The 69,500-nt window shown below is 49.0% G+C and overlaps 5 protein-coding genes across 5 annotated transcripts in view; 2 read left to right on the top strand and 3 right to left on the bottom strand.

The window, feature by feature from the left end:
- The window catches only part of LOC135818199 (uncharacterized), a 15,561-nt gene extending 7,986 nt beyond the window's left edge, over positions 1-7,575 (top strand). The window contains exons 3-8 of the mRNA XM_065331548.1: positions 951-1,007; positions 1,798-1,810; positions 2,961-3,054; positions 3,546-3,575; positions 5,687-5,812; positions 6,397-7,575. Of these exons, the coding sequence (XP_065187620.1) occupies positions 951-1,007; positions 1,798-1,810; positions 2,961-3,054; positions 3,546-3,575; positions 5,687-5,812; positions 6,397-6,614 (538 nt within the window). The 3' untranslated portion in view covers positions 6,615-7,575. The remainder of the gene's footprint in view (positions 1-950; positions 1,008-1,797; positions 1,811-2,960; positions 3,055-3,545; positions 3,576-5,686; positions 5,813-6,396) is intronic.
- A 1,314-nt stretch (positions 7,576-8,889) lies between these two features.
- Positions 8,890-16,825, bottom strand: LOC135818198 (protein adenylyltransferase Fic-like). Its single transcript, XM_065331546.1, has 7 exons — positions 16,315-16,825; positions 15,364-15,414; positions 13,881-14,086; positions 12,779-13,089; positions 12,054-12,174; positions 10,049-10,258; positions 8,890-9,498 (listed from the first exon to the last, which is right to left on the bottom strand). Exons 1-7 carry the CDS (start codon positions 16,538-16,540, stop codon positions 9,211-9,213), a joined length of 1,413 nt encoding a protein of 470 aa, XP_065187618.1. The 5' UTR covers positions 16,541-16,825; the 3' UTR covers positions 8,890-9,210.
- Positions 16,826-17,009: 184 nt separating this feature from the next.
- On the top strand, positions 17,010-18,887 carry LOC135818197 (transmembrane protein 258-like). The gene is made up of 3 exons (XM_065331545.1): positions 17,010-17,137; positions 17,213-17,322; positions 18,359-18,887. Exons 1-3 carry the CDS (start codon positions 17,135-17,137, stop codon positions 18,483-18,485), a joined length of 240 nt encoding a protein of 79 aa, XP_065187617.1. The 5' UTR covers positions 17,010-17,134; the 3' UTR covers positions 18,486-18,887.
- A 1,555-nt stretch (positions 18,888-20,442) lies between these two features.
- LOC135818196 (U1 small nuclear ribonucleoprotein A-like) lies at positions 20,443-41,961 on the bottom strand. The gene is made up of 12 exons (XM_065331544.1): positions 41,042-41,961; positions 40,544-40,621; positions 28,922-28,960; positions 28,092-28,106; positions 27,476-27,650; positions 26,661-26,712; positions 25,811-25,858; positions 24,420-24,725; positions 23,669-23,738; positions 22,714-22,754; positions 22,445-22,520; positions 20,443-22,202 (listed from the first exon to the last, which is right to left on the bottom strand). Exons 1-12 carry the CDS (start codon positions 41,141-41,143, stop codon positions 22,032-22,034), a joined length of 1,173 nt encoding a protein of 390 aa, XP_065187616.1. The 5' UTR covers positions 41,144-41,961; the 3' UTR covers positions 20,443-22,031.
- A 16,679-nt stretch (positions 41,962-58,640) lies between these two features.
- Positions 58,641-69,500, bottom strand: part of LOC135818194 (vigilin-like) — a 15,336-nt gene continuing 4,476 nt past the window's right edge. Inside the window, exons 7-22 of the mRNA XM_065331543.1 lie at positions 68,688-69,004; positions 67,758-67,836; positions 66,666-66,805; positions 66,206-66,316; positions 65,684-65,878; positions 65,349-65,480; positions 64,587-64,733; positions 64,263-64,421; positions 63,865-63,999; positions 63,405-63,476; positions 62,934-63,188; positions 62,619-62,732; positions 61,339-61,578; positions 60,941-61,162; positions 60,373-60,585; positions 58,641-59,520 (exon numbers count right to left, since the gene is read on the bottom strand). Coding sequence (XP_065187615.1) covers positions 59,296-59,520; positions 60,373-60,585; positions 60,941-61,162; positions 61,339-61,578; positions 62,619-62,732; positions 62,934-63,188; positions 63,405-63,476; positions 63,865-63,999; positions 64,263-64,421; positions 64,587-64,733; positions 65,349-65,480; positions 65,684-65,878; positions 66,206-66,316; positions 66,666-66,805; positions 67,758-67,836; positions 68,688-69,004 — 2,756 coding nt within the window. The 3' untranslated portion in view covers positions 58,641-59,295. The remainder of the gene's footprint in view (positions 59,521-60,372; positions 60,586-60,940; positions 61,163-61,338; positions 61,579-62,618; positions 62,733-62,933; positions 63,189-63,404; positions 63,477-63,864; positions 64,000-64,262; positions 64,422-64,586; positions 64,734-65,348; positions 65,481-65,683; positions 65,879-66,205; positions 66,317-66,665; positions 66,806-67,757; positions 67,837-68,687; positions 69,005-69,500) is intronic.

The following is a 69,500-nucleotide window of genomic DNA, read 5'->3' as shown; positions in this document are numbered from 1 at the left end:
GTGTATGTGTGTGTGTGTGTGTGTGTGTGTGTGTGTGTGTGTGTGTGTGTGTGTGTGTGTGTGTGTGTGTGTGTGTGTGTGTGTGTGGTGCGTGTGGTGCGTGTGGTGTGTATTGCGAGGCACAAGTGTAACGCTGTTTGCGCAGCCCGCGTGCATGCTGAGTCTCACATTCCCCACCCGGTGCACAGCACACCTTCTGGTCTGCCCCTTACGGGGCCACATAGCCAGTCATGGGCGTAGAAGAAGGAAGGAAGGAAGGTGTGTGCGTATGTGTGTATGTGTGTGTGTGTGTGGGGGGGGGGGGGGTATACAGAACTGGCCATGAGAAACTAGTACATGTAATGGCGACCAGTAAGTAGTCTATTCGTAGCTGTAGTCTGCCGGTCTAGACATAGGACAGCTGCACAAGCCCTCAGCACACAGCAGTAAAGCAGGGCACTGTTACCTTTCAAGGGGCGTATGCCAGTGTCGACCTTGTACACTTTCTGTGTGGCCATTATACGATCGTCGCCAAAAAATCCGGCCAGTGCCCATACAGTGGTATGGTACGCGGGCACGGCGGTGCCACATGGTAGCATGCATGGGTTTACCAGTGTTTCCTGTAGATCTACCAACACTGCACTGACTACTGTGAGACTACAAATTTTCGTGTCATTCAAATTTCGGCCGCATCAAATTTTCGGCCTGTACTGCTGCCGCCTGTATACACTGTCACGCTGAACCTTGCAAAACTAAATTTCGGCCGCATCACATTTTCAGCCAAACAAGACCAGGCCGAAAATAGCCGAATATTTGTTGACTTTAAATACAGTATGCAGCTATGTACGTAGTGCAGTGGCAGTGCATGTGTTACACCATCACCATGGCAACATTGGCCGGATTGTTTTTGGTGACGACTGTGTGTTTACGGTGCGTATGTGCATGCATTTGTGTGACCCTTGGATGCTCAGGACTGTGGATGTTGATCGAGTCAAGCTTCAGCTTTGGGACACTGCGGGGCAGGAGAGGTGAGCACGATAAAATATCCTCTACACCCTCCCTGCATGTCCTCTTACCTACAATCATATTATCTGTAGTGCTACAGTCAAGTTCTGTAACAAAATCGGAGTCAAGTTTTGAAAATCGTGGCGAGCTCTATGTACATGATTCATTGTACATGTAGCTCTTCCCAGCAGTTATTCCTGTTTTACGGATGTTTCATGTTATGTTGGCGTGTGCCAGCAAGAGTGCATAAACAAGAGTATGCAACTGTGGTTATGGGCCAGTGCGCGGCACGCTGCCTTCATTACGTAACTTGCCTTCATCACGCTCTGGAAGCATGCACTTAAACTCACAATTTCTCCCATCCGTTTTTGCTCGATTCTTTCCAGTACCTACGCGATCTCTAAATTTTGGAGCGTTAACTCCAGTTCCGTACGAAAGTTCATTTTAAACCAGAGGGAAAGTGCGGTGTTTGATTTTCCGCAGTGCGCAGACTGCAGCTGAATGATGTAATGAAGGCAGCGCGCCGCACATCTGGCCCATAGAAAAGAGATCACAGTTGCATACTCTTGTTTATGGTCCTGGTATGGACTCTTGGTGCCAGTCATAGCTTCGCATTGAACCTGGACCTGTTCATCCCCTCTAAGTGTTTGTGTAGCTACTGGCTCATCTGTGTACTTTGTGTGTGTGTGTGTGTGTGTGTGCGTGTGCGCGGGCATGTCTATTTCTGTGTGCGTGCGCGCATGCATGTGTGTTGTAATTATCGTCTGTTTCCAAACATTGCCCTGGCCGACTCTGGTGGACCTGAAAACCCAGATTTCGTTCTATGGTGAGTCTGGCTGAGCTGAGTGTTCTTCAAAGTGCTCATGGTTTAGTGCAAGGTTTCTGTATTCAGACCCATGTTGAGAAATCGAGATTGAGTGAACTGTTGGTCTTTTTTTTGGTGGCTGGACGCGTTCATTTTGGGGTTTGTGTGCCGTTTATAAACTTTATGTTTGCGACAAGTAGAAGAGGATAAAAAATTCGTTGGCAACAGATTTCCGTCCTCTTCTACTTGTTTTAAGTAGCTCTCCCCCCGGGCATTGAGCACTCTTTCGGTTAACCTTTATGGTTGTATTCGGCCGCAGTGGGTTTAAAAAAATGTTAATGGTGCTGGATTGTACCACACTTGCACCTGTTGAGTGGTGTATTCCCGGCATATTGGGTTGAGAGGAAGGATGAGAGCCAACCATGGAACAACAGAAAGAAGTATAGAACGTATGACTTCTTGGTGTCGCCTTTGGTAGTGGTTGTTTAACCCTTTAACCGTCAGACCATACATTTGTGGGTCGAATTCGACCCATCATTTGAAATACTCGCACTGGAATGATTTTTTACCCACGATAGAAAATTTACTATCGATTCGGTAGCGAATTTTCCAGGCTTTCTGTTGCAGAAATCCGCGTTGAGCTACGATGTAGTGGAGCAGAGTTATCAAGCGCTGAGTACTGCACGCGCTTGTCACTTCCGCTGCGCTGGGCGCGCGGCTGACGTCGTCACGGGATTTCCCCGTTTCTTCACGCGCTCTGTGACTGCTGCTCGCGACCAACGTATTCCTCACGAAATGCTCGATCTCTCAAAAAAAATTTGAACACTCTACGATGAAGGAGACGGCCATGGCGGAGTTTTGAACTTGTCATTTGCATGCCTGGCGTTGAGACGACGTCGCTGCGTTCCAGCGCTGGTTGTGTGACTGCTGAGGCGAAGAATGTGTTATCATCGTGCTGGTCTCGTCCAGAGCTTTCCAACGACCCCAAGATTATAAAAATCGAGTGAGTACAACTAAAGTTATGACCTGGCAAAGTTGAAATTTCGTTCGGCGTTTCAATGGGTGAAATTTATATGACGGTTAAAGGGTTAAGACATACGGTATGTGCATGTGTGTTTGTGTGTGTGTGTGTGTGTGTGTGTGTGTGTGTGTTGTTGTGCTGCCCGACCAGGCACCCATGTACTATCGGAACGCCAACGCCGCCCTAATCGTCTATGACATCACCGCTGCGGACACGTTCGAGGCGGTCGCCAGCTGGGTTGCGGGTGAGTCTGAGTAGGAGTCTTGAGTAGGCAGGTACTTGGAGATTGTGTTCACGGCACAGTGAGCTGTAGTGGTTCTGGGAATGAGGTTATCGTGTATGCATTGTATGGATTGGAAGATCGGTGTGGTTTGTATGTATTGGCGAATCAGTGAAGTTTGTGTGGACTGGCGAATCAGTGAAGTTTGTGTGGACTGGCAAATCAGTGAAGTTTGTGTGGACTGGCAAATCAGTGTAGTTTGTGTGGACTGGCAAATCAGTGAAGTTTGTGTGGACTGGCAAATCAGTGAAGTTTGTGTGGACTGGCAAATCAGTGTAGTTTGTGTGGACTGGCAAATCAGTGAAGTTTGTGTGACCTGGCAACTCAGTGCTAGCTTTTGTATGGAGTAGCAAGACAGTCCTGTGCTTGCGTTCATGAGACGTAACTCTGCGCTGCTTGCCTGCTCAACTTACCAGTGTGTCTACTTGTGCAATCCCTGTGTTGTCTTTGTGCAGAACTGCGACAGAATGTTGACTACAAAATGGGTAAGTCGAATGATATGTGGCATCTCTTTTGTCACTCTTCTATTTGCTTGCAGCTGGGAAGGGATTGTGAAACGGTCTACTAGTACTTGGTACAATGTAGTTGCATTCAGTACTGTCGGTTGCCGAAGAACTGGGGGTCAGCCTCCTAGCCTAGACCGTTCTTATTTTCATGTACTACAGTCTATGCGCAGTTGAGTCACCCTGTTTACATTGGTATGCTGTGCTTGATGAAATTCTAGCCTGGTCGTTCTTCGGCGCTCCGTTCTTCGGCGTCCGACAGTATTCTAGTTCAGAATCATGTAGATGTGTAGTGTGGCTGCCGGAGCTGCTGATTGTGATCACAGACGCTACGCATCGTGATGTTTTTTTTGGGAGAGGGGGGGGGGGGGAGGGCTTTGTGTGTGTGTGTGTGTGTGTGCGACGAGGGTGACTGAGTCCCAGTTCGCCGATGATGCAGCGTTGTATGCAACCACCAGAGAGAGATTTGAGTGCATGACGTCCGAGTTCATCTTGTGTGCACAGCGATGGGGACTGACCGTCAGCATTAGAAAGACAAAGGGCATGGCGGTGGGTCAACCAACATCAGTTGATCCCGTTCAACTCGATGGTGACAGCAGGATTGACATGGTGGACGGGTTCCGGTGCCTTGGCAGCGTGCTCTCTGCTGACGGAACGGTGGATGCAGACCTCGCTGCTCGTTTGGCGCAGGCGTCCCGGCTGTACGGTGTGATCAGGTCTCCGATATTTCAGTGCGTGCATCTCTCGGTCCACACCAAGCGGCTGGTGTATCGTGCTATTGTCCTTCCTGCTCTTCTCGACGGTGCGGAGACATGGCCCATCAAAGCGGGTCATATTCGCCGACTCAACACCTTTCCCCATCAGTGTATTCGCACAATTCTCGGTATCTCTCGTCGTGAGCAATGGGAGGAGAGATTGTCGTCGGAATCGCTGAGTGAGCTGGCAGGGGTGGACGTCGACATGGCCGATGTGATCAGGAAACACCGCTTGCGGTGGCTTGGTCATGTTGCACGGATGAAGGAGACCCGGCTGCCCAAGCAGATGCTGTTCGGCGAACTGCCCTGTAAACGCCCGCAACATGGTCCCAAGAAGCGCTGGTGGGATGTTGTGTCCTCGGACTTTACTGTCATCGGTTTGTCTGAAGCAGACTGGTATGACACAGCGCAGGAGAGATCTGCCTGGTCTCAGTGTTGTCGACAGAGGGTCGAGAAGGAAGCCCCAGACATCCCGTGCCCCAACTACCACTGTGACAGAGTGTTTCGTCGTCCTGGTGACCTCAAGTGGCATGCGCCATACTGCAGATTCCGGGTTTAGAGCCTCAGCGTGAGGAAGCCATCGCTATCATTGCTACGGCAATGGGCGTTCAAGGTGTGTGTGTGTGTGTATGTGCCGCCCCGAGTGGTACGGACGGGATTTTCACGGAAAGGAGACATGGCTCGGCATAAGTGTCTGGAGGAGCGTGCGCGGCCTGTGTCTGAGCAGCGGGGCGCCAGTCAGTGCGAGCGGTGTGGGCGGTGGCTGAGAAGCCGCGGTGGCTTGGTCCGGCATGTGTGTGCCTCAATGGTGGATGCCGCAGTGCCACCTGGAACTACCGGAACGTCGGCCGCGCATTGTGACAGGTGTGGTCGCTGCTTTCGCCGTGTCCGGGGACGGGGAAGGCATCGCTGTTCAAGGGTGGCGCATGACCAACAGCAGAGGAGCGCTCAGCCTTCCAGCACGTGTGCATATGCGGCAAGCTGATGCGACTACCCGTGCACCTGGAGCGTCATCGAGCGTCGTGTCCTCTCTCTCTCTCTTCTCAAGTTTCCCAGTGATGGGATCACGTGACCCTTTTGCGGCAGTGACTCTACAGGACAGGTGTGTGTGTGTGTGTGTGTGTGTGTGTGTGTGTGTGTGTGTGTGTGTGTGCTCCTCTCCCTCCTCCCGCAATGGGACCACGTAACCTGTACGGCAGTGGGTCAACAGGACAACAGGACAGGAGAGGTGTGTGTGTGTGTGTGCGTGTGTGTGTGCGTGTATTGGCTCTACGTATCTACTTATCTGCTTCCCGTCTAACACTGCTGTTCGACCTGTGTACTATTTGTTCCCTGCAGTTCTCTGTCTGATTGGCAATAAAGTGGACCTGGAAGACCGACGTGTAGTCACCAAGCGTGCCGGACAAGAGTACGCCAACTCTATCGATGCATCATTCTTTGAAACGTCAGCTCTGGGCAATATCTGTGAGTTGGACTTCAACAAAATAGGGTCATCAAAATCTTCTGGAGCTGATCTGACCTCAGTTTTACTAACGCTGGAAATTCTAGCAATTGTTACTATTCTCCTAGTACAGAACAAAGGACATGGGACCTGGAACAGTAGCTAGCAACCTACTACAGTCCATTTCAAAACTATAGACGCGTACCTAGGCAAAAACCGTTATGCCAGCATCTATACCACATAAAATCTGTGATCACTTTGTGCATAAATTTTTCCAAATTGGGCGTCTGTTATCCAATCGTTTAGAAACTATTATGAGAGTAATTGTGGAGCGGACCTGAGCAATATTCCGAAAACTATTCTCAAAAAGTTCCAGCCAAATTTGAAATATTTCAAAAACACTACGCGTCTATAGTTTTGAAATGGACTGTAGTAATAGATCCCGGTCAAAAGGCAATTCAATGGCCATCCATTAAATGGCTGTCGGACTGCATGGTGTGTGTCCGAACAAATGCAGACCCATTTCTGGGACCGTTCTCCTTTTGTCGGCAAGAAGCTTTTTGATAAACCGTGTGCGTTGTGCATGCATCGCTTTGCATTGCTGTAGGTGTCCATGAGGCTTTCCTTCAAGTGGCGCTGGACCTGATCGAGTGCGAGCGGCGAGCCCACCCAGAGCGCTTTGTGCCCGGAGCGGCCGGCGCTGGCGACGAATCGGAAACGGACAGCCGGAGAGGCAGCAACGCTGACGGTGGTGCGCTGGCGTTAGCCGGAGGTGCCGGCAGGGACGAAACCGACGGCGAATCCGGAGAGAGCAAATGCTGCTAGAGGTGCTGTTCGCCCCCCGTGGCTCTCTGCGTCGCACAAGAGCACCCAGTGTGTACGCAAGCCAATAGGCCATGTTATTACTCGGGTGCAGGTCACTGTTTTAGCCTATCCCTGGTTGATGTCCACCAGTACTACATCAACAGTGATTGGCGAGTCCAAACGCCAAATGTTCAAATTACCTTAGTCGAATCAGAAAATGCTATCACCGTCGGGTTTATAAACTTCCGGTGGCTTGTTGCTATTTTGTCTACTCATCCACAAAGAATGTGGGCGTTGTGTGGATGCCTCAGAGCCCAACACCACCTGCCCTCGCCCTCGCCAACCCCTACACCTAGTTACTCCCTTGAGAATCATCTTATTTCTGGCACGCCGTCGTGCGTCCGGTCTCCCAGCCAGTTACCCGTTTTGAGATTTTTTACGAGTCCTGTCTTCTCTACGCGTCACCACTCGCACATCTCTCTTGCATTCATTTCTCTCACAATGTACCTAGCAGACGACCGACGTCGTGCTGCTACCGACAGTCCAGATGTTTTACCATCACGCAGCCAAGTGTATGCTCAGGCAGCCGACTGAGCCCGTTTGTACGCTTGGTGCAATGGCCTAGGATGCGCACTCTAGACATACTCGCATAGCCTTCTTCTGCGGCATGCGGGCGCGTCCTGCTTCTTCCATGCCTTTCCACCCCTGTTGCCTTCCTGCTTGGCACTGGAATCTGGCCACTGGCAAACTTCGCCTGTAGGTACCAAAGCCACTGTGCATCATTATATTTTATCATTTTTATATTTAACCCTGCACATCACTCAAGCTGGTCTTGGAAGCAGGAGGTCGAGACATCTCTATGGATTTTAGTTGTGCGAGGCTCATTGCTTACGTACCGTTTAGAGCCTTTTCATGACGCATCTAGCTTGGCTATGCTCGCTTTGCGGAGCAGAATTTCAAGACAAATTGTTGGTTCACTGGCTTTGTCAAGTTGGCAATGTTGCACCTGTGTGCGTGTGTGTGTCACCGTGTGTGTGTGGGGGGGGGGGGGCAAACTGGTGATTGCTGCTTCCGGAGAAAATGGTCATGCGGAATAGCTGCGACCATGAAATATTCAGCTCTACACCCATTGTCACACGACTCCTTTTCCCGAAGCCATGAAGATGCAGGAAGTGGCATGACCTTGCCTCTTGGATGCACTGCGCGTCTGCGTCACCGGTCTCGAGCACCGGATCCGTCACCGGCATCCCTGGGGCTCTTTGTCCTTCGATGTGTGTGTGTGTGCAGGGAGTAGTAAAATACTGGTATTTTACTACTCCTTGGTGCATGTACCGTATATTCTCTATTATAAGCGCCGTGCTTATATATTTTTTTAACACCCCTCTACCCCGTGCTTATATTGGAGACCGCGCTTATATTGGAGACTGCGCTTATATTTTTTCAACCAATACATCCATACAGAGCAAGAAGAAATACATGCTAGATATCATGCATGCAGCATTGATTTCCACCAAGACCGTGCTTATAATAGAGACTGTGCTTATAATGTTTCGAAAGGTGCTCACAGTGTGCTAGTATTAGAGACTGTGCTAGTAATGGAGACATGTGCTTATAATAGAGAATATACGGTATGTGTGTTCTTGGCAATGAATGCTTTGGATATGCGCTGTCTGCCCGCCAGTGTCTTATTCCACGTGACGGGTATATCAATCACGGTGGTCGCAGGCACAGCACATACAGGTGGGCTGCATGTCCCTGCTGCTCAAAGGCTGAATACAACTACTGTACATGTACCGTGTGGCCAATACACTGAGCTTGATCGCAGTCCTTGCAGCTGAGTGGAACTACATGTACAGTCGGAAAGCGTGCGTTCAATTTCATGCACCATTCACCATGCATTTCCGTAGAGACAAATTGGGGCTCGGAATATTAAATTAAAATATGATCTACCGGCCACACAGGAGGAAGCAAGTGCCTATCTGATGATGACCTATGTCATAGCACAACCATCAGCAGCAGCACCTCTTCCATCAGTGCCACCACAATATAAAGAACAGCTTTCTCCCTGTGCTTAGAATTCATGCCTGCATATCCACCTTCAAGCAACACAGAGTAACATTGGAGGGCCAACACACACACCACACACACACACCTTTGACGCCCATCGCCGGAGGCGATGATAGCAATGCTACGGCAGAAGTCATAGCAACTTGTGCTGGGATTGCACCTTTCAACAGCTTGCAAGGCTGAAGCATACACACACACACACACACACACCGTACCGGTATTTCTCGTGTAAGTTTTATCACTCACTCGGTACTTCATTGTCATGTCGAGAGATTAGATAGATAAAAAAATACTTCAGACACACAAAAAATATATAACTCACACCTGACCAGCAGGGGTACCTAATTCGGTCTAGAAAAGTCAGAATAATTTAAGATGATGCACACCCACATACCCACACAAACACCTCTCTCTCAAAAAGTATACAGGATAGATAACACAAAACACGACCACAAGCAGAGCATGACTGCGAATAAACAGATATATTGCTGAATAATTATCAACGCTCCCTCAAGGCCACAGAAAGTAGAATTCAACGCGCAGCACTCACTCAAGGATGAAATTTATGATGGATCTGATCATGCACATCGGCATCGGGCTCTTCCGCCGATTGAGCCGTCGCAGTGGGGTCGGCTGCAACCGGCTCAGCATCCACCACGGGAACAGCGGTCTCCACGATCTGTTTCTGCGTGAATAGCAGGTACTCTTCGAGAGTGCGGTCCGTCAGGTTCGCCACGTAGCGGATGAACGGCCGCGGGTCTCCACCGTCCGCGAGTGAGAGCATCTCGTAGTAGGTGTAGCGCTCCTGAACGGGTACAATAATAGGTGGGTAGCCGCCCTAGACGGAAACAACACAAAGGGAAACAATACAACAAGATAGTCATGGGTTTGAGGGGAAAGATGCAAACGGGGAAAGACTGAAGAAAAAATTGACTGTCACTCGAACCAGGGATCTTCGCTTGCGGACAATAAGAGCGATGAAAGGCACGAGTGCTGCAGCCATCATCACGCAACACGACGACTTGATAGAGAGTTTAGTGGACGCCACTTTACGGTACAGACAATATTGTACTTAGTGGTGTGCACGGGTAGTCGGGTGCCCGTGCTACCCGTGAGGACCTCGGGTAGCACGGGTACAGAATAGAACCCGAACACCCGAAGTCGCAGATGACATCATGTACAGTGCACGTGTACAAATTCATGTAATACTCTGCATGTCCACCCAGTGTGTAAGGGAAGGGGTGCATTGTGGTGTTATCATGGAAACATTACCCGATCGGGTACCCGTGCTACCCGTGGAAAACAACCCGAACCCGGTACCCGAAAAAATGCTACCCGACTCAGCCCTAATTGTAGTGTGTTGATTTGGCCAACACCCCAGCGCTTACCTGCATGAGTCGAATGTTCATGAGCAGACGAGATAGGCGACCGTTGCCGTCCACAAACGGGTGAATGTGCACCAGCTTGAAGTGATCCATGGCAGCGCGGGCTATAGGGTGCATTGCTGCAGCCTCCGCTGAGACCAGCCACTGACCAAACTTGTCCATCAGGTCAGGAAGATGTCTCGGAGATGGCGGTACATGCTTGGAGACGAACACCTGCGAGCGAGAGAAAGAGAGAGAGAGAGAGAGAGAGAGAGAGAGAGAGAGGGGGGGGGGCGAGAGAGAGAGAGAGAGAGAGAGAGAGAGAGAGAGAGAGAGGGGGGGGGGGGGCGAGAGAGAGAGAGAGAGAGAGAGAGAGAGAGAGAGAGAGAGAGAGAGAGAGAGAGAGAGAGAGAGAGAGAGAGAGAGAGAGAGAGAGAGAGGGGCGAAACGATTGACTTGGAATAAGGAAGCATACAACTAGATCCTACAAAAGCAGGATGGTCTGGGAGCCAGCACCTGCAAGGAGTCAGCACCATACAATATCCATCAGAAGTCATATGAAGTACCGAGACCAAAGTGCAAGTGGTGCATTGCTGCACAACACTTAACACTGGACGCGAGGAGCATCACAGCAGGTTACAGATGATTACGAAAGTTATGCATGGAGACAGGATGGTGTCACAGACAGCCGTAATGTTACACACCGGAGCATAACAAGCCAGCGGAGCAGCTGCATGATACAGCACCAGCCATGGAGCTACTTCTTGGGCTACACATAACAAGCCAGCGGAGCAGCTGCATGATACAGCAGCAGGCATGGAGCTACTTCTTGGGTTACACTCATACGCCAGGTAGCCGGATACCAAAGTTATGGGTGAGATGGGTGAGTTTTAGTGGAAATAATCCGAAATATTACTACTTTTTTTGTTTAAGGCTAGCGGAAATAGTGACATCACATGCCATATCTGTGGCCTTTCCCCATCAAAATAAATGTATTTCGGAGTCACGGACATTTCAAAGTTACAGGCAGTGCCCGGTCCGGGACCGCCCAGATAAACTAGGTATCACACATCCTTGCCACATGACTGGGCTTATGAAGAGTGTGTGTATAATGGCATGGGGAGTGTGGAGAGGGGAACCAAGATGAGAAAAAAAGATGAGTACACTCAACCGTCTCTTATCCGGATGCCTCAGATACGGGCACGTCTCTCTACCGGGCACCTTCAGCTTGAGTTCCTATGGCAAAAATGCTTTGAATTTGGGGGTTTGAACTTTTTTTTTCGTATGCACGGGTACAATTTAAGTGCTTATTTGTCACTGCCAACCTGTATAAGGCCGAGTAAAAAAAATTACTAGATGATCGTCCTTTTTTTTGGAAAAATCGGGGAGGGCGGGAGGATTTTATTTTTATTTTTTTACTTTTTACCCTCTCATGCACACAGTGTACACAACAACATCAAGGTTTTTTTTCTCTTTTTTTCTTTTTTTTCTTTTTTTCTTTTTCTTTCTTCAGCAGATCGATACTGACGTTGTGATATACTAGTAGTATGTGGTCCATATAGTAAAGAAAGTATTAAACAAAGCGTGCACATGTTTCCTGCATCCGCGATCGGTAAAAAACCAACGATTTCGGCAAAAACTCACGATTTAAAAAATAAAATATTTCTTGGGGCGCTGACAAAAACTGGGGCGGACGGGGACGATCATCTAGCTTTTTTTTTACTTGGCCTAATCCACACATTTTTTATCAGTGGATTCCTTCTGTAACCTGAACATGTGCAATACGTGCCAAAAAAACTTCTTCAAAAATGAGATGATACATGGTAGATGAGTTATCCTGAGATGCGGGCAGTGCCCGGTCCCAAGGTGCCCGGATAAGAGATGTCCGAGTGTACTTTGAGTACTTCAAAGTACAAGTATTCTTGTGGAGAGCGTGTGCATGGAATGTTAAGTGTGTGGAGAGTGGAACCAATATGAAAAAAAGAAGGCAACCACAGCACAAAACAGCATGCGCAGCGAGTCCACTGACCTGGGTGTCTCTGAACTTGCCGGCATCCAGCGGTTGAGAGTGGCCCATGATACGCTGGTGGAGCTCAATGACATCCTCCACGGTGAGCTCAAGCCGCTTCAGCGTGGACTGGTGGACAAAACTGCACAGGAGACAAGAGCAAGACAAGACGATAAACACGACGCCTGCAGGTCGCAAGAAAAAAGCTTCCAAAACATAACAACGAGCACACGTTGTCACAGCGTATCTGCTCTCAGACCAAAAGTGGACATGAGAGCAAACGGAAAGCAGCAGACACTGGCAAATCAACACTACATACATGCACTATCCACACAGTATCCAGCATCCCAGAAGGGTGTTCGGTACACATACATGTACGCGTAACTCTACTGCAGTCACTTCGAGCAAATTCACCCGTGACGCAAGACCCACGGGGTTTTGAGACGGATTTTATTCAGTTCTCGATAGGACATTACTTGTCGCCTGCGATCAATCACAATACTAATACCAGCTGTTTGCATACCCCGAAACAGCTCGGTCGCCGAAGCAAAGAACCCTTCGAATTTGCACTTAATGGAAGGGATTTCGTAATCATTCATGTCTCCCAACGCAACACCCAACACTCAACATGACTGATAACACAGCATGGGGCTGTGTTCCCTAAAACAAGCACAACAACAGACCAAACCGAAAACAACTACCGTACACGCTACACACCCTGTGTTGCAAGTGACATGTTGTCTTACGTTAGTGCCAAGTCCAGGCCGAGCACGTCGTTGTGCTCGCGTATACTCTTGCCGGCCACCGCCAGCCCCGTCTCCAGTATGGAGCGCACCATGCTCAGCGTCAGCGTGTTGCCCTCGATGGCGTTGCTATGGTAAACATGGCGCACGTAGTTCTCGCGGACGGCGCGGATGAAGGCCGGGTCGTCGTGCGGCACCTTCAGCAGCGAGTTGCGCTTAGCGTCGACGGCGACGAACAGCGCGCGGTCGATGTCCTCCACGACGGCCGAGTTCATGTTCAGGATACGCCGTGCGTCCGGATGGTCAGGACGTACCTGCACAACAACCAGAACACGCACCCATGTGTGATCAGTGACCAGTACGTGTGCAGCATGAGGTACTGTAGAGGCAGAAAATTTCGTCGGTCAATAATTTCGTCCAACTCCTAAGAAAGGGAGTTCGTCTGGTTGTAAATTTCGTCCATGGATCATAAGAGTGTTTAATTTAGTCCAAAACCTCCTTGGACGAAAAAGACGAAATTAAAAATCCAGACGAATATTTCTGCTTGTACAGTAATGCAGTACTAGCAAGCTACCGTCAGTACAGTGAAAAACCTGTCGAAGGCGACTGCTCAAGGGATCTTCAAAATGTGGTCTCTGTTACCAGGTGGTCTCCTTATCCAGAGTCAATTGACTGGAAATAGCATCCCTTGGTCATGGTTCCAGTGGTCTTCTTTAACAGGTGGTCGCCTTTCCGAGTGGTCGCCTTGACAGGTTTTACTGTATGATAAAATGATCACTATGATCCTGAGTTGTATGCACACGTGAACTGTCCAGTTTATATTTTGACTTTTTTTTCGCAAACCATACAGTCCTGCTGCACTGGACAGTCTATCATACAGCCCAGGAAAAGAAAAGAAATGCTGCAATTTCACAACATTTCGCTACTTTCGGTGCATCTCTTTCGTACCCATAATTTCAATAGCCACACAAACACTGATACCCTACACATAATCCAATAGGGGAGTGCTTCCCTGCACCTAAATGTTCTGTTCACCTAGTAACCTGGCCCCTTGCCAGCATGCGGAACATTTTGAGCACCTAAATTTTCGGACATTTACACGTACCTGCAACGCCTTGGCCAACAGCTTCTCTGCCTCCAGCGGTTCCTTCTCGCGGTGCAGAAACTCGCCGTACGCACTGAGGGCATCGGCCGAGCGAGGCGAGAACTGCAGCGCGCGCTGGAAGAGACGCTGGGCTTTCTCGGTGCGTCCACTCTCGTACATGCTCTTGGCCTGGCGCAGGGCAACCTGCGCTTCGGTCTCCATGGCAACTACAGGCAAGGAGGGGGAGAGACAACGGAGATTTCTTAAGAAGGCCAACAGGTACTGAAGCTGCGCAGCGGCTGCCATGGGATCGAAATGAAAATTAATTCATGGGACATGAATAGAGACAAGTGAGATGGACAAAGGTACGTGACAAAACAAATATCAAAAGTACAGTGAAACCTGTCAAGGCAACCACTCGGATAAGGTGGCCACCTGTCCCAGAAGACCACTGCAACCAGGACCAAGGGATACTATTTCCAGTCAATTGACCCTGGATAAGGCGACCACCTGGTAACAGAGACCACATTTTGAAAGTCCCTTGAGCAGTCGTCTGAGACAGCTTTCACTGTACTGTAACAGAAACTCTGATTCAGATTTTCAGAGTGTGAAATATAGTACACGTGCACACAGCTACTACTGTGCAGTTCGGCATTGCAGTATTATACCGTGATGCAAAAATAGTCCTTTCCCGGGCGAGAAACAAAGATGGGTCGCTATGCTTCTACGAATGTAGATGTCAAACGTCCACACCCTGCCTGGGAGGCTGCGTCTCGCCGTCAACTGACGAGAAATCTTGCCAGGTGTTAAGTGTGTGAGCCTCGCCAGTGATGAGATTGTGCAGACGCACTGCCAGCAAACCCACGGCAGTAAACATGACCGTACAGTACAGGACAACAAGGGCAATCAAGGCTTGTTTGCTGCAACTTAAACGTGTCATGCTCTCGCCTCGATTGCCCTTGCTGTTCTGTATTACGCTCTGCCTCCGGGTATTGAGCACTGCCAGCCCACTGCGTGCATCCCCCCCCCCCCCCCCCCGGCCCCGGTGGTGACTGTGCAGTACATGTATATTCGCCGAGTTGGACCGCTTGTGATCCAGTGGCTTGGACAGTCACACCCACCCAGATCCAGGCCCAGTGGCTTGGACAGTCACACCCACCCAGATCCAGGCCCAGTGGCTTGGACAGTCACACCCACCCAGATCCAGGCCCAGTGGCTTGGACAGTCACACCCACCCAGATCCAGGCCCAGTGGCTTGGACAGTCACACCCACCCAGATCCAGGCCGCTCGTCTCAACAAGTCACATGCCTCAGCAAGAAGCCAATTTCATTCGACATACTGCGTGTATTCGAAAAGGAACGCCTAGTTTTCACGCCAGTACTTTCAAGCCGGTTTTCTACCGATTCCGGCAAACTGGCAACCTATACTTTTATTCGCCTGCTGCTGGTAATACAAATAAATAAATGACGGCCTTGCTGCTATTTTAGAAACGGACCTACTTACCTGGGAATGGGTCGGGAGGAGCTTCTTTCCGCCGTGAATGAAACTTCCAGTCTGAACGGCAGATCATCAATGCACAGAAAGGAATCACAATATTCGGAAACACATGCCAATGCAGCAGCAAGGCAGTACACGTACTGTGATATCCCATTAGGGTGGCCAAGCTAGGGTCACACAAACACCCGGCTTACTTCTGTATCTATTGATGATGACCTGCTCTCTCAGAGAGGCAGGGAGAGAGAGAGAGAGAGAGAGAGAGAGAGAGAGAGAGAGAGAGAGAGAGAGAGAGTAACATGGCATAGAGATAATTTCTTCTATGCGCGTAGCAGGTGGTCACCACAGCTGGGGATACAACATAGGAACGTGGAAGCGGACATGTGGGTTTCTCTCCCGCGGTATTCGTTCCACAAGGGCAGGACCAACTCAATATGTCTTTAGTCTGGGCCTTTGGCTCAATCACAATCACAATAGCATGTTGCGTAGATCCTGGACCACAAAATTTCTAAATCCGGGGTAAAGACACATACCATTTGAGTGCTATGCCCTCATGTCGTTTCCATACATGCTACAACTACCTCACATGCAGTAGCTTCATGCGTGCGTGTGTGCGCACACGCTTGCACGCGCGTGTGTGTGTGTGTAGGGGGGGGGGGGGGTGCACATCCAGTGCATTTGCAGATTTGCGTGCTTCTCTTGCGACGGGCGTACACATGGTACATGGTGCGTGTGTGTGTGTGTGTGTGTGTGTGTGAGAGAGAGAGAGAGAGAGAGAGAGAGAGAGAGAGAGAGAGAGAGAGAGAGAGAGAGAGAGAGAGAGAGAGAGAGAGAGAGAGAGAGAGAGAGAGAGAGAGACCTTCTACACACACACCATGTACCCACACACACATACACACACACAAACACAATACAACTTCTTGTCCTGTGTAAGTACTCGTGAATTCAACAAGAATTTACCTCCGACTGCTTCAGGCATCATAAGAAATGGGCTCATTCTATCACTGACGGAAGCCAAATCACTTGACTTAGGCTCGGACCTTTTTTCTGCGACAGAATTGAGGTATCGCGTCGTAATTTGTCGCACGCCATCAAACTGCTTGGGAGCGTGTAGGAAAACAGCTATAAGATAGCCTACGAACGGCAGCAGAGCCGTGATAAACCAGACACAAGGGGATGCTGCCATGGCCTCTTTGCCTCTCTGGCAACACTGATTTATCTGTCTAATATCTGCAGAATACTGCCAATGAAGACAATGGAAGCTCTCGTTTCATCGTACAGTGTCCTACTGTCCACACCGGTCTAATCGATGGGGAAAGGAGACCAACGAATTATCTAACTCTGCGCGTGAAGACGTAATAAAGCGTTAGTATTATCTGAAGGGGTTCTGGCAGCCATACTCCTTTCAGTCCTTTCGTTTACGAACACTCCCAAGAATGTCCTGAATGACACAGTGAACAATCATGATGAACAGACAGTACAAGTGGTGCACCGGTGATGCCTGATGGGATCGGGACAAGGAAAAGCAAAACTTCAAAAAAAGCCCACGCTCGCCACGTCGCCTTCCGCACTGCCCACGACTTGGGAAAACCCCTGTTTACATCGTAACTTTATGACTCTACTCAGCACGTGACCATGATCTTTGATCTCTGCGCATGCCCTCTGCAAAGCTTGCGCTACGGCGGCGCAGGGATGAGGGATCTCCATCGGATTTGTGCTTGTGACGACGTGGCCAAGCAACAAATCTGAGTGTACGTGTGAGAAAGAAAGTTTGTTGAAAATGGTGAGTATTTCAGGTGATGGCGAGAAGTGCTCCAAGCGGGAGGTTCATTGACTGTAAATGGATGTGTTGATGCAGGAGGCCATTCCGTATGTCGATCACGTCAGTCCCATCAACCCGACGCTGTTTCCGCAGCTGACGGTGTTGCTCCTAGGAATTGGACTGTTTTTCATGGCCTGGTTCTTTGTGTATCCTCCACGTACGCGTAGGATGAGTACTTGATCGGGCTGGCATTTCGGTGTATAGGAAGGATACTGCAGATAAAATTGTTAGGCTGGGCGTTATACACTTATCGTCAATGCAGAGTTTGTGGATGGCTTGAGAACAATTTCTATCATTTTTTTTGCACTGAGATTGAAATTGGACAGCAATTATGTGCAAAATAATTATTGTATCTTAGAAAAATGATGTGTCAGTGTACGATTTCTTGGAATAGGTTCATGAAAGAGTATGTATGCCAGAGTATGCAAGTCCAGGAGAAGGAGCCCACCCACAGCGAAGTTTTTGTGTAGGTCATAGTGACTGACTGACTCACCTTTGCTCCATCCCACACCGCTTTACATTTGGCCATGTGACATTTGGCCATGTGACCGACCGTTGCACCAGGGTATTTTCTGTTGTGCATTGTTGCTCGTCGTTCCACTATCGGAAATACATGCAAATTCCCGGTCATCACCTTAGTGATGTGGTGATTTGACCCTCAACCTAAAACATGTACTGGCTATGGTATGACATAAATCCTACGATTCATGATGACCTGAACGAAAACTTCCACGTGGTGATGGTGTTATGCGACACAGACGGGGAGTTGCGCATTCTGGTTTTGTACTCTTGGTTTAGGTTTTGTAAGTTTGCAATTGTCAATGGCTAGAGGCTGGCTGCAACCCTTGAATAAGTCCTGAGTTTCCTATTCTGCATTTCAAGGGTTTGATTGTCCAAGTATTTAGAATATAAATATACTCAGTCACCGGGCATCTAGCTATTTCGATCATACAGTACAGTATGTTTGCTGCTCAATATCCAGCTTGTTTCCACATCCGTTGGGGTATAGAATGGATCTGCGTTTAGGCTTTGCAAGCTTGTTTCATCAACACTTCAACTAATTACTTGCCTAAGTGGCGACGAAGAATGTCTTCCGCCCCGGTAATTGTCCTTGAAGTATTAGATATGTTCAGTGTTTGTATTGCAGTTTGTAAGTTTTTCCTTGACCATTGCCGTCTATAGCTATGAAGTAACATCAACGTCAAAGACCCGCGACCTGTCCAAGGAGCTGCTGGTATCGTTCGTCGCCTCCATCTTCCTCGGTTTCGGCTCACTCTTCCTGCTGTTATGGGTAGGCATATACGTATAGAATTCAATACGTAAGACACTTCTAAAATGCCTACTCACACCGCTGAGCGCTTCACTGCCCCGTCGTCTCATCAGTATAAAATTTCGTTTTGCCGTTTTCGTTTATCATTTCATTTCTTATCCTGCGCTGATGTTTGACGGTAGTAGTGATGCGCCAAACGCCCTAACTGCGACAAAGACCACACTATTCTTTCGTCATCGCTCTCTCTCTGTATGAACTCTGGTTTAGCTAGCGCGTGCGCTGTGTTCTACGAGCCATGCTCTGTTGCTGTGCTGCTGACTTGGCCATCATTATAGCAATGGTTCTGCTCACTCACTCACACAAAGTCATATGACTGCAATGATCCTACAAGTAGGTTATTGCAAGAACAGAAAATAGACCAAAAACACTGAAAAACTGAAATGCTACCGGTATGTTGCTTTGGTGCGAATAGTGATCGGAGTGATGAATGGGTGATTCAGCCGCGGTTCTCCAGGTCTTCTCTCTCTCTCTCTCTCTCTCTCTCTCTCTCTCTCTCTCTCTCTCTCTCTCTCTCTCTCTCTCTCTCTCTCTCTCTCTTTCTCTTTCTCTCTCCCCCCCCCCCCCCTCTATCTCTCTCTTTCTCTCTCCCTGCCCCCCTCTCTCTATCTATTATCTCTGTCTCTCGCAACACGCACGCACATTCTTCGACTACGTAAGCCATGTGCTTAGCGATGTTGTGAGGTTGCAGCATGTGCGTTACACTGCTGTGTCCAGGAGGTGCACTTAGTGCTATGAAGGTGTAGTACTACAGCCTACTGTGTTTCACCCTGGCCTGGGTGTCTAGACTACATAACTATGTACTGTGCAGCAATGTGCAGTGCTCCTGTTTACTGGTTTGGGGTGTGTGAATTTCTCGAGCACCATGTCCTGGAATGGCGTTCCCCACATTGTGGCTTGAAACAAGTTTCACCTGACCTTGCATGCGAAAAGGAACTGATCATCAGCATGGCGATTTCCTTCTACTTGTGCAGACCAGATTTGGATAAACGCCTGTACTATTCTCTACCGACGCTGGTGGATTCACAGCAGCTGAAGTACAACACTACAGCAAAACCTGTCAAGGGGACCACTCTGATAAGAGTTTTAGATGGCCACCTGTTCTATATCCAGGACCAAAGGGTCTGGGGACTTCATGTTCAGGGTCAGTACAGGAGTGGTCGACTTCCACTGGTTTTACTGTGTTGTGAACACAGGGTCAGCATTGAATGCGAGTTTTGATTGAAAGAGGTAGTGTCGTGTTCTTTATGCTGGTTTTCCCTTTCCACTTGCCAGCACCCAACAAGCCACTCAATACTAGTATCAAGTGGACTGTACTCTAAGTCTCTTGTTAGTAGCGACGATCATCCTAAAGCTAAGCAATGGACTTGTTCACCCTACAATAGTACATGTAATGGCCATGGTGACTTGTGTCTCAACATCCACTGTAGCAGCATGCTTACCATAACTATAACACAAGGACGGAAGGCTGTATACAAGTACCGGGTAGTCGCTGCGCGAGTACAGAACTCCCCCGAGTGTGCAGCACCAGATAATTTATGTACTGTCGTCACGACTTGTTCTCGTTCTCAGAATCTTATCATTTTTTCATTTTTCATGATGCAGTCCAGTCCGCATGACTGTACAGGAAACCGCATTGCACACACGGGGGACCACCACACATTTCGAATACATTATACCATGAAAGTGCGTAGTTCTCCTACCAGCTTGTACCAAGAGTACATAACCCCGGCCGGGTCTTGCTTATACCTATCAATAGTGCATGGCCAGCTGTACAATGCAGTCTTCTAAGTTCTAGTCTTGGCACCTGTCATACAGTAGTATGCCAGACTCGAACTCTTGCCAACTCAACCAGTCCTGCACGCCCAGCCTTCTGGTCTTGGCACCTGCTATAGTATTGTCCAGACTCAAACTCAGTCACTCTCACCAACTCAACCAGTTCTGTACGCCCAGTCTCGTTTACGCCTGAAGAAATTAGCAAATAAAATTTAGATTAGGAAATGGCAAAAAAATAAAACACAAACATAGAATAGCGAAAGGAAACAGACAAACCGGGAGGGGAGGGGGAGATCAGCGCACAGTTGCGGCTAACACATCGCACACATTGCACACACACACACATGATCAGAGATGTCGCCTGGAGGATTACGGAACTAGCCGCAGCTGACTCGCCGGATGGTTTGTAACTACGGCTGACCCTCTGTGTGGTGGTGCGGGGGGGGGGGGGACACACACATGCACTTGCCCGGATGACTCGCTCCGGCAAAAAAAGCTGGAGGGGGAATGGGGGGGGGGGCAGAAATAGATATAATAGCTCTGTATTTTTCATTTCTGGGCGGACTGTCGGACACGGGCACACGCGGGGGAAAAGAGAAAATAGCACATAAATAGAAGCTGCGGTTGCTTTGCTGGTGGTATGTTGGCTTCTTGATCCAGCGCAGAGCAAACACTAGGTTTCCCTTGAACTGGAATGGCTGTCGGAGGGAGCAAGACGGAGAGAGGGAGAGGAGCAGGATGGAGGATGTGGTATCGTCATATGTCGTCTTGTTGGGAACGCTGATAAATCCAATATCGCTGGCCTATGACACACACTAATGTTGCTGCTGCTGCTGTGGCTTCTGCTGCTTCAGTTACTGATCCCGCTGGCGACGTCAGATCGCAGCACTCCCAGAGAGATAAGCCTATGCTAGGAGGAATTGTGAGCGCGTGGGGGTGTATGTGGGCGCGAAAAACAGCAGCGGGCACTGGAATACGGGTGGGAAACGCGGCAATGCGGAAACTACACATGCATGACGCAGAGCGTGAACGTGATAATGAAAACCGGGAAAAAAAGGGGAAAGAATTACGAATGGTAATACACGATGCAATTATAACATGGCTACAGTTATGCTGAGTGCACGGCACGGAAAATGGTATGGGCATTGCGGCTGATATGATGGCATGATGGCACGGGCGGATACATGAAACGCTTGGTACGTACTGACTGCATGGATAGGTATTACACGGGGCGTGTGTGTGTGTGTGTGTGTGTGTGTATGGCGAGTGTTAGGTGGATACGAGTGTTAGGTGGATACAAGTGTGCACATGCATGGCTGTGGGCGGTGGTGGTGGATGCACACGTGCAGTAGGTGAGTATGCGCGTTGCAAAAATAGAATATGACAGGAGACGTTTGCAATTCATTTTTCCCAGACACCAATGCCTAGCCTAGAAGTCTAGCTTCATCCGACTCGCGCACCCGCACGCACACACACCCGTCTGAGCACGTGAGAGCGCACAGAACAGAGAGCGGTGGCGGCGGTTGCGGCAAGCCGGAGCGGTGGACCCTAAACAGTACACTAGACGAGGAGGTGGTCAGTTGACAGGTTGCCCGGGGCGACCGGATCGGGAATAGGTCCGGCGTCCGGTGAACCAAGACACAGTGTTGCGGCCGATCATCTCGGTACGACGACGAGGGAAGGTCGGGGGCTGATCGCCTCTGCCGCTGCTACCGTTGCACACCAGCAGCGGCACCGGCGTCGTTGGCATGGTTACGAGTGTGGGTGCAGCGGCGGTGGGTGATGGCCCTCCGCCGTGCGCATGGCCGGCATGGTTGCCATGGTGACGGGCACGTCGTGGTACGGCTGCGAGTAGGCGGGCATGACGCGCTGCGGCGACATGACACCCATGCCCGAAACGTCGGGTGCGTGCGGAGACGGCAGCTGTAGACCAACACACCACACGGGATGGGAACTAACACAAAGTACAAAGAGTTGTGCGTGTGTGTGGGGGGGGGGGGCAAGGAGCAGAGAAAGTGCATTGATTCTGTCACATGGCTTCAGCACACAGTCACTGTAACTGGCACTAAGCCCCATGATTTGTACAAGGCACGCCTGGAGCAATTCAACACACGCTCACACTCTGCTCAATTCACACAATAAAACGAGGTAATAACTGCCCTCACCTCTACATTCCTGTTGCCCATCCGGTTCCGTGCAAACTCAATCCGTATACCGGTGTGCTCTGGCGAGAACTTGTATCTGTTGATGGGATAGTGATGAACATGGCACACACACGTACAGGAGAAGTCTTTACACAGACGAGACGTGAAGGCACATGGCTACAATTGCTTGTAAACAGTGTAAAGCTTATGTAAAAGAAACATGCGTGCACAAACCAAACATGTGTACACACACGCATACACACACACACACACGCGCGCAAATCACTTACCCGCGCATGACGCTCATGGCAAGAGTTGCGTGCGGAGGATCCTACAAGGCAAACCAAGTGAAGCACAGGATGAGATGCACAGCACACATCACATACCCAACTCAACAACACAGGTTCAGGAACAACAACAAACCCTACATCTACAGGCAGTAACGGCTGCCCACACACACACACACACTCTCTCTCTCTCTCTCTCTCTCTCTCTCTCTCTCTCTCTCTCTCTCTCCTCTCTCTCTCTCTCTCTCTCTCTCTCTCTCTCTCTCTCTCTCTCTCTCTCTCTCTCTCTCTCTCTCTCTCTCTCTCTCTCTCTCTCTCTCTCTCTCTCTCTCTCTCTCTCTCTCTCTCACACTCACTCCTTTCTTCCCGGTTGCCGTGCTTGTGACATTTTGTTCCCCTGCTGCAGTGCTCATATTAGTTATCTAACTTATCTTCTTCTCTGTTCTGTTTGTCCGCTTATTTTTATATATTTTTCTTTTCTCTTATTATCAGTGGGACCATTGTCATTAGGTTTAGGCCTGTTTTGGAACTCCACTCTAAATAAAGCCAAACAACAACAACACACTCTGAAGAAGCAGAACTGGTGAAAGGCCATATGGTGCTGGTGTACAGTAAGCAGCAGTAGCAGCAACAACAGGGTGTACAAAGGCTACAACACATTTTTTCGGGTACTGTACAGGCAGAACATTCCGTCGGTCACCGAATAATTTCGTCCGACTCCAAAGAAAGGGAGTTCGTCCGGTTGTAAATTTCGTCCATGGATCATAAGAGTGTATTGAAAAGCTGGACAAATCAACATTAGTCCGGCATTTAATTTAGTCCAAATGGTCCTTGGACAAAAAAGACGAAATTAAATTCCAGACGAATATGTTCTGCTTATACAGCACGACATTAGCCAGTGCCTGCGCCTAACCGTTGCAGAATGCTAACGTTATGCTGCCTATGCCGCCATACTTACAACAAACTCAACAAAGCTGACGGTGGTCCCCTTGCCGGTGTGCAGACGAACGCGCCGCAGCCCAGGACACCTAGCGTCGACACAGCGGATGGAAGCACACCAACAAAAGCACACAAAGGAATGAATACTCGTACAAGCCACAGAGAACAGAACATACACAGTAACTGCCCTAGGGGATAAGGCAACCCCACATGCACACAGGAGAAACGCTATAAACAAGAGACTCTTGACAATTAGCATGCCACCAGTACATGCACTGCCACCGCCTTCCCATTAGGTAGGGTATTGGCTGGCAAATGACAACAAGCAGCCAAGATACAATGTACTGTTGTGGATGGGGTGGGAGGGGATCCGGTGGAATGACGCCCAGCGCCCTTACTATGTTACCTTAGCGCGTACACACACTGTAGCTCACATACACACTGTAAAAATGAACCAGCAGTGCTCACGGCTGCAAGGCCAGCGCACCGTGGCCGCTTGACTTCTCAACGGATTTCAACGTCCACAACAGTATGTGCCGGTACTCTAGCAGTTGAAACCTGTGCTGACAACATTATAAATACGTTCATGCAATCATGGCTCTGGCAAGATAGCTGGCAGACGGGGTACTTGTATGTTCACCACCAGGTCCACATTGCATAGCGCGCGTGTGTGTGTGTGTGTGTGTGTGTGTGTGTGTGTGTGTGTGTGTGTGTGTGTGTGTGTGCGTGTGTGTGTGTGTGCGCATGTAGGGGGGGGGGGGATATCTAACCTTGAAAACGCCTCCTCGAGGTGTTCATCCCTGGTGCCGGGTCCCAGGTTGGCGACGAACAGCGTGTTGCACGGCGTGGCGGCGGGCGACGTCTGCCCAGCTACTACACCGGAGTGCTGGTGCTGGTGGCTGGGAGCCGAGCTCACCGGTGTGCTGGCACCAAACTGCTGGTGCATGCCAGCGCCAGCGCCTCCTGGACCACCGCCGCCAGCAGCCTGCGTGGGAGAGCTGGGCATCATCTGCGGACCGGCGGCGTACGGACTCACCGGTCCCCACTCGATAGCTGCAGCGGCCGCCGGGTTTAGCCTACACAACAAACGACAATAGAACAGAGAGGTTCCAGGCTGTCCAATAGAGTGCTCAATACTGAAAGGCAGAGCTAGTTCAAACAATAATAAGAGGATGAAAAAAGTCTTGACTAGTTTGAGGGAAAGACACAAACGTGTTTAAATACTTTTAGTGTTTTAAACAAACACAATAAATCGGTTGGACACGTGCTGCAGTTTCATTTTCAACAGTATGGATTGGTGGACACGCCACTTGAATCTAAAGAAACGCTGCAGCTCACACTTCCCTAGACCAATCTCCGAATCCTCAGGCTAACAACCACCACATCTCAACTGCCTGGCCATGTAGCAGTGCTAGTTTCTCAAAATCCTTTTCATGACTCGACGTTTCAATTATGTAATAACACAAGGTCATGGTATTTCGTAGAAGGCTGTATATATTATGTAGAATCTAGTTCTGGCAACTATAGACTGTTCGGGCCAAAGCATACCCCCCCCCCCTCCTTCAAAGTAAACCACGTGCACATGCTGTGTCCAGTTAACTACTAGTTCCACATGCACTCAGCATCAACCTGTATGCGTGTCCACATAAAGGATGCTCATCATTAATAGTGCATTTTTCCATGCGCTTGCATGATGGTGGTAGTGGTGGCATTTCTGGGGGGCTCTTTATGACCCCAACTATACATGACATAAAGGATGCTTATTCGGGCATTTTTTCCATGCGGTGGCATGATGGTCGCAGTGGGGGTATTTGTGTGTATGTGTGTGTGTGACGGGGGGGGGGGGGGGGGAGGGGTCTTTGTGACCCAACTAAGCATGACATAAAGGTTGCTCATTCGGGCATTTGTCCATGCAGTTGCATGCTGGTGGTCAGTGGTGAAGTTGGGCAGGAGATCTTTGGCTCAAACTATACATCATCAGGTGCACAGTACCATGGCATGATATCGCTATGCACACACCACAACACTGAATGTGACATTTTAGCATCCCAAGGAGAATCATGCATCACATTCTCAGCGGCAATGACTTCGTGTGATCACAGCTCGTGCAACAGCTAGAGCACACACGAACGTGGAGCAAACATTCTCCACCATGACTTACGCTAGATTGGACAGCGGCGGGAGAGTCCAGCAAGGAACAGATCCGGGTCTGCAAAGAACAAAGAAGTTGGGGAAAAAATGCTGCTTGCACAATGCACCAGTGTACCTATACTGTGGTGTTGTTACATAGAGTTTCGTGCACCACTACGCAACGATCAGACAATGTGTGTTGTGCAACTTTTACTGACGCTGTTTCCATGAGCAGTACAACTCTTCTGGACACTCATGCTAAACAACCATGCCAACAGGCATCGCAGAACAAGTTAGCTGGACACTCTACAAGTGCAAACTGGCCCTGAGCACAAACTCAATGTGTGGTCCAATTCCTGCATGCGGTATTGTGGTGCTCAACACGCTGGTCATCGTGCAGTAAGCTGGCCTTTAGACAGTGTGCACTTGAACGGATCAATACATGCATGTATGTCAGACTCCCCATCCCCCACCCCACCGGGTGACCCACCCTCCGCGCACGACGCATGGGTCACACTCGGCGAATGCAGCACGGGAATAAAACTAGTAAACGGATTTTTTGCGGAAATCATTCATTTACACCCAGCCCAGAGCATGCACAGAACACATTTACACACAGCGTGCATCATACAGCCCGTGTGCATGCTGTAGAAAGACTCTCTGCCCGAAAGTCCATGTGTGTCCAGTGTATGGCTGTGAGAGTGCTCGTGCACGCGAAATCGAATCCCGGACATCGCGAGTCAGGTAGCTCATGGCTTTACACAGCCCCAGACCTTCATGTACGAACACTGGACTGTGCACCCGGCGCAGTACATATTCATATTATTCATGAGCCCAGCTTTCATTGAGCAGAGCTGCATATGTAGTCGAGTAGTACTTACACTGGCAGCCTGTCCATGGGGTTATAGCTGTAGTACTGGCCAGGGATAGAAACTGGGCACAGAACAGAACGCACGGACCAACAACAGAAAAAGGATATGTCATCCTTGCATGTACATGATGTCATCCTTGCATGTACATGATGTCATCCTTGCATGTACATGATGTCATCCTTGCATGTACATGATGTCATCCTTGCATGCACATGATGTAGATCTTAGCTTGTCGGTCTAACAGTTCAAGGCGCAGTGCAACTATCAAGAAGACCAGCAAAAAGAATAGACCCTAGCAACTGATTCACGGCTCGCTCGAGACTTGGCTGGAGGTCAAGTCTTCCGCATGCGTAGGAATGCCCCCCCCCCCCCCCCCTCCAAAGACCAAGGCCCTAAGACCCTAAGCTAAATAATAAAACATGTGCCTGTACCGAATTTGCTAAGCCATATTCTCTTCACAATGGGATTTTGCACACCTGTGGCAAGCTGACTTGGGGTAAACACTACCTCTGGACACGCACACACGCTCACACACACACACACACGAACACACACACACACACACGAACACGCACACATGCACACACACACACACGAACACGCACACATGCACACACACACACACACACACGAACACGCACACATGCACACACATGCATACACACACACACACATACACACACATGTGCACACACACACACGCGTACACATGTGCACACATGCATTTGTGTGCGCATGCAGGCACACACATACACACACACACACAATTCCTGACACAGTGAGAGAATGTCTTCAATTGTCAGTATTCAGCAGTCAGCACTTACACGATGATAACGAGCCCATATTTGGGTTTGCCGGCTTCCTCGTAACTTTCGTGTTTGCACGCGCAAACTCTAGCCGTAGCGTCTGTGAGAAGTCCGGGTCAAAGCGTACATTCTGCAGCTCATCCTTAGCCACCTCGGCATTCTGTCGACTGTCGAACGCTACAAATGCAACTGGCTGAGAGGGGAAATATCAAAGGAACGAAAGAGACCACAGGCCAATAGAAGTTATGAATCATGTCGATCACTCTGGAGAAATGTTCATCTCGTTACACTACAAGATCTCATACGAGAAACCACTCTATTTCAGCGAACGCTGTATAAAGTTCGTTGCCAGCCACCACACGTACATGCATGTGTACTTCCCAAACAGGGTCTTGATACCGTGTGTGTGTGTGTGTGTGTGTGTGTGTGTGTGTATGTGTGTGTATGTGTGTGTGTGTGTGTGTGTGTGTGTGTGTGTGTGTGTGTGTGTGTGTGTGTGTGTGTGTGTGTGTGTGTGAGAGAGAGAGAGAGAGAGAGAGAGAGAGAGAGAGAGAGAGAGAGAGAGAGAGAGAGAGAGAGAGAGAGAGAGAGAGAGAGAGACAGAAGCCGAGAGCAAGAATACGAGCATGCTTACCGTAGGTGACTTTGTCTGGTCCGGTCAACGATGACGATATCCGACAGGGACAGAAAGAAGCAAATCAGAGAAGAAAACAGATACATTTGCATTTGCGCCTGCAGCCGAGAGCAACGTTGGGCAATGTGGATCCCTTGCAATGCAGTGGTGTTTCCACGACATCTTGAATACACACCCCACCCACTGATCCCATCAATACATTTCTGATACCACGTGCTGTCAATTGCAATGTTCTGTACGCGAGCATGTGCACGCGTGACGTACATGTGTGTACACGTGTGTGTACATGTGTGTGTGTGTGTGTGTGTGTGTGTGTGTTTGTGTGTGTGTGTGTGTGTGTTCCCGACGATTATGGTCACACACGTCTTTCTTCTCTTTCTCAGACTTCTCCTGACTTTTCTTTCATTCTCCTGGGTGGTTACCAACAGCCAGTGCATGCCGGAGTATGTGGTGTGATGTGTGTGCGGAAAAAAAATGAAAAAAGACCAAAAAGTAGGGATTCACTGGCCAGAAAAGCCACTTCATAGCTGTGTGGTGTAGACCAGGCTGAATAGTGGCGGTCAATTCTTCAGCATTGCAAGTTGTTGAATGGTGCAATCCCAGCACAAGCTGCTACGGCTTCTGCTGTAGCATCGCTATCATCGCTGCGGCGATGGGCGTCCAATGGTCCAATGGTGTGTGTGTGTGTGTGTGTGTGTGTGTGTGTGTGTGTGTGTGTGTGTGTGTGTGTGTGTGTGTGTGTGTGTGAGAGAGAGAGAGAGAGAGAGGGAGGGGGGGGGTCTTTTTACTCTGGACCCTACATGGTAGTCATAGCAGCAATAGTTACATACCGGTTTGCCGGTGAATTTCAGTGAAGCTCCCTTGAAACCCTGCAGATAAGACACAGGACAGAGCAGATATGCATACCTTTAACACACTGTACATGTGCTGTGCAGGGCTGTGCAGGGCTGGGGGCTGAGGTGAGATCAGATAAAGGCTAAAGAAAAGACTGGCATCCAATGAGGGGTTTCATGGGGACTATGCCTCAGCAAGGGTCAGAGCCAAAGAGCACGCACGCACGCACGCACACACACACACACACACACACACACACACACACACACACACACACACACACACACACACACACATACACACACACCGGCACACACACACACACACCGGCACACATGTGATACACATATTCCTAACACACGTGCATGTTCCCTGTGCTGATGATATGTTCGGTTAGTTGACCATGGCGACATTGACATCCTACACACGTACATGTATGCATGCAGGAGTAGCAACCAGGACACTGGAGCAAGGTCACGGCAGGGAGGCATGGCTGGGGCATACTGTACTGTCACATTAGCTCGCATGCTAACCAGGGCAATATGCCGGGCTCTCCCGGGGAATTTCACCCATGCCCAGTCCAGACAGACGTTGCATTGGGAAGAGAGGGGATGGGGATGGGGGCTGATGTAATTATTGATGTGTCACATGTGGCAATCATGTGTGACATATCATGAGAGGTGATACAGGCCAGGGCATGGGTCAAGACGCAAGAGTCTAGACGCATAGCAATGGCATCTTGACACAAAGGTTGTGCACCAATCAACGGAAACAAAACCTTCGGGCGCAACAGCTTCCCCCGGTCTTCCTTCACCTGTCAGTGAATACATCTGGCTGTCACCTCCAGTGATGGCTAGCACAATCGATGACAGCGCTACACAGGGCTGTTCCAACCACACACAAGGAAAACAAGGCTCCCGCTGCACAGCAAACCCATCATTTCCCTACCAATTATCTCAGGCCTTGCAAAGCAACCGACCAGCTTGGCAGCCTTGAGCCTTGCCAATATAATTATCACCGAATGTCAGTGGTGAGAGTCATTGCATGGTGGTTGATCAGAGTTTTGCTTCGCTCGATGAACCGTGCCGTGCGCAAGTTGTTCGCGTCTATCCCACATGGCTGGGAGGCAGTGGGCATGGTTAGCAGTGATTGACCTGTTCAGCCAGTGAGGTCACACATGCATAACTTAGTGATGGCGACTTAAGGTGACGATGATATAAAGTGATGATGACATGGGCAGCCCGGATAGCATCTCAGCTCCAATGGAGTAGTATGTGCCAATGCACCCTGGTATCTCACACTACCAAGCACGACTACTGAGCTTCTTATCAACCTCTCTCTCTCTCTCTCACGGTGCACACAAGCTGGGGACACAAAGAAGCACAGTTTGAGGTACAAGTCAAAGTGACAGCCACTGACGTTGTGCTCAATCCAGAGCTGTAGTGCCCCTGAGCACTGGCAGTGATTGCAGATCAGCAAACTACCTGCTCAGTTCTAGCTACTGCCCTTTTCTGTACAAGGTATGCTGTCCAACAAGCACTTACCAGCCTGCACAGTATGCCGCACTACACTACACGTGGCCCTGATTGGCTATGCAGGCTGCAATCATGTGGCCATGAGCCGGGGAGGGGGGCTCCCTCTTCTTGACCCTTCACCGGTTCACGTCAGTAGCCCAGCCACACTACTAGTACTGGTCTGGTCACTACACTGTCAGTTGGTTCACTTGTACAGTGTACCGACTACGTAAGGCAGCTCTGCTGGGCTGTTCACTCTGGCCACCTCCTGTTCTTGACCCTTCAGTAGGCTTCACTTGGGTACCACTGTAGGACTGTAGGACTCTACCACTCAGCGTACCCCTGTACCACTGTACTACCACCACAGCATGGAGCCGGAAGTCACTGACAACTGACAAGCCGGCTACACAGGCGGTGTACACCAAAGTCAGTTCAGACGGTCAGAACAAGTACATTGTACTGTACACCATGATCTACACACTACCCACTGTACTACACACTACACACTACCCACTACACTCTACACACTACACACTGCACAGTACCCACTACACAGTAGAACAGTGGGCATAATTCTCTCACAGAAGCAGTATACATGTATGTACCGCCTTAGACTACATGTCCACAACAGACTGCACAGCAGAGCTTTGGACATTCTCGTAGCAATAGTCTATGTACCTAGCTAAGCTACAGTGAATTACACTAGAGACTGCAACACACGGTAGAGCAAGCGTACATTCCCTCGCTATCAGTGCCGCAAAGCAGCAGCCATGGTAAACGACTATGTAGCTAGAGTGTGCTACAGGGCACTACATCACACTGCTTCTAGCACAGCAGTAGAACACTGTGATGAACAGAGCATAGCCTGTCTTGTACGCAGCACTCCATTGCACACTGCACTGAACTCTACGTATAATTATAGCCATAAAGTACACCCCCATGACCAAGCGAAAAAATATGTCTACTACAAGTATATAAACAGTATGAGCATTTTGGGATATTTTCTCCGCCAATCTCACCTACTAGTATTGCAGGTGTTTTCAATGGTGCGTGAGACCACTGGTATCATGCGGCCTGACACAACTGTCATGCTGAAATCCACCACTACACTGAGAGCTACACGGCGATCATGTTAGACGTATCGACTACTTCAGAGCTCATGGGCAGTTACTTTGAAGCGAAGACAGCTACTTCAAACGGCGAAGTAAGCTAAGTCGGTGAGCGTTAGACAACTACCGTTGGCGAGCCATGACAGTCACACATCCGCAGAGCAGAACGGTGATTGGAATTCTAGCGGAGGTATTCCACGGTTAACAGGGGAAGAGTGGCACGAAAGTGCCGCCAAGACTCGTGTATGTCGTGGAATGCGCAGCATCCCAGGCCTCCAGTGATGTCAAAGGTGCTGAACTGGCGGATATCCAGCAATTCACGGCTCTGTGATCGACGTGTGAACAGGAGGGTCCGTGGCGGAGCGGAGGTATATCTCACCCAGTGTTCACACCGTCATCATGACCGTTGTCTCCTTCAACAAGTCTGAACGAGCACTAACATTAGGACACCACTGTGACGGTGGACAGCGGGGGACACTGAACACTGAACGAGCTGTCACCCGTGCGCCTTGTTCTACTCCGACCCTCTGCTCTACACGCATACACCACACACACACACACATACACACACACACACACACACACACACACACACACACACACACACACACACGTACACACTGACACAGGGCGGAGCGCCAGCGGTAGTGAGCAGTTACTACTAGTACATGACATAGAAACACGTCATCAGCACACAACACACGTGTGTACTGTGACCCACAGACACTCCTTTGCCTTTGTATTCTCTCCACCAATATCCTACCCATCCCATGCCGTCAGCGTCTTACATCATCCCTACACTGTCGTTTCGCACATGACAGGCATGTGGCATTGTGGCTGCACATAGGGAATTTCCCCTTCATGCATAGTGGTTTTGCACATGCATGGCACCATCTCCAGTACTATACAGACATTCACTTCAGTGCTGTCACTGGTCTGGCTGTATTCCTTCATCCTCACACTCACAGCACATCACATACACAATTGTACCAGTACGAGCAATGTGCAGCAGCAGAGCTCAGTGAGAGCAGGATTCAATAATGAGTGCTGTAATCAGTACAATTGTGTAGCCCAGACAGTGACACCACTACCACTGCCTGCCAGCCTGCAGTGAGTTGATTTCATTATCTTATCTTGAACAAGGCATAGCAGGCATACTTCATCACTTCCGTGCATCTGCATGCTCTGCAGCTAGCCTCACTGAGCAGTTTCTTTGTCCACTGGGCAGCCACTTGTCATCACTTCACTCTCAACATGACCTCCACTTCAGCGCAGGACACCACGAGGGGAATCCAGGGGAGAGCCTCAGGAGCTGACAACTTGATCAACTCACAATAATTATGCCCATGCATGGTGAGTGCTGGGACTGCTGCTAGCCACTCAGCCATCGTGATTATGGCTACAAAGAGGCTGAGAGCCCTCTCACAGGGAGCCTGTTGTGCCACTCAAGAAGATGACAGCCCAGCTAGGTTAGGCATGCTATGCTACAGCTCATAGCAGCAGCACCACTGTCACTGCTGTGTATGCAGCACTGATGATATTGATCACCAATCCCAAAGACAATGTGGCTTCCTTGAGCTGCACAGATTCTTTTAAAACTACACCGCCAAGCTTATGGACTGGAACAAAGATAAAAGTATGGCGTAATGCAGCAGTGAAATAGACCAGTGGGTGAGGATTAGGACCCAGCCCTAACACTAACCAACCAACCTGGGACCTGAGGACAATATAATATTACAACCAGTGATATCAGCCCAGATCGCAATCAGTGCACCCTAGGCAGATCATTACTGCTTAGATAACTCAGTAAGTACACTGCACCTAGGTGTGTGCAGAACTGCTAGGCACTACACAGTACACTGCATGCACCTAGTATAGGCTCGTGCAGAACATCACACTGATGACAGCAATACATGTACACCGTGAGTCAGTACACACTTCACTGCACCTAGCCCTGTGCAGCATTTCTCGTGGCGCTCCCAATTTAGGATTCTGACACATTCCCCGCCAAGAGGAGCCACTTTGCCACTCAAGTGCTCTCTTGGAACAATTGGGTACTTTCGGCTGGCATAATGGCATAATGGAGTGGAAGAAGCATGACTGAGTGTAGCCCATGTCACTGGCAAACTCCTCACTGAGCGGCTGCAAAGCCCGCCACTACACTCACTACCATTCAGAGCAATGAATCTCCCCAGGCATCACCATCACAATGTGCTAGTACTGACTAGTGGTAGTGACCAAGACAGAGGAATGCCATTGTAGGACAGCCAGGTAGCACACCTGCTCCAGCAGGGTCTGATGAAGCGCCATCAAGCCGCCTAAATTGGGACCACACATTGGGAGAGCCAAGTCACCCACTAGCAGCAACTCAGTTTTGGCTATTCAGTTTCCTAATGCAATCAGCAGCTAATACTAGTCAACTTAATAACACAGTGCACCATCAGTCTAGCCTACCTCCAGTGGAACGTAACATAAGTACTTTTATAGCTGAGGTGTTGTAAATGTTGGACTCTGACAGCAGTCACGTCCCACATAGCAGTCCCGGTCCCCAACGTCAGTCATGCAGTCAAAATCACTCACACACCGGTCACAGTTTGCCTCGTTTCAGAAACCAGTGCAGTTCTGGTGCCCGCAAACCAGTCACAGAATGCCGCGACTTGCCCTCTTTGCGATCACGTGTGCACAGAGTCAGCATGCATGCGTGTAAGACGTTGACCAGTAGTACTGCACTAGTCGCGTGACGAAGGGCGGGAAGCAACAACAGTCAGTGTTTTCACGTAGATCTACATGCACGTACTAGTACTGCACTAGTGACTGGGTCACGTGACGAACGGCGGGAAGTAACAACAGAGCTACTCTGAGTAGTTTGAAACATGAAAACGGAAAAGCGGTCCCGCTCGATCTGCTGGGCTGAGCTGTTGCTGGTTGGAACGAAATCTGTGGCAAGCGCGCGCGCATGAGCACCGCCGAAAACCAAGGACCAGAATCCGGATAAATTTTGGAGCAGGCACGAGGAAGTCAGCGCTGCTTGTCAAACGAAGGCCGCCGATCCCAAATGGGGAAAACGAAAGATAGCAGAGCACGTCTGTAAGGAGCTGAAACTGACAGTCACAGAATCTCAAGTAACAGTTCAGCGTTGTGTGGAAACGGTACGTGTGTCTCCGCGTATAGCTTTGTGTGTGTGTGTGTGTGTGTGTGTGTGTGTGTGCGGGGGGGGGGGGGGGGCATTAGAGGTTTCGAGACTCAGTCGGTATGGCTGATACAGCTGGTGACTTGTTTGGGGCTTTCTGTGACTTGTTTGTGACTGGTGACTTGTATCAGAGGATTCGTGACTGCATGACTGGTATAAGGTGACAGAGGTAATATCAACAAGATGCACATGACTGTATTCCCTATCACCCAGTACTAGCATATCAACAAGCACACAGTACTAGGAGTGAGCATGTTACCTGACCTAGCATAGCCATGTACACATGCAACACTTTTTTTTACGATAAAGCTTGAAATCATGAAATGCAATACAAAAACCCTTTCCTGTGCACGTTCTCAAGAGGTGACAGATTCTGAAATGAAAATTGAATGGTGCTCTTTAAGACTGATAGCATGGCTGCACTTATTGGTGACAATTTGAAGCCTACTGACACTTAGCGCAGACTACAGAACCAGGAAGTTGTCACCAGTGTATTCCAAGGAGGAAGATGACAACTACTTCACCCACAGGGTCTATTTCGGCACCTCTCCTAGTCACCTGGGCATGTTCACTTTGCCTTTCAAGTTTTCAGTCGTGACAGTGATAATTATGCCAATGCTTTTCTGAGTAATAGGCTTTGAATTTGGCAGACATCCACTCGAAGTGTCAGTATGCAAGTCAGTGTTGTAGGCACTTAGCACTGTATGGCTGGAGCAGGACACAGACATCCAGGACCATTAGCACAACCATGAGAAGTGGCCCTGTGCCACCAACACCACCAGTAAATCTACAGTACATATAGCAGACCATCATAGGTTGCCATAGAAAAGAAACAAATGACTCTCCCGCAGCCCAACGATCACCATGACTAACTGTGTAGAAGCACATGCTACAGCATGTGCTTCTACACAGCCAGCATGGCGTCCTAGTCATAGAGTGCATGTGCCTCCTCATCTCACCCAGCCATCTGATGCCAGTGCATGCGTTTATCCCACACTCACACAGAAGAATCCTTGATGATACGGAGCTAACTGCGTACACACACCACCTGGCAACACCATGCCTACATATAACAGACATTTGGCAACTCCTCATGCTGTGAAGGACAGTTCATGATTCGCAGCTAAAAGTGACCTTGTGCAGTGCAGATTATGTCGATGCTACATACTGCCTGCTACTACAATAGCGTTTTGTACCCGGCAGCAAAATGTGTACACAACAGGCATACGTAGAGTTCTCATCTCTACCTACTGGGTTTATATCACTGGCATCCATCACAGCGTGTAACTGCTATCTAACAGTTAGCACAGGAGTTGTGTTTGTAGTAATGTTGCAGGAGTTGGGGGTTGAGTATGGCAACGGTCATGTATTGTGCTCCACACATGTTGTGCATACCCCGGTGAGTGAACGACGTGTGAAACTGTGACCTGCACACACATTATGTACATTATAGTGCCATGCCTGCTGGGGAAATCCCCCCCCCGGGGGTATGCAGGTGCATGTACATGTATGACATGGCCTTTCAGCAGCGGTGACATCACAGCCAGGAAGCACAGCTACAGTCCCCTAGGCTGATAGCGATACCAATACCAGCAACAAGGCCATGGCCTTACACACAGAGAACAGAGAAGACACCAGTCTAGGACAGAAGTACAGGACCAGGTACAGCATACATAAGTTAGTAACACAACCTGCTGCTCCTGAGCTCGGTACGTACAATGGCATCAGCAGCAGCAGTACCAAACGTGGTCGACACATTCCCTCACACACAGAGCCTAGCCCAGGGAAGTTGTCCTCTCAGAAACAGACACAATGCTGTCGCTGGAACCATGAAACAGGCTTGGTACCTCACTAACCTGGTACGATGTCATCAAAAGCAACCAGCGAATACATGCAGCTGCCGCTGTGGATGGTCGCTATGGATATCCCGGTGGCAGGATCATGTGTCTGTATGCCTAGCTGTGGTTGTTTTCTACGGAGAGCCAGGAGGACTATGCGTCTGCATGCCTGTGGCCAGGGACTACAGATAGCCTGGATTATGAGCCTGTATGCGAGTGGATGGTGACTATGGCGAGCTAGGATACTGCACTGTGACTTCTACTGTTGATATAAAATAGGTACGGTTTATATTATGATCATAATTCGGCCACTGGACAATGGCTGGCACCCAGGATTGGCGACGCATCCCACCCTAGCCAGATCAGACCGATACCGTGATAACATAACTGTCAACACACCTGCCCAACCGAAGGCAGAATAGAGTGAGCAAGGACCAATTTTAACCACACGTTATCCACTGCTGTCAGCACACCAGCACCCAAATCTCGGAATTCGGAATGTCATGTGGTGGCCGCAGAAACACCACGACGGCCTTCAACAGACTGCCTCCCCCGTGGGAATGGGCCAAGCCCAGCAAAAATGGCCGCGTCGTCAGTTGTGCGGGCCCATGCCAGCAACTACCCAATTCGCCAGTCTAAACCAGGTATGTTCGAATGGCATAGATAGACTCTGTGAGAAGCTATTGAAACGTTATGATGCTTGAGCCTGCACATGACTGCCTAGTCATATGCCATGCAGTTTATGCTGATCCTACATTGTGTGTATGTGTGTGCATGTAGCATGGCCACAGAACTCAACAAGGCTGCGCCCTCCGCCCTCTCAACAAGATCTGCTGCAGAAGACAACATGACAACTGAGCTGTCAAATTTTTCCTTATCTTTGCATCTCTCATCACCCCATCCCATCTTACACGCTTTAGCACACAGGCCCAGTATTCCAGGCAGGACCCAGAAACACTTCACATGTTAGGGTTGGCCAGTGATGTTTTCTTGCCAAATTGGGAGATAGCAAGCCCCAAATAGAACCTGCAGACACCTCAAATCAGCACTTGAGCCGAGGCAATGGCCATATCTTCTTGCCATATACCCAAAATGGCCGGCGCTGATAACAGAGTTATCTGGTGCAACTGACAAAAAGGAGGCCATCCAAGTCAGGCACTGTGTCCGTACCCACCCAACATTTCTACAGCACGCACGGACAGCTCACACCAGCTGTCATTCTTAGCACGGCACGCAGCATGTAATGGAACCGTAAGCCGAATATCAGAATATCATCAAGCCCGCAGGCACTCCACTGGCCAACTGACGAAATCACGAAATTGCCATTGACAAGTCCTGGCAATTACAATCCATACCTAGCAAGTAATTTTACCTGCATCTTAAATTGGGCCTAGTATCATAGGAAAGCGGCAAATGCTTGCCACACCAGCGTGTCGGAATTCAATAGAACCGCACGAAAGCCTCAATTCATGCAGCAGACACTGTGCTCGGAACCTAACAGCTCCAGCTGCATAACTTAAACAGTGCACGTGTAGGTTTAGCTAACATATGGCTGCACATTTCTCTCTAACACTCGGTGTGTGCATGCATGTGTGTGTGTGTGTGTATATATGTGTGTGTGTGTGTGTGTGTGTGTGTGTGTGTGTGTGTGTGTGTGTGTGTGTGTGCATGTGCATGTGTGTGTGTGTGTGTGTGTGTGTGTGTGTGTGTGTGTGTGTGTGTGTGTGTGTGTGTGTGTGTGTGTGTGTGTGTGTGAGGAGAGGAAGCCGACATGAAAGGTAGGCCGTCAGAAGGGCAGCTCTCCTAAGCAAGTCGCACGCAAGACGTTCCTAGATACTGCCTTGAGACAAATCTAAACACGACATTGATCGAGTCCAGAGAGGCATTGACAGGTTTCAAGAACACGGCTGACATGAAAGACGTCATCTGCAAATGGGCACGTACGATCGACCGCATGGCGCTGTGCAAGACACGGGGACGGGGAGCATGTCCGGACTATTCTTCACCGGATTGATGGCAGAATGTTGCTCAAGTAACAGCAGCCGCATCATAAGCCGCAAGACAGGACGCGTGACCAGCATACTTAGAGTCATACAGGAGGAGGTGCCGTGTTATGAAACTGTGTGCATTTTTGTAGTGTGTGTTTTGTGTGCGTACGTTTCGAATGGAGAGGTCGTTTGGAGTGAGCAGGAGGGCTTGCCGCATTGCAGAATGCTGCAGAAGGGACCAGTGACGAGATCACATATGCTGCTGTCAAAGAGGCGTCCGCGAGGAGTGATGGAGGAGTGCCCTCGGAGCTGGGCTGGGCAGGTCTGCTCGTGTGGTCCCCACCTACTGTTTATCCTTGGATTCTGCGTTCTCACCATTTCGGATTTTTGGATTTTTTTGGCAGTGTGCTGCACTGCATGGCACAGCATGCCCTTGCCACGCGCTCCCCACACCTTCAGCACACCACCTGAGATGGAGCAGCGCATGGGTCCGTTGCCAGTATGTCACAGTAGGTTGTCATCAGCTTTTGCACCCTTCCAGGCTTCTAACCTAGCTGTGCCCCAAACCAGACGTCAAAACACGGACAGGCACTCAACACACGTCAAAAACCTCTGCCAACTGTCAAGCACAATCGACTACAAGGCACGTGGGACTTCTTGAAAATTGGCATCGCAATCCAGTCATTGGCACCAGGATTGCAGAAATCTCGTTTCCCCTGCTTCAGCACAGGGCCATCTGGGGTCCTAGACTTCATGTAGCCTGGCGGCGAATCACAAAAAAAATACATCCAATCAACCCGAACGACACGTCTGCCTCGCGCACAATCGAGTAGAAGGAAAAATATTCAGCAGCTGATTGCTGAGCGAGACGGGCAGACTCGAGTCGAGCTCGATCGTCGATGCGGAAAGCAGAGAGCTTGCATCCAGGCAGCAGCGTAGCGATGAATTGAAATTGGACTCCCTGATAAATCGTCTCAACTAGACCTGGAAATGTATGAACAAGTAGTTTAGTTCGCCACACACAACCACTGAGCAACTGAAGTGGCTAGACCCCGGCTGCGAAGCCTAATCACAAAAGACATCATTCTAACACGCTGTGCCCACGCGAATGCCAGCGCAGAAACAAAAGGTGCGAGTTCTATTTTCTTCCAGGACAGCTATTTTCAACACCTTATCCATTCACGCGCGCCCTCACACAATGCCCGAAGTGCAAGCACTGTCCCAGGACTACTTTCGGGGCAACTATGTTTGATTACCCTTCGTGCTTTCTCTCTCGCCCAGTGCATCTTTACGTCCGCTCGTCTGCACAGCAAACCGTTCAGTTCAGGCAGGACGGACGGCAGAGTCGAGTCGAGCCCAGCTTCCTACAAAGTGCACACGGGATGACGAAGATGGGCTGCCTAGATGACGACACACATCCATCGGCCAGCTCGTTATGGCCAGGATACCGACCATACACTGAGCACGGAACAACGCTGCACCATACAGTACGGAAGCTTTCGCCGCTAGCCAGCGCTAGGAGAACGAAAATTGGCGGACGTAGTTGCACTAAGTGCTTGGAATTCCGCCGACAGCCAGCGTTACATAGGCACAGAAGTGTTGCCTTCACTCGTGTACCAAACGTGACGCTACTCCAACGAGCCACGATGCTAATGTCACCTACAAACAGCCACCACTTGGTCGCCACACACACTCCTTGGCGATCTGTTTCACAAACGCGCGCGCACGCACGCTGCCAGCCCGTTCCCGACCCGGGAGCCCGGCCAAAGGCAGCGCGCAAAGCAGCGCTCACCATTCCTAAAAATCTGTCGACCGTAACATCACCCTAACCCCACGTTGACTCACGCTGGCTGCCATGGTCCACCTGCCGACCCTCTAGAGAGGGAGAAGCTACAGTATTATCGAGACAAAAAAGCAGACCTTACGAGAGAAACACAGAACAATAATATTATTCAATGCCTAGACGGATCTCCACTGACCTGGAAGCTGCGAAAGAGCAAGTGAAGCTCTCTGGGTTTGACATCCAGAGGCAGACCACTAACAAAGAGCGTTCGGACCTGCACAAAAATGAAGCACACGCGTACACGTGGATCCCCGCCAAATCAAATCTCTGGTTGTGCCTTTTTCTGGAAATAGTGACAAGGCTTGTAACAGTGAATGTGCTGGTATGTGTATTCACATCATCTCACACCAATTATTTTGTTTTAGTTTCGCTCTCGCAGTCACATTTCTGGCTCTGGCTCGAGCAAATCTCATTAGGTGTTACTCCAGCACAGAGTCCCCGCGTCACATCCAGTAACACACAGAACGTGCATAAGTCATTGAATACGCAAAAGGCGACAGACCACACCAGACAAACAAACCAGAAAAAAACAACGCAGCGCTCTCCCCTCGCACTATCCTGTCACGCCAAGCCATGCAAATCTGCCCAGCAAATGCCACAGTGGACCACCAAAATACAAGAGTACACGAGTTACCTCCTCATCCTCGGCAGCGCTGGCTGTGTCGTCCGTATCTTCGGGATCGGGAAGCAGATCGAGCTGCTCTGTGCTGATCGCGTCTGAATCGGAGGGCTCCATCAATCAGTTGATCGCAGCAAAGTTACTCTTGGAGACTACGACCGCTGTTGAACGCAGGACACGAGATGATCATTTCTGGACGGGTCAAGCCGTGATGCCTCCCTTCACAGTTCGCACAGGGTTACTCCAGTAGGCCCCAGAACGACACACTCCCTCTCCTTCTCTCACTTTTTCTTCTCTCGCTCAGCGTATCCAGCAGTAGCGCAATGTAATCATACAGGTCGCAAGAATTCACGTCACCTGACCGCCTGACCGAGTCTGGTGTGAAGGTTGACGGCCAAAAACTTGGCAGGAGAAGCAGGGTCGGTTGGCACGTCGGTGGCAAGTGAGGGGGCTAGTGCGAAGGGATGGTGTGAGCTCGGAGACAGACGTGTGCAACACCGAACAGAATGAGCCTGTGCAAAAATCCAGAACTACGACAGGCCTGCACTAGTGGCAGTGCTAGTGGGCAGTAGTGTGGTGCTGGCTGTACCCAACGTGTACTAAACTGATTTCTAAACGGCTAGCTGCTGCTCTGCGTGACAAGTGTAGAGTGCCAGAGAGGCATTCCAGGGACAGAAACCTGGCAGCCTGCGAGGTGATGAAGGCAAACAGAACGCAAGTGCTCGACGCACAAGAGAATAGCTGAAGCACAGATCTGGCGCGGACCAGCCCACTGCAGCAACGTGGCTTGCTTCCACACAGACCACACCGAAGCACAAAATACTGCAGATGGTGACCATCAGCGACTGGTTTCGCCTCGTGCAGCAGCAGGCCCAGCATGCACTCCCCCAGATATAGAGCTCTGGAGTCTGGTGATGCGAAGATCCACGCCAAACGTGGATGCACCTAATTTTTTTCTGCGACTGTACAGCACCAGCACTTGCACTTGCTGCGTGCACTGGCCTGGTTTTGTAGCCCCAGAAGGCAGAACATCACCGCGCGCAACGCTGCACATGCATGTGTCACACACCGCAAGTAAGTGCAGGAGAGACTGTCCTGCACTGGTGCATATCAGACTCAGTATCAGTGGTAGTGGTACTGGTAGATCTCCTGGTTGAGAGTTCGAGTGGCCCCCGGATCAGACGTGCACTGCCCGGGGAGTCGAGGCAGCACCTCCATCTTGCATTGCCACCCCCCCCCCCCCCCCCCCCTTCTCCTCGCGACTCCGTTCAGCTGGTCTGGTCCGTGGTAGGCTGGCATTCGTCGCTACACACTAGTACACAGTCAGTGCACTTCGGCCGACTGTAAACTAATGGAACGGCATGCATGCGCATAATATGCCACAAAACTGGAGCAGTGGAATCCTGAAAACGTGAAAAATGTCCGCTTGGAATTTCACGCGCGCCACATACTGTAGCCACGGCCCGGGGTTGAGTGAGGAATGAGGCTACAGACAGTACACATGGTACAGAGAGGGAGAGAGTACAGTCAGTACTGCTTCTGTCTATGTGACGTGTGTCTATGATCACACGCAGCTCGGATCGCGGATTGTAGATCTACTGACTATAAAATTAATAATACTCGCGCCTTACAGATACTGAGATAGAGAAAGACCTGTTGCACACCAAAATAATAATTATGGTGTGGATATGGTATGGTATTCAATGGCTGGAGGGAAAGATACAAAGACGGTAAAATAATGATGGTATGGATATGGTATGGTATTCAATGGCTGGAGGGAAAGATACAAAGACGGTATGGTACCTATGGTATTCTTTATTTTACTTCATCGAGTGAACAGGCATTGAGGCAATGATGCCTTCTCACCAGCCAACGGCTAGCTCTCACTTCGAAGGGAATTCACTACTGCAATGTCAAGAGTTGAAGGCACCGAGTGAAGTCAACTGAGGACACATACAGCGTCATTACAAAGGCACAGATACTTGAAAACGGGTTTATTTAGAAAGCCGTGGATTCACGGCCATGATAATAATGATAATATTCGCGGGATCCGCGTTAGCATCACTTTAATGTTCAGAAACACACAAGCTATAGCCTTCGCTTCCGCAGGCCACCACTAGGCCTTTTCACCTCTAAGTCCTTAGTGGCGAGTGTGGAACCATGAAGTAAGAGCCAAAGGACAACCCAAATTCGACAATACCAGTAACTGCCAATGTAGAATTCTCAATGGGAGTGTAAGATAATGATTGAACACAAACACTTGACAAGAAACCGTTAGCCAAATCGGGGGGCCAAATGACCTACAGCTGCAGTATACTGTGGCCGCGCCATATTCAGGTCTTGTCTACGTCTACAAGACACAGTGTGATACTACATTTACTAGTGCTAGTGTGACACTGACTATCTACATCATAAATCGTGTATGGATAGTAAAATACCAGCAAGCACTGCATTGGTGCTGCAGCTGCGCAGTTTTCAACAGAATGTTGTCAGCCTTTGGGTCATCCTAATAAAGTAACATTAGTTACTATTGTGAAAAAGAAGAAGGACAAAATGTTACGAGTTATGACTAACTTTCCACCAACGTAACCAGATCTTATACAGTCAGCGAGTGCGACAAAATGGCACAAAACTAACAAGGAGTACTGAGACATTCGGCGACCTGACACCTAGCTCCAACACTTCTCCAAGGCGCAAACCAACAACCCTCCAACTTGGAAGGCTCAGGTTCGGAAAGGACTAATTTAATTGGCTCACCATCCTAGTTACATTTAGTTACTATTATTATTATTAAATTCCATGTACAATAACAAAATGCACCAAGACAGGTTACTATGTAATTCATGTATACATGTACATGTACATGTACGTAATTAGACCTTGCTTCAAGTACAGATAGTTCATTACATCAAACCAAAGGAAATGAGTTCCTAGACCATCATTTTTCAACCTGTTTTCAATTTCGACGGAGTGTCCGGCACCGTACTAGCCGCAGCATACCGTCGACCGTTGCCATTGCTATGTCCACGCCTCTCTCCCCCCCCCCCCCCCCCCTGCTCTCTCTCTCTCTCTCTCTCTCTTTCTCTCTTTCTTTCTTTCTTTCTTTCTTTCTCTGTCTGTCTCTAACTCTCTCGATCTCTCTCTCTCTCTCTTGCTCGATCTCTCTCTCGCTTCTCTCTTTCTCTCTCTCTCTCTCTCTCTCTCTCTCTCTCTCTCTCTCTCTCTCTCTCTCTCTCTCTCTCTCTCTCTCCTCTCTCTCTATCTATCTCTATCTATATCTCTCTATATCTCTATCTCTCTCTTTCTCTCTCTATCAGACTTTTCCCCTTTGCATCTTTCCCTCAAACCTGTGACTATTTACCTCTCTCTCTTTATTTATCTATTTCTCTGTCCCTTTTGCTGTCTCTTTCTCTTTCTCTGTCCTCCGATCTTTCTCTCTTTTTCTCCCTTTATCACTCACTCTCTCTGTTCCTCTCCCCCTCTCTCTCTTTCTTTCTATCTCTCTCGCACTCACTCTCCCTCTCTCTCTCTCTCTATCTTTCTCTCTCTCTCTCTCTCTCTCTCTCTCTCTCTCTCTCTCTCTCTCTCTCTCTCTCTCTCTCTCCAAGGCCCTCTTCTTCTTCGAGGCTCTCTCCTTCTCGGAGGCTCTCTCTTTCTTCAAGTCTCACTCTCTCTTTGAGTCCTCTCTTCGAGTCTCTCTCTCTATCGTCACGTCCCTCTACCTCTCCAAGTCTGTTCAAGGCTCTCTCCCACATTGAGGCTTTTTCCCACTTCTAGTCTCTGTCTTCGAGTCTCTTTCTCTCTATTTCTCTGATCTTTCTCTCTTTTTTCTCCCTCTATCACTCGCTATCTTTGAGTCTCCCTCTCTCTCTATTAATCTGTCTAGTTATCAAGCTCTCTATTTCTCTCTTTTCCAGTCTCTCTGTCTCTATCTCTTTGTCTCTCTCTTTTCTATCTCTCTGTCTCCCTCTGTCTGTCTCTGTCTCTCTCTGCCTTTGCCCTCTATCACTGTCTCTCTCTGTCTCTTTCTCTGTATCTCTCTATGTGTGTGTGTCTCTCTCTCTTTCTTTCTTTCACCTTTCTCTCTTTCTTTGTCTTTCTCTAACGCGCTTTTTCGTTCTCTTTCTCTGATTTTTCTCTGATCTTTCTCCCTCTGTTTCTCTCTCTCTCGCTCTTCAAGTCTCTCTCTCTCTCTATCTATCTATCTATCTATCTCTCTCGTCACATCCCTCTCCCTTTACAAGTCCCTCTGCTTCTTCAAGGCCCTCTCCATCTCCGAGGCTCTCTCCTTCTCCGAGTCATTCTCTTCGAGTCTCTCTCTTTCTCTCTCTCCTAGTCTCTTTCCCTCTTCAAAGCCCTTTCCTTCTTCAAGGCCGAGTTTCTCCCCTCCCCCTCTCTCCCTCTCTCTCTCTCTCTCTCTCTCTCTCTCTCTCTCTCTCTCTCTCTCTCTCTCTCTCTCTCTCTCTCTCTCTCTCTCTCTCTCTCTCTCTCTCTCTCTCTCTCTCTCTCTCTCTCTCTCTCTCTCTCTCTCTCTCTCTCTCTCTCTCTCTCTCTCTCTCTCTCTCTCTCTCTCTCTCTCTCTCTCTGTTCCTCTCTCTCTCTCTATCTCTCTCTCTCTCTCTCTCTCTCTCTCTCTCTCTCTCTCTCTCTATCTCTCTCTCTCTCTCTCTCTCTCTGTCCCTGTCTGTCTGTCTGCTCCCTCTCTTTCTCTCTCTCACTCTAGACTGTCTCTATATCTCTAACTATCTGTCTCGTTCTCTTTGTCTCCCACCATTCTTACTCTAAGTCTTCATTTTTTCTTTCCTTTCCGTGGCCTGATGTATGCACTGAGCATGAAACTCGGCGTTGCAACGATCTGGTATTGTACTATACCGTGTTCTCTCCTCTCAAGAGTACGTGAAAACCGGTTTTCATGTACTCTTGCTCCTGTCCATAGACCTGTGCGATTGCCGTGTTGTGGGCAGCCAGATACTAATCGCGCTTAACTTCTTAGTCTATTTAGTTTACAAAAATAATAGTATTTAATACCGTGCACTTCCTATTATTAAACGTTATTGTATGTCGGGATTAAGAACTCAGATGGTGAGCCAAGGAAATATTTGTAACATGGAAATTCTGGGCACAAGTTATGCCCTGGAACCCGTGGAATGTCTCAGTACTCCTTGTCACTGTCAGTTTTGTGCTAGGTTGTGCACATCTGACTGTTCAAAAATCTGGTTTAGCTGGTGGACTCGATTGCATAACTTGTGCCCACAATTTCCATGTACATGTACAAGTACGTCCGGGTGTTGTTAGTTTCTCTGTTCGTTTCTCTCAGCTGTGATACACGGCTCCTCCTTCCGGGACATCTACGCGTCTTACGCGTGTGATCATGGTTAGTGTACATGTACATGTAGATCTACGTGTACTACCAAGAGTAGATAAACAAGAGTGTGCAACTCCGGATCTCTCCTGCACAATCTGCAGATACCCCGCGCCCACGGCGGAATTTTTTGTTTACGTCACCTTTTTTCAGAGGAACGCGGACTTTGCCGCAGAGCAGTGTGAGAGCACGTGCTGGGCACCGACCTTGTAGTGTAAAGCCCAGCCAAGTGCACGAGGGAAAACTCTCCAAAAGGCTCGCAGCGCGTGCGTCGTCGAAAAGATTACGTCAACAAAAAATTCCGCCGTGGGCCAATCCATCCGGAGTTGCACACTCTTGTTTATCTACTCTTGGTACTACCCATCAATATCGTTTCGTGGACTGGTATGTCTCTGCATGAGAATTGCCAGTTGGCATCTGACAGAGATGCCTGCCAGTCACACTGTGCATCTACTGCTTACACGGCTGCATAATGCCGTTTAGTATTTTATTTTTCATTTTACTATTACTATTATTTTTTTCGGCAACGCAGATGATGATGATGATGACTACCCATCAAGCAAGACAGTTCCCCCACCTCCTTTTCGTAGCGCCAATGGAAAGGTTGCGCGCGTACCTTCATCACCTCTGCCTCCTTTCTCAGACCCCTCCATACATCATCATCCTAGTGGATCATGGCAGTCTTGGTTTCAACACGAAACTCTGAGTAGCAGCAGAGAAAGACTTGGTGGCGTCATTCCTGTGCGAGTACAGTATTGTACTACCAGTCTACAGGCATGCGCATGTACATGCACATACAGTCAACTTCGCTTATAACGACTGTGGATATAACGACAGAATTTCCATGCCCGAGCAAAGTCCCATCCAACTGTGATACATAATTATAATGAGACTTCGGGTATAACGACACTTCGCGAATAAGGACACTTTTCTGATGCCCCGCCGAGTGTCGTTATAAGCGAAGTTGACTGTACATACTATAATATTATGTAGTGACTTCTGGTACCCTATTTCGGTTTGAGCAATATCATCGCGACAATTACAGCGCTATCCTTCTCATTCTATTATAGCCGTGTTCGCCCTCATTATCACCATCATTCCGACGAAGACCTATAATATGATCGCAATGTTAACAGTTGTCAAGCAGTATCAAGCCTGGGTCCTGTTGTGTGGTTTGGTTATCTAACGGTTACGTTTATACTGCTGTTGTCTGTGAGCAGTTTAGTCAGTACTGTGCTTACACGTAACTGCACAATCATGCACTATTACTATTACATGTACTAGTATTAGTATTAGTATTACTACCGGCTAGACTACCGATTACACCCATGCGAAATGGGGGATAGACGACTCAGTGGAAGGAAATCGTTGCCAAGCTACGTGACGTCACAGAAGACTCCAATCAGTAGCGATCGTTCAATGCGGAGATGGCTGGCGGCTGGACGAGGAGATAGCAGCAGGAGGCGAGTAGGGAGGTCTGGTCCGCAGATAGCTCACCACGCTGCCACTGTCCGTCTAACGGTCTATCTTGGTCCACGCACACCTCAGGAACCCAGCGCGGATGGTTCATGTCCGGCTGCAAATGGGCTGCACGTCCACACCTACACGCTCAAGATGTCTCACCTTCACTTCGTAACGTCATTCCAACTAGCGACGTCGATCTAGTATCTGACCTGCGTCGATCTTCGCGCTGTTTTCCGCGGCTAGTTGGTCCTCAGCTAAACAAGGCTAAACGCCAAGGTCTTCAGCTGGGGTTATGATTTATAGACGGGGAAAGGAGGACCCTTGGTCTTAGTAACGAATCGAGTGGCTTGGATTGATGGCTCATCCTCTCGTCAACTATCTACCTAAACCAAAGACGAGGCCTGCCCTACATCATTCGCACCGAGCCTATCGTCGCTGTTGGAATGAGCTGACTCAGCCAATACAGCATCCCGCAGCTGAACGATAAGCGGCGACCTGCGCTGCGTCGCGATGATGCTACCAACCTGGGCACACATGTGCTGTGCTAAATGCGACCTGGCGGGGATCAGCTAACATGGCCCGGCGAACTGCGCGCGGGCAAGCGCCGGCGTCGGCCGATGAGCAAACAGTAACGTTAGCTCGTGCGCATCATGGTACACGTCGAGTAGGAAAACGGAGCCCTGCAGTCACGTGGTCACGTCAAATCCTGGAGTGACATGCATCATCAGCGTTAAAATACATGGGGTATGTTTGGTGGGGAGACCTGGGACGTGCTCGCATTCCAAGCCGACCAAAGTCCAAAGCCGGCAGACAACCTCAACACAGAGGAGCAGTGTGTAAAGGGGCGGCTACTGTAACATCTATCTTAGAGTTAGACACCAGTGTCCAGTGTTACTACAGTTGCGCTCACTGAAATCCGACCCAATGTGCAAAACCGGCACCCTCAACTCCCACGGCCCTTGACGCCCTGGCAGTGGAATGAATGCAGCTGGACGTACACATGTACACCCACAATGATGTAATCGGAACTGGTCCAGGGCGACAGCTTTGCACTTTGGGTCGGATTTCAGTGAGCGCATCTGTATGTCATGTACTGTTACTTGTTAGTACAGTGCTGGCAACTGAAATCCGACCCCCTGAGCGGTGGGTTCACATTCTAGCGGTCTCTGTTTCGTAGTTTTACCATCCCGTGTTGGGTGTTTGCGATGTGAGCGCACCGCTCAGGGGTCGGATTTCGGTTGCCAGCACTGTACATTGTACTACTGGCTACTACTACTGCAGTACCTTTGTCTGCAAGACGTCTACCTCCTACAATGTAAAATACAGTTTGACCTGTATTGAACGACCATCACCTGTCCACAAAGACTGGGTTCCGTGACACATGGGATGGTCACGAAGATTTCACTGTGTTCAAGATTTCACTGTGTTCATATGTGCTGGATTGGATAGGCACCGTGGTTTCTAAGACGCAGCTGGCATAGCCACCAGAAGCCGTTGGAGAATGCTATGGGAGTTTCGCTGACGACTTTCGGAGGGGCCTGTAGAGATGGCACCGACCTGCGGTCATTTCATCATGATCGCCATCCGCAGCTTATCAAGAGATTGCCAGCGCGCTAATGGTGTCAATAGCATTGCAATGCCACCGCTCAGGAACGTGCAACGTCTTGGTCCGTTCTGAGGATGTCCAGCTGGTTGTAGTCTGCATGACTTGTGCTTTCTCGAAAGCGCTTTGGTGGCAAGTGCGACGCATGCATCCGCTATCGTCCGCTCTCTGGCTTCCTTACCATTATTTTTGATCTTCCCGTAACGAATTTACGTGCAAGGCGAGGAGGCACGCGTGCGCGTCTGCGGTGAGTTCGGCAAGCTCTTCATTCCCCGCGCAACCGAGGGTTTAGTCTTCGAACACTGAAGATAGTCGACGTCGCGGCTTACTACTAATACTACTACTGGTAGCCAGTACACCCAACATGCAGTGGCTGCTTTGCGAAGAAACCAGTGACCGCAAGGCTGCGTCTTTGATCCCACGAATGATGTGCGGGACTCAGTCACTGCGGGTCAGTTCTACCTGAACTCGTGTCGGATTACTACCGATTTGAATTTGGCGTTGTTTAAACAAATATGACAGGTCCGGATGCGCACTCGCAAGCTAACTGATACCTGCTTTTAGTGCTTGCTATACTCCAAAGTACATGACTACGTGACGATTGGTCGATTGTACAACATGGACACGCGATGTCAATGATGTCGGAAGAACAGTACCACTGGAAAGCACGTAATCATGGCTATGGAATCCCCGGAACCCCTGGCTGAGCGTAGCAAACATCGTCAAGCAGTGCTAGTGGGGCGGCTAGCGCTGTGAGCTGGGCGGTTGTCCCGTCGCAGTTGAAACCAGTTACCGGTACCTGACCCAAGAGTACTATACACTCACCCCCCGCACCCCTCCCCCTCTTGATATTATATAAACACTATACTGTAGTAAACAGCCCTGGCTCAGGGCACGGGCTCTAGGCCCAAAGGCAAAGAGCCTGGGCGGCGCGAGGAAGTCGTCGAAAGTGGAAAACTCCTGGTGCACACTGCACTCAACCGCACTGGGCGGCGGATTTACCGTCATACATGTATGCATGTACCGGTGCTTACTAAGGCCAAAAGTAAGGGTGCGTTCGAATTGTCACTCTGTGACTTTTCAAGGAGTTTCGATTTTCTGAAGAGGTGGCCTTATTGGCCTCTTCAGAAAAACGAAGCTCCTCGAAACTCCTCGAAACTCATCCGATGGGAAGGTGGATTAGTTTCGAAGAGTTTGGAATAGCTACGTCACGTAGTACGTGGAGATGGTCGATCTGATCGGACGTCATCATCGCCAGGACAATTCCACTGAAAAACTCTAAAATGATAGAAACCGTTCTAATGGGACACTTCAACTAATCTCTTTATAAAAGTTGCTTGAACAGTTGATGAAGACAATTCGAACGCGCTCTAAGTCTTATTGAAAGTGTGGTATTTGTGAGGTCGGCTTTATAGTTTGAGATGTTGCGTCAGAGCTCTCGCCCGCTCAGTGTCGATTTAGAGACCGGTGGTGGCTCACTGGTGGTAGCCAACCGGGGCTCTGATCGTGCAAACTGTCCCAAGTTCCCAACCAGCCGTTTTTTTTAAAATTAATTAAAACAGTTTTTAAATAAATGATTGCATTTTCCTCGTTGTAGTGGTACATGTACATATGTTTTGCCGAAGCTATCGCCCAATTCGTACAGCAGATGATCGACCTGGATGTGCTCCTGAATCGCAACGGGAAACCACATTGCTGCCATCGAAAAAACCGCACCCAATGACAAAACCCGCACCCAATGACAATCCCCCGCATGATGATAGCATGAGTGAATGTTCTACCTTGCATCTGGTTGTGATGAGTCCTCTATTCTGCTATCTTGCGTGTCTGGCAGAGAGATCTGATGGAGCCCTGCATGCAGTGGTGATCGGATTATTAGTACTATGATGAATTTATAGTTTTTCATCGACCACAACACCATATGCGCTCTCCAGCCGACCTCGACACGTTGCCACAGCACACCAGCAGGCAGCAGCAAAGCGACATTTATTTATTTATTTATTCAACATCTCCTGGCCCGTCTGAAGACTGCCAATAAACATGAGAGGTCAGGTGATAGCCAACCACGGCAAGCTAAAAGGGAAAAAAAAAGAAAGATGCTGTCAGAGAGGGAAAGGAGATAGGGAGAGAAAAAGAAAGGGAGGCACATTAATAATACATGGGATCACTTCGGATGAGACAGTGTGGAAAGCTGGACTGTGAATTTCCTGATATCCTGGCATGTCTTAATGCTAGTAGGCAGGTTAGACCAAAGGGAGTATGCTGAGAAGAAAGGGGATTTCAAAAACAGAGAGGAACTAGCTCGGGGCAGTGATAAGGCATTGCGTGTTGGTCTAGTGGTAACAAACCAGTTGTACTTGGCAATATGTTTCGGGACTTGGGCTAGGAAGATTTTTTGCACAAGGATACAAAGATGCTGCTGATGTCGGGCAAGAAGAGGGTGCGTGGAAGCAAGTTTATAAAGACAAAGGGAGGCAAATGTTTGGTCTTTTCGAAACAGAATTTTCAGAAGCAAGCGTTGATGTACCTCCAGTCTGTGGAGTAAAGTCTGAGACAGCCCGCACCAAGCTATATCGCAATGGTCAAATATAGGCAAAATGTACGACTTAAAGAACAATTTTCTGCAGTTATCATTCAAGTGTTGGCAGTGGGGTTGTAGCATACCTAAGGACGCACTCGCACGCTTGCACACAGACTGGACTTGTGGAGACCAGGAGAGTTGGCGGTCGAGAATAACGCCCAGGTGCTTGTGCTCGTTAACAACTTTAATAGGTGTACTATTTAGACCAGGAAAATACAGAAGTTGAGTGGGGGGCGAGGGAGAGAAGAACATGGCCTCGGTTTTGGCGAGGTTAGGCTTCAGTTTCCAGGTTTCCATCCATGTTACTGTAGCGTTGACCCCGGACTGCATGGAGGCCGTGAGGTTGTCTGCCGAGCTGTCGGAGCACATCAGAGCAGTGTCGTCAGCAAAAAGACTTACATTTGGTACAAGGGCTGGCAAGTCATTAACGTACAGTAGAAATAGGAGCGGCCCAAGTATGGACCCCTGGGGTACCCCAGACACGACTAGTAATGGGTCTGATAGGGAGGTAGATACTCTGACAGTCTGGTGGCGGCAGGAAAGATAGGATGAGAGCCATTGCAGGGCTGGACCGTGTACCAAGAAGACGGACTCTAGCTTTGCAAGCAGACCACGATGCCAGACGGTGTCGAAAGCTTTCGCTAGGTCAAAGAACACGATGCCAACATGCCGCCTGAGGTTCCGCTGGGTGTAGATGTCTTGTACAAGACGTGTTAGTTGGAAAGTTGTGGAGTCTCCACGGCAGAAACCGGATTGAGATGGTGAAAGCGCTGGGGTGACGTGGCAGTACAGAGACTCAAAGAAAATACGTTCACAGACCTTGGACACAGCGGGAAGGAGAGAGATTGGTCTGTAGTTGCCAGCCTGAGAGCGTTGGCCTTTCTTATAGATCGGGACGATAACAGCAGATTTCCAGACGGACGGAAATACTCCTGTACGATATGACATGTTAAAGAGCAGGCACAAGGGATAGGACAGAGATGGCGCAAGCCATTTGAGAACCTCATTGGGTATGCCATCTTCGCCAGGGGACTTACAATTCTTCAGGAGTTTGAGGTGCTTACAGACGGTAGCAGTCGTGGTAACGACGCGTGTGAGTGGTGCGCTAAGTTCAGGGGCTGGGGACAGCGATGGAATGACCCAATTCGGATCTTCCGGAATGCCGGATGAAACAAACTGCTTGTTCAGTGTGTCTGCAATCGCCTTCACATCGTGCTGGCGGTTGCCATGGGAGTCCGTCAGGTACTGGATTGGCGCGCGGGAGGTCCCGCGGCACTGGTTGCGAATGAATTGGTGGAGTGATGGGCGATCGGGGGAGGAGAGTGTTGCAGAAAGAGAGTTTAGAAAGGAGCGGTGTGAGGTACGAGAAAGGTGCTTGACGAAGTTGCGTTGAACTCGGTAAGCCGAGTTTTCCGCATCCGCCGTGGGAACGCCACCACCCTCTAGGATCAAAGGCGCAGATGCAGCGCCTAAACGGTGGGAGGTGAGTAGATCAGACCCACCACCAAGTGGTCAAAGACCGAAATCCCATTAGCTGCATCCATGTTACCCTCGTGCCAGGCCACGAGTTCCCAATTAACTGTGGGTCGCAGCACGGCTGGAAAAATTCCTTCCGCTTCCAAGCAGGACTTGAACCTGGTACCCTCTGTTTCTCAATCCTGGTCTTAGACCATCCCACTATGCCTGCCTGCTGTTCAACCACCAAATTATGCCAATAATTATGCCGGCATAATCCGCCGGTGCCTACCGAAGGGCCGTCGGCAGATTATTGCGAGTACAGAGGACGCCTCTTGCGTCAATTTGCGAAACCAATGCCATGATATTGCCTTCACTCAAAGTAGAGTCCTCTCCAATTTTCTGTTTTCCCTCCTACCTTGTGCACTTGATCATCACATGGATCATATTCTGGTCAATAAATGCAAATAATGCACCTGCACCATCTTCATTTTAAATTGTGAATATCTCGGAAAAGCCCGCAAACTTTGGAAGCAACAACCGGTTGCGCGCGTTCGCGCTTGCTTGGTGTAACACATTTTCCACTATCTACAACTTTGCCAGAGAACCCAGTTTCATGAAGGAAATCCTGCCCGAGTTTTGGAGATTCATGTTCTGTTATGTGTATGGCTCCATAGCTTTATCAGCACCATTATCCGCTTGCTCCCTCGACTCCGGTCCCGTATCAGACTGATCGAGAAGCCGGAGCAATTAGTATTCACTCATCTTCATCTGGAGCATACAACTATGTGTCTCTGTGTTCCGTCACGTCTAATTTCCGCCCTGACACCACACACACACACCATTGGACGCCCATCGCCGGAGGCGATGATACAGCAGAAGCCATAGCAGCTTGTGCTGGGATTGCACCATTCAACAGCTTGCAAGGCTGAAGAATTGACCGCCACTATTCAACCTGGTCTACACCACACATGAAGTGGCTTTTTCTGGCCGGTGAATCCCTACTTTTTGGTCTTTTTTATTTTTTTCCCGCACACACACCTCAGACGTACCTGCCCACCGCATGCGCAGAAGCATGTCCCTGCGGGAATTTGCGGAGAAAACTCTCGAAAACTTGCGCAAGAAATTGCGGCAGAAAACAACAAAAAATGCGACAAAAAGTGCGGAATGATGCAGAACTAGCCAGGAATTCGAAGAATTATTTACAGAAAATTGCGGATTTGGGCCAAATCACGAAATTTGTTGCATCGTATTATCTACTCGGGAGTAGTACGAGTCGTACTGTGCAAATAACCTACAGGATCATGGAAAGCACTGCGTGGTTTAGGCACCCAAGATGGCAGAGGTTGTATCTGTTCACGGGGGAGACAGATGAATCCCGGGACATACCACCCTGGGGCCTAATAAATCACAACTCCGAGGAGAGGGTAACTGTTGTCTAATTGTTCTTGTTTCATTTAGAACAAAGAGGAAGAAATGTTTCATGCGCATGCGTTTATCTGGTGAGGGAGCTGACGTCATGCAGCGCGGTCGCTACAGTACTCCCCCACCAGAGAACAAGCGGAGCGCAGAGAACGAAAGAGAAAAAATACTTCGAAGTATGATACAGTATGTACAAGCGAGAGCGCTGCGTGTATGAAATTTGTTACCAACGTGGCACAAAGGCCGAAACAAAAATCAGAAAAGCAGGAAGCGGACAGAGAGATGCATGACAGAGGCGGGTTAACGTGGCAGACTACCCAAAAATTCGCTGAAAAATCGAATTTGTAAATTCATATTGAGTGCTACGTCAGTTGAAAGAGCATGAATAGCTGCAAATTCTCTGAAAATTGTGTCCCTATCTGACCAGCCGTTCAAGAGTTATGGCCGAAAATGTGCCCTTGCAAGGAAAGATTTTTTTGTTGCATGCTGTCATTTGTTGGCAGCACTGTATTTGAATGTGAGCAGACCGTGCGCAACTTGTCGTATTATGGAAACACGCGAAAGTGTGCAGAATTTTGCTTCAAGTCCAAAGAAGTCCAAAAAATCACGTTAAAAACCACGTATTGGGCTGCACGGCGGCGGGCAAAGCCCGCCGCCGTGCAGCAGGACTTTTGCCAGCACCCTCGTGACGTTGCAGATATGTGGCTTGATTATTGTAGTTGACGTTGATTTAGTGACTTTGGGGAGTTTGGCAAGTTTGAGTCGTGTCAAGAAGTCAGGTAGGATTCAGTACCGTAAAAGTCCGTAAATAAGTACGTATTTACTTTTGAATTTAGTGACCACACCCGTACTAACTTTCGGGCGGGTACTGACTTTCGGGCACGAACTAACTTTCGGACCTGACTTGTGTGTAGTGGAGAAGTCATTTTCATGTCGATGTACATGCTACGTGCTGCATGTGCGCATCGTAACGGTACTTATTTCGGGCAGTATGTTTATCGGGCTTGACTTGACTTCACCAGACAGAGCCAAAAGAATGAAGGGGGTATTTCTTTCGGGCAGGTACTTATTTACGGACTTTTACGGTACTAGGCAGTAGTGGAACGTGAGTGGCAGTCTTTGCCGGTTTCTGAGGGCATCCTGGATTTGGTGTGCAGCGCTGTGGAAATGGCTTGCTGTGGAGGTCCCAGCACTGGATGTTGTATCAAAGGTACGACCTCGTAGCACGTGCTAAACCTAAAAAAATTCAAAAATTGACTTGGGTCGGTGGGAGTGTGTGAGAGAACGCCCACTCGTTCCGTTGTGACAGATTCCAGGGCCTCGTTGAGGGGCCCTACCCCATCACCCATGGCTGCTTCTGGACTTGTTCTAGGTTTGGGTCCCGCGCACGAACAGAATGAGCACGAAAATGTGAAAAAATTGTAAATGCATTTGTTTGGCTCCTGGGTGGCTCGCACACCGTGGCACTATGCCGGAATTTTTAGTTCTTCCGGCCTGGAAAGCCTGTCAGTGAGGCGCAAGAACTTGTAAATCATGTCCTGAGGGCCAGCATAGTGGCAGGAGTGTGTGGTCAAAATTTCACTCAAATCCACTGAGAAACACCAAAGTTACGGTAAATTGAATGCCATATGAAATTTATGGGTAGGCTGCCCCCTTAACGTGACAGAGCTGGAGAGCATGTCAGAGGCAGAAAGAAAGAAAAGAGGAAACGTACGCGTGACAGATGAGTATTATCGTGTCAGAGGCGGCTGCATGTTGCAGGCTTTGCATGGGACCAGCAGAAACACTACACTGGGACGAGGCGTGCCGAGTGAGGCGGGATGGATGGAGGCGTGTCGAGTGAGGCGGGATGGATGGAGGCGAGCACAGCTCCAAGAAATCCGATAAGCGGGGCGTGTGCCTGCGTGCGTGCACGAGAGTTAGCTGGTATGATGGTGGAGGTGGCCAATTTCCAGCTTGAGGCCAGGACGAATACGGACGACGACGACTGGACGATGGGCCGTGGCAGGATAGCGGGGTATCCAGGTGGGAGGGTGGCAGGGGCCACAGCAGCTCCGAACGCGAGGCGGATCCAGTGGTGGTGAGGCTCAAGTTTTACGTCAACCGCCGGCGATTGACGGGCAGCCAGAATGCGGTGCACACAGGAACGGACTGTGTCGAAAACCAGGGATGGCTGGCAGGCTGACGGGCGGAAACAGCATGACGACGGATGGCGGCGGCAGGAGGGCGTAGTCCGCAGCAGCTCCAGGTGTGCCGAGGGCGGGTGGGCGGCGAGAGGCACCACAAATTCCCAAATCCGGAAAGTCAAAAACTACTGTATAGACCTTATTCGATAACGTGATCTTTGGACTCGCCTCCAGGGATTTGTCGTAAGCTGGGGCACGCGTACGTGAAACGAGTGGCAAGAATTAAGAAAGGCTCAGATCGTACAAGGGAGTAGTAAAATACCGATATTTATCTACTCCTATGTTCCCACGCCGAGTCCCCTGCCATGGCGACCCCCGTAAGTCCAAATAACTGGCAGGGCAGGGTTAACCCCGGTTGGGCCTTTTTCTTTCTTCTCGGATTTATTTTCATGACATGCTCACTGATTTTAAAAAAAAAGTCCACTGTGCACTGAGTGCAGGTCTCTTGCCACTCCCTGGTTCCCGGGACCCCGGTTCACGTGACTGTGACGTTTATCGAATACCGGTAAGGTCTATACAAATATAATTGAAATATTAGATACTCCGCGAGCGCAGCGTCAGCAGGGGGTCACCAATTTAGGCACCCAAGTAAAGATGGCAGAGGTCGTATCTGTTCACGGGGGAGACAGATGAACCCCGGGACATACCACTGGGGCCTAATAAGTTACAACTCCAGTGGCACCACACATCACGTCGGGGTCACCAATTTAGGCACCCAAGATGGCAGAGGTCGTATCTGTTCACGGGGGAGACAGATGAATCCCGGGACATACCACCTGGTATGGGGCCTAAATAATAAATTACCTGTCCCTGCGGGAATTTGCGGAAAAAGTCCTCGAAAACTTGCGCAAGAAATTGCGGCAGAAAACAACAAAAAATGCGGCGAAAAGTGCGGAAAGTTGCCGAACTTGCCAGGAACTCGTGGAATTATTGGCAGGAAATTCCGGATTTGGGCCCAATCACGAAATTTGTTGAATCATTAGAATCGCTATTTGCGTACAGTGCAAATAACCTACGTACAGGATCATGAAAAGCACTGTATACTGCGTGAAAAGTGAAGAAAAATGTAAAAAGAAGTGCAGAAGACAACAAAAAACGCGGGAAATCGCAGACTTTTGGCCAAAATCGCGAAATTTGTTGCATCCGTGGAATCGTGATTTCCTGGAGGGACAGAATTACAACTCCGAGGAGCTGGAGAGGGCAACTTTGTCCGTGGCACTCTGTGCGTTGTTGTCAGGGAGTCGTTTTATTTAGAACAAAGAGGAAGAAATGTTTCATGCGCATGCGTTATCTGCATCTGGTGAGGGAGCATGACGTCATGCAGCGAGGTCGCTACATGTATACAGTGCAAAGTGCAGAAAACAACAAAAAACGTGGGAAATCGCAGATTTTGCTGAAAATCGCGGGTTTGGGCGAAAATCGCGAAGTTTGTTGCATCCGTGGAATCGCGATTTCCTGGAGGGACAGGATCATAGCGAACAGCTATGTTAGACATAGCAACCTGTGCACACACACACACTCACACAATGAGCGTCAAAAAGTAAGTGGCAACTCAATCCCAAGAGAGTATTGAATGCGAGCAAGGCACCGGGCTTGGGATGCAGCTTGAGAGGGCTGTGGAGCGACATAGCTTATGTCACAGCAAAGCAAGACAATTCGAATTATATCGCCATTGATCCAGATAAAATGTTGGGACCAAACAGACCAGAAGAAATACAAGGAGCATGTGGAATCCATAAGAGATATGCCATATACATGCCATATGTGGACAGCACAGTCACAAGATACAGCAAGACTAGGGAGGGATAGGGATTTCAATATCACTAGGAAAATAGACAGAAAGAGATACTTCGAAGTAAATTTAATCAATACAGTTATAAGCACTAATTTCTACGGTGGATCAGGGAAAGTAGGTAAACCAGGATAGTGTAAAATAGAAAACATCCAGCAAAGACTTCTAGACAAAACTACAGTCGAAGTGAACGTCCATCAGGAGATCAGAGCACTGCTAATTTGGGGACGACAGCGAGAGCAAATGGTAGAAAAATAGATGAAGCTGGAGTAGAATCTAGGAAGTGTGCCGAGTGATCTGATCTCCATTAGCTATGAAGAAATAAAAAGAGCTACAAAATGCAAAAAATGAGAAAGCGGAAAAGTCGAACCAGCCCTGGTTCAAGCAAGCATCGAGAAACCGGTTTATCGTCGACGGGGTCCCCACGACGGAGCAGATGAAGATTTGCTAGCAGCACCCATCGTCGGGAACTCTTGCTCATTTTCGAGCTGTGCACTCCAGGGTGCATCGCGAACGACAAAGCTCGAGTTACCAGTATTAGCCCTCTCGCGCTCCATCTGGCGGCTGGGGGCCTGAGTGTACTGGCTCATCAAGGCACGCTCCTCATCACGCTCCTGTATCTCTTGCATCTAGTACACACAACCAAAACAATCCACACGTGACAGGACATGTGATTAACCCATTGAGGGCTACAGGGCCTTTCATCTGAGGCTCTGAAGAATTTACTAATAATAGGGCCAATGTAAAGCTCCACAACTTCATACTCTAGGTAACCAGGTTGTTGAACTGTTGTGAAAGGTTGACCAAGGCTATGATCATCACGCTGACCAACTCGATATAGTTCCCAAAAAGAGGAACAAAGTGCTATATGAGACGTAAGTTCTTCCAAATTGCATAAAATACGAAAAAGTCGACAATTTGAGTTGAATCACGGCACGAAAAAGAAGAAAAAAAGAGACGCGTCATGTAACAAAGCTGGGTTTGTACCCGCAACCTCTCGTACTGAAGGCAGGAACTGTACCAATCGACCAGGGACAACTACACACAAGAGGGAAGACTCAAATCGGCTATTTATACTAGGACGTATATATACGTCCTCAGCGCCTGGGGGTCATTCTCAATGACGTATATATACGTCTTTAGCGGTGAATGGGTTAAATAGAACTGAAAGGATTTTGAAGAGGAGTCGGCAAAGTCTACTACTGGTATAGGCCACAGAGCAGTGAAAACTAACACTAATCCTTCAGGACCTGGGTATATGCTGGCACTAAACGGTATATTTTAATCTACGTATATCTCTGGGGTTCTTTCAACAATTTTTCATATTTAGGGGTTTGCATTTCGAGGAGAACTTTGGCTATCACTGCGAAATTACATGAAGTCTCTAGGGGTGTTAAACTTTCTGTGGGGCCTGTAAGGCCAACGATTATAATTCACGGTTGGTTGTATGCAGGATAACATGCAGTATAGCTAACACGTACCTGTTCTTCGACAATAAGGAGAAGATGCTCCTTGCAGTCATCAACATTGTCCGGAGCACCGGTAATGGTAATGGTTGGACTGTTCTTGTCCGCGGGGAACTTCACTTCAACAGCAAAGTCATCCATGACCTTGCGGATAGAACGGCCACGTTGCCCGATGAGACGGCTGTGACAGCGAGGATCCACGTCAATCGTCTCGCTGACTTGGCTCTCCTGCACGGCAAGATAATGTAAGAAAAAGAACCATAGATTTAATATTACACTCCCTCACCTCGTCTTGGTTGCGCACTCTGTCTGGTTTGCGAATTATTTGCTTTCGTGCAAAACTTGTTGTGATTCTTGCTGTTCGAGTACTTTGACGCTCAGAGCCGATTTAAAAATCATTTGTTCGATATGATTATTCCTAATGCTCATGGCCCAGAGGCCACAGACAGCTAGCTGCAACGACGTTGATCCTAATGCCCTGGAAGGCGAGATTACCTGAATAACGGCAATTAAGCGACACCATGATATACTGACCTGCAAACAACACAAACGGATGCATAAGCAATAGCGAGAATGAACTTACATAGTCGCCAACAATACGGTCAATCTCCTCCTTGGCCGTGATGCAGTTCTCTTCATAACCCTGCAGGACAATCAGATCGCTCTCTGGCTCGTCCTTGCTGGGGAAATTGAATTGAACATCGTACTTGGCACGCCACCCACTGATCTGAGTTCCACGGCGGCCAATCAGTTTCGAATGGTATTTGGGGTCGATATGGATTTCCATCTTGAAGGCCTTGCGATCCTGAAACGACAGGTGATTCCAACAAACAATGGTGCCAGTTAAGCTGCATAGTAAGTTCGCTTTCAGTTTCAAGCGCACAATTTGCAAAAAAAGTCTCTTAGTAGCCAATTCACATACAACGGTAGTAAGTTATCAACATCTTATCCAGGACACTGGAAGCAACCAAAAGTACATACCCTGTCTTCCTTCTCGCTGTCCAGGCGAGTAACCTGCTCCTCCAGCGCAATGCGGCAACGTGCAACTGAGTCAACTGGACCCTTGACCAGGACATGGTCCACGGATTCCTCCAGGCGAGGAATTGTGATGTTGACATTGTGCTGTTCCATTAGCTGGCGAACACCAGCACCCTTCTTGCCAATGATGAATCGATGATACTCAAAGGGAACATTGACCTCTTCGGTCACAGGAACCAGTTGCTGAACACACAAAATGGACAGAACCCAAACAAAATAGAACCTTTCAAACCTTGCAGCTAAGCATGAAATACCAATAACCACGTGTAATACAAGACATAATTTGCGACAAACTCCATTGTGCCATCGGGCTATGCAGGTACCGTGGACGGGAAAGGAACACAGAGGAGTCATTTTTATTACGTCAGCCTGCACTGGCTACTATTAACCCTTTGAGCACGCATGACGTATTAATACGTCACGTACAGTGTCACTGCACCCACGCATGACGTATTATTACGTTGTGAGTGTACATGGCGTACAAGGGCGATTTGCATGAACCGCGTGAGTTCAAACTATCGTAACTCGGTCAATTCTTGGCCGATTCTCACGATCGAAATATGTATCTGCAAGAGAAAACTCTCAGCTTGCGATAGAAACAATCGCCGAAGCGATACGACCCCGGGTTGTTGAGATATGCGACTCGACACGGCAAATTCAAATCGATTTTTTTGCGAACTCTGCAGAACGCGTATTTTCCATTTTCGCGCTATCTGCTGCCATGGAAACTAGATTCAAATGATGGCAGCGGATCTGGGGAGTCCTCAAACAAATTTGAGCTCGATACGAGCAAGGAGAGTGAAATGCCAGCGGAGAATTTGATCTCCTGGCCGTGCTCAAGTCTGTCGAGCGCGTGCGTGAAGTTTGCCAGACTGTAGCATGGGCTTTTGGTGTCGCTCTGAGCTGAGCTTGGAACTATTTTGTTCCTCGCCTCAAGACCTTTGCAGGAAGGTAAAGTTATCGATCCTTGAACAGCTACTACTTTCATAGGAAAAACGCGATTTTTGCAGGTGTTGATGTGGGGCGGCATTCAGGTAGCGTCAAGCTCAAAAGGTTAACACAGCAGAGACAGGAAGATCTGGACTGAAGGCTACCATTTACAAAGACGACAGCCCAAATCGCACAGTACAGAAAAGAAAAATAGATTTGCATGCATCTCCATTGCAGTGAGTGAAGTACTCAGCAACTGAAAAGTCAGCGCAAAAACACTGAATAACACACACCTTCAGAGCATCACAAGCCCGGTCAACATTATCCTTCTTGCCAGTGACTTTCACGATGTTGGACTTCACTGCATCGGGGTCAGCATCAGCACTGACGCGCTCAGGGAACTTGATCTGAAGACAACGATACCAGCCAACAAACACAAAATAAATCAGATAACTATTGGATAAGGTGAGAAAGTGTCTACTCTACACGGCTTTAGTAGATGGCCATAAAGCTGATCAGTCCCACGTGCTAGCGATATGCAGCAGTTGCTACACACAAACAAGTAAGTTCAGCAATACATGTACATTCAAGAATACTGTTTCACACACCTGTACATCAAAGTCCTTGGTGATGTTCTGAACGTTACTGCCGCGCTGTCCCATGACAGAACGGTGGTGCTCAGCTGGGATCTCGCATTCAACGGTGACCTGCGAATCAATATCGGCCATGACCTCCAAAACGCGTTGCTTAGCGCTGGAAACACATTCCTTGGCGCCCTTCAGGACAACCTTCTCGGAGTCACTACCGCTGCGTGGGAAGCTGATCTGAACACCGCCAAACTCCTCGGCTAAGCTGCGCAGTACCTGAATACACACAAACATGAGACACACCCCAAATTGTAGATAAACCGGTACATCATTCCAGTACATGATTGTGGAAACAGAAATACAGCGGTTCTCCGTACCTGGGAAATAACATGTTCACTCCACCAAAGCAATATGAGTTATGACAGATATCAGAGAACATTGAGCACAACAAGCGCAACAAGAATACACTCAACAGGAGAAGAAAATGCCTACCTGGCCACGCTGTTGTACGAAGTGCCTGTGGTACTTGACGGGAACATTCATGGTCTCTTCGACAGTGTTCTCCTGCACAGTGAAAATGTGTACATGGCAATAATGTTACATAAAAGCCCGTGTTTAGGCCCCGGGCGTTATTTCGGAACCGGGTGTATACTTGGAATAGGGATAGCAGTAAGTATTGGGCATCAGTACCTGTACATGTACTGGTGTTGCCGGCATACCTGGGCGCTATTTTGAAACAAAAGTGTTGATTTCCCCTGACTGGGCGTGTACATGGAGGCTGGGCGTATACAGGGGCTTTTACGGTATAAGCACAGCAGATCTCTCAGGCGGTCTACCATGTAGAAAAAATCCAAGAATCATGAATTAAAAGCAGTATAGGCATTACACCACAACCAAATAAACATGCAAAGTTCAGTTACGTTCGATTAACATAAAAGCGCCAACTACATACCAAGCTCTTGATCTTCTCCATGAGGATCGCCTTTGCTTCTACACAACCCTCCTGTCGGCCAACAATGCTGATCAGCTCGGGGTCCTCGTCTTGTTCCGTTGGGAAAAGCACACGGGCGCCAGTTGTTTCGCGGATCTAAGTACACAAAGTGGCAGAAACCAACCAGATAGAGTTTAGATTGTGAAACATTGCATGATGCGGTTCATTCCAGAGCAGTTGGCATCAACCAGCTAAAGCATGATCCGGACTTGAATAGAGAAAAAAACACCACCACCAGCATGCAGATCGCCACAGAGAAGGAAACTGACAGTGGCACCAAACACTATTAAGTGACAACAAAATTACTCAGCATAGGAAAAGTAGGTCGACGAGCTAAAATCCTTCGCAAAGGCACTGACCTGCTTCATGGTGACACCACCACGACCAATCAAGAAGCGATGGTACTCCCGCTTGGCACGCACTTCCTCGGTGTGACTGTTCAGAGCACGCTCATTTGCCAGCTCATTAATCTGGCCCTTAGCTCGCTCAACCTCATCAGCTGGACCACGAATTACAACCTACAACAACAAAATGACAAGCAGAGATGAACGTACAGGCAGCACGATCTCACCAAAGGCAAAAGAGACAGGGTGACACGGTTCACACACAGCAACAGTTGTGCTGATGAGCACATGAACATGGGCAAAATCAAGCAAAATTTAAAATCCAGAACGTGCACACACCTTGCTGCTCTGGGCCTTAGCCGCAGGGAACTTGATTGAAACACCGCCACACTCTTCCTGAATCTGAGCCAAAAGCTTGCCCTTGCGTCCAATAATTGCAATGTGGTATTTTTGCGGGATGTCGAGCTCCACGGTCACCATGCTGCCCTGGAGACACAAGAGAATACACAAGCCCGGCAATGGTTTCAATTCAATAACAACGTAGCTATTACAGCAAACACCACATTCAGACGCATCAGTAAAAATGACAGAAAAGCTAGCGACCCAGACAGAGAGTCGCAAAAAAGATGTGGTTGCCTAATTACAGTCCTGCTCAATGAAATCCAGTCGCGTCGCTCAAGTTTGTGCCTTGCACCATATCGCAGCCCAGTGTTCGCAGGTCTAGGGCTGCACAACGCCCGGAGCGTACTCGAGTGACGAGACTGGATTTCATTGAGCAGCGGTGTGCATGAAAGAGAATGAGGATTTCTCTAATGTCTGGGTGGCCTGAATTGAGACAGTCGCAACATGTCACGTGCAAAGTTGGACACACGCCAAGAGTGCCATCATGCCAACACACCACAAGGTAGTCAGGGCTGGCAGTGGCACCATGTTTTACGCAAACGCAGCAGACCACGCACGGAAATTATATGACAAGTGGTGCAATGAGGCGACGACCCGCTAAGGTATCCGGTCAATGTGCCAACAACATCCAAATCGTCCACCTGGCATAAAGGCATGGACGGTTGTATACTCTACGACAAACACTGCGCAGTTACTGACCTGCTCGTCTTGGATAGCCAAAATGGCCTTCTTGGCCTTATCAACAGCATCCTTGCGACCAATGACAGTGATTACATCACTGTCGGCATCGTTCTTGGGAAGTTCGATGCGACAACCAGTCTCATCACGGATCTGTCAAAAAAACCCACACGGATACAGACGTCAAAGTCAACTGGAAATTCTGTCGGGACAGCATGGTATGCGAGAGTTGCACACTCTTGGGGGTTATGTACTCTTGCCGCCGCTGACATAAATCACATAAAGATCATGTGGAAAAGAAAACATTCGAAGGCACAATGCTGGACATTGCAAAAGGTAGCACAAAATACACATACCTTGCGGATCATGGCACCACCGCGGCCAATGACGTTCTTGTGGAACTTCTTGAAAACGGGAACTGTGATGGTATAGTTCTCGGCAATGAGATCCTCATTGCTCTTCTTCAGCATCTGAACTGCACGAGCTACATCAGCCTTCGGTCCACGGACCTCAACAAAGTCAGATTTACGACCTTGTTCGGGGAATACAACCTACAAAGGAGAAGAGGAGGGAGAAATGGGACAGCTCCAGTCAAGAACAGGTGCACCCAGTGAAATCCAGACTGGTGGACCCTCGCAGCACCGAAGGTGACTGGGCTCAGAAACACTGCACTGGACCTGCCATGTAGCACACGCATACATAGTGGAATTCGAAACAGGGCTGAAAGTGTGTACTCCAGATTTAACTAACGTGAGGAGGGCCTCATGGAAGCACTGCCAGTACAAGTCAGGTGTGTCATAACAGCAAGACATGTAGAAGATGACAAGAAAACAACATCATGAAGCAGATGGCAAAATAATTGTTTGGATCTAGCATACCTGGACACCATTGCAAGTATCCCGTAGCTGCTTGATTTTCTCACCACCACTGCCGATGATGAGGGAGTGGAAGCGCTGCTCAACACGTACCGACTCGCTCTTCTCATTTTCCTGGTGATTGGTACACAAAAACACAAATGCACATATGCAAGTCAGGCTACTGCAACACTAAACGATACAAGTAACAACACACTCATAATTTTTTAAAGACTGCACACTTCAATGCAGCCACTTTCACATTACTCAATGCCTTGCGGATTGGCCATGCCCAAAATGGGGTGGAGGAGTTACATAATATATGATTGTTCATGGCTTAGGCCAACTAGCAGGAGAACTGAGTAACAAACACGAAAGCAGAAGACATTCCTGCAACTACTGACAGCACACGAGCAACAGCCAAGCCTACAAACAAAATTATGCACATACACACGACAGGCAGAAACCAGCGCGCAGCTCTCACCATGCGGTTAGAAAGATCCAGGAGTGCCTCCTTGGCCTTGGCAACACCCTCCGGGCTACCTTCGATGCGAATGACATCGCTATTGGCATCATCCGACGGAATAGTGATAAGCGTTCCGGTTTGCGTCTTGAGCTTGCTGACTGAGGAGCACAGAAACAAAAATGACAATAACGTTACATTGTGTACATACAGCGACATTCAGCACACAATGTAAAATAATTTGGATAAAACATAATATTGGGTGCAATGTGCCATTTCTACTCAACAGAGATATATTTATTATCTCAAGGATTCAAGTAGCTCGCCTTTGCTGTCACGCTATCAAGACGGGTTGAAAGTCTGTACAATGGAAAAAATAGGTGAGTGTTTACACAAAGACAGTCGACCCGAGACTATTACTGAAATACCGCCAAAAGTCCACTTCCAGAGTCCTGTGTGGTTACGTGAATGCTTTCGCACGAAATTTGCCTGTGCAATGGTGTTCAAACCTGGCGTGATATACGGACAGAAGTACGGTGGTACGATTTCTCGATTTCAACCCGGGTCAAGCGAAATGCGTCATGTAAACGCGCCAGTTAATCTGTGTTCATGGCGGGTTGAAACACCTCGTGTAAACACAGCCCATTTCACTGCTCGCTATAACGAGATGGGAACGAACAGCGTGAACTCTACACCACGTGATGTGAGTTTCCGCCGTTGGCGGACCCAATAGAAAAGAGCATGCAGAGTTGCACGCTAGTTGGAGCTTGTGTACTCTTGGCGCTGTGCGTAGCCCACTGACCAATTAGTTCGAGTACTGGATTCAGCCTGATTTCCCCTTGCTGCGCGACGAGTCCACAAAGGACAAAACGGTACAGCCTGCAGATCGACGAGTGCCCCGGCTACTCAGTACAGATTTCCACAGCCTTTCAAGATACATATAAAACGGTCACTAGAGTTTCACCGTATTTGGCACTACATACTTCGTGAAGCACACAACCAGCACCAGAAAAAAAACAGGTGCGAGAGGGTAAGATTTCATCACAACATCAGCCAAAATGTCAACACCAAGACACGCAGTATGCACCTAGCAACTAATCAATGTAAACATACTGGTAGCGCCGCTTTTGCCAATGATGTGACGGTGGAACTTCTGCGGGATCTTGACACTGTCATGATCCATTGTCCGAATCTGCAATGCCAACGAAAAACAGATAAAACAAGCGTGCATAAGATGTTGATGTCTTGCACTGATCACGAAGGATACATACATGCACACAATTCAACTACCCAATCTAAATTAGTGCGGTTCCCACCCTAAGTCCTTGGATCCTGCCAGTCATTCCTACTGAACTTCCTTTTCCAAATATCCACGTTCATAGTGGTATGCAAGCATGGTTAGCGAACGTCCGTGTCACATTTTAACAATTACAACGGCTACCTAGGCATGTGTTCTGTGCATTTTACGTGTTCATTTCTGACAGAAATTCATGATGGTGCAAAGCAGTCTAAAGCAGTGCACGAGGGAAGCTACAACTGAGCGCCTGCTGAAGATGCGCATACCATAAAGTACTCTTGATCCGCACCCACGCCATGTCGCTTCCCAGCTGGGTTTTCGGCAGGGGGCGGGAATTAGATCAAGGCTGACAAGTGCAGTAAGATGTACAACACCGTAGAGGATCAGACTCAATGTGCTGGATTGTGCACATTTTGATCCTGGATAGGCAAGTATTGTGTACAGCAGTGCATGCGTCGGTTCAACATCGTATTTCGTTGTATACGCCGAAGTCGCTTCACAAGGAGAAAATCGACAGGGGGCGGGAATTAGAGAGGGGGCAGATCAACGGTACGTTACGGTAAAGAGGTGCGTTTGGAAGCTCGACTGGGACGTTGTCCGACATAGACATCTACTGTTTCAGAGTATATCAGGAGTTATTGCATGATGTTCTAAACCAGAAATCGTGTACATAATGGAAATATATTCCGACTTTTTGACATTTTGAAGATTGTCAAGGATTCTAGAAATTGCCCTTTTTTACTTACCAGCTGTTCGGTGAAGGCTTGTAGTTGGTCGCGTGCCTTCTCGACCTCATTTGGCGGGCCCTCAACAATGATGAGTTCCTTTTCGGCGTTGAACTCAACGTGCACCTTGGGTAGATCTTGTGTGATCTTGCTGATGTTCTGACCCTGCCGTCCAATGATGAAACGGTGCAGCCAGGCAGGGGCCTTGACCTCAGTTACCAGTACACTGCTTGCCTTTTCGTATACAACAACCAAAGCCTTGCCGATGTGGTCTCGCTCGCCGCGCAGCGTGACTGTCTCCGTGGTGCTGTCCTGTGGGGGCATCTCCACAGATACGCCTGACAACAAGAAAGGGGATACCAGCGAGCATTGCATAAGAATAAAGAAAAACCGAAGCTAGGCAGAAATGGAAGGCTGTTGGTTATATGAACATGCCGATCAACCCAACCACTTGCGTCGAGAATTATACGAACTGAACACGTTTCACTATCCACATCTTTCCCACCTTCCTCAACAATCCGTACAAGCTATCAGCGCACTAGTATACGTGAAACCCAGACTGTACAGCTTCTGACATTTTCTGCATGGGTGTCCATCACGGCAAAATTCCTGGATTACATCATACTTTGTAGGTGCAGGTGTCCGACGGGAAATGACATGGTGCGTACAACTAAGCTGTGCAGCAGGAGACCAGCATGAAACCTGTCCATACGCACTACTAGTACGTCACTACATGATTTTCACACAAAGTTAATTCACGTCAGCGAAAGACTACAGAAAAGCAAAGCTTCAATTACCGTATACCAAGTACAATCACTTTAATCTCAAACAGGG

Source organism: Sycon ciliatum, chromosome 5 (genome assembly GCF_964019385.1).
Source record: "Sycon ciliatum chromosome 5, ocSycCili1.1, whole genome shotgun sequence".
NCBI classification, from domain to species: Eukaryota; Metazoa; Porifera; class Calcarea; order Leucosolenida; family Sycettidae; genus Sycon; species Sycon ciliatum.
This window is presented reverse-complemented; position numbering and strand designations above follow the sequence as displayed.

Excerpts from the sequence above, each read along its gene's own strand:
- LOC135818198 (XM_065331546.1), bottom strand. The coding sequence starts at position 16,540 with ATGGCAGCATCCCCTTGTGTCTGGTTTATCACGGCTCTGCTGCCGTTC. Across the intron at positions 12,175-12,778 it reads GGCCTGGACTTGGCACTAAC|TTTTGTCCACCAGTCCACGC; the intron begins GTAAGACAACAT and ends TCTCCTGTGCAG. Across the intron at positions 10,259-12,053 it reads GCAAGTTCAGAGACACCCAG|GTGTTCGTCTCCAAGCATGT; the intron begins GTCAGTGGACTC and ends TCTCGCTCGCAG.
- LOC135818197 (XM_065331545.1), top strand. Across the intron at positions 17,323-18,358 it reads TTCATGGCCTGGTTCTTTGT|CTATGAAGTAACATCAACGT; the intron begins GTATCCTCCACG and ends TGCCGTCTATAG.
- LOC135818196 (XM_065331544.1), bottom strand. The coding sequence starts at position 41,143 with ATGGAGCCCTCCGATTCAGACGCGATCAGCACAGAGCAGCTCGATCTG. Across the intron at positions 28,961-40,543 it reads TGCTCTTTCGCAGCTTCCAG|GGTTTCAAGGGAGCTTCACT; the intron begins GTCAGTGGAGAT and ends TCTTATCTGCAG. Across the intron at positions 22,755-23,668 it reads TCAGCTTTGTTGAGTTTGTT|GATCCTCCGCACGCAACTCT; the intron begins GTAAGTATGGCG and ends TTTGCCTTGTAG.